The sequence below is a fragment of the Pseudophryne corroboree genome, chromosome 8 (genome assembly GCF_028390025.1).
Source record: "Pseudophryne corroboree isolate aPseCor3 chromosome 8, aPseCor3.hap2, whole genome shotgun sequence".
NCBI classification, from domain to species: Eukaryota; Metazoa; Chordata; class Amphibia; order Anura; family Myobatrachidae; genus Pseudophryne; species Pseudophryne corroboree.
In genome coordinates, this window is record NC_086451.1 from 162,338,190 (window position 1) to 162,399,137 (window position 60,948).

The following is a 60,948-nucleotide window of genomic DNA, read 5'->3' on the forward strand; positions in this document are numbered from 1 at the left end:
GTACTGTGTCTGCAGTTATTAAATGGCCTTTAACTCCAGAACATTTATGTGGAGACAACTTTCCTGACTTGACCATCTTCCTTGGACGTTTTCCCCCTGTGTGACTGCTCCCCAGCCTCGGAGGGTTGCATCTGTGGTCCCTAGGATCCAGTGCTGGATCCCGAACCATCGCCCCTCTAGGAGGTGAGAACTGTGCAGCCACCAATGGAGTGAGATTCTGGTCTTGGAAGACAGGATTATCCTCCGGTGCATGTGTAGGTGGGATCCGGACCACTTGTCCAACAGGTCCCACTGGAACACTCTGGCATGGAACCTGCCAAACTGAATGGCCTCGTAGGCCACAACCATCTTCCCCAGCAACCGAATGCATTGATGGATTAACACTCTTGCTGGTTTCAGAATTTGTTTGACCAGACTCTGGATCTCCATAGCCTTTCCCCTGGAAGAAAACCTCTTCTGTGTCCAGCATGACTCCCAAAAACAACTACCGCGTCATTGGGACCAACTGCGATTTTGGCAAGTGTAGGAGCCAACCATGTTGTTGAAGAACTGTCAGGGAGAGTGCAATGTTTTGCACCAACTGGTCCCTGGATCTCGCCTTTATCAGGAGATCATCCAAGTACGGGATAATTGTGACTCCTTGCTTGCGAAGGAGAACCATCATTTCCGCCATCACCCTGGTAAAAATCCTCGGAGCCGTGGACAGACCAAACGGCAATGTCTGAAATTGGTAATGACAATCCTGAATTGCAAACCTTAGGTAGCTTGATGCAGTGGCTAAATGGGAACATGTAAGTAGGCATCCTTTATGTCTACCAAAACCATGAAATCTCTTTCCTCCGGACTGGAGATCACTACCCTGAGAGATTCCATCTTGAAATTGAATTTCTTTAGGAAGAAATTGAGGGATTTCAGATTTTAGATTGGTCTGACTGAGCCGTCCGGCTTCGGGACCACGAAGAGGCTTGAATAAAAACCTTCTCCCTGCTGACTAAGGCCAATTTGAACAATCGGTGAGGGGGAACGTCTTGAAACCCCAGTTTGTACCCTTGGGACACTATTTGTAAAACCCACGAGTCCAGGTCCGAATTAATCCAGAACTGACTGAAGAGTTTTAGACGTGCCCCCACTGGTGTGGGCTCCTGCAAGAAAGCCCCAGCGTCATGCAGTGGATTTGCCAGAAGCAGAGGACAATCTCTGCTCCTGCGATCTTGAAGAGGCTACAGACCTCTTCCTTCTCCTTCCTCTACCTGCAAAGAAAGGGGAATCTTAACTTCTTGCATATCTATTGGGCCAAAATGACTGCGGTAGATAATGATGCATCTTCATCCGTTGAGAGGGAACATAGGGCAAGAAGGTTGACTTACCTGCGGGAGCTGCCGAGATCAAATTAACTAGGCCGTCGCCAAACAAGGCTTCACCTTCATAGGGAAGAGACTCCCTTTCTTCTTGGAGTCAGCATCAGCATTCCCTTGGTGAATCCACAATGCCCTCCTATCCGAGACTGCCATGAAATTGGCCCGTGAACTCAAGAGTCCTATATCCCTTGCAGTCGTAAGTATGCTGCAGTGTCAACAGGCCAACTAAACCCTCCCCCCTCCTTTTACCCCATCACTTTGTCCAGTCCCTGTGGTCCATACTGTATTGCCATTATTATGCATGTTGCTGTGCTGGCCCTTTTCTGAATGTCCCTGCCACCGCCACCGAAGAGCTGGATAGCCCAGTATGAAAACCACCTGCCGGCCTCACTGACGGTCCGAGTCAAAGGCTCCATTTTTTTTTTAAAGATCCCTCTGCCAAGTTAAGGGGGGCTTAAGGGGGCCCCAGAGATATCAGTGTACTGGGGCCCAAGATTTCTGTTGCTGGCCCTGACCCTCAGGGGCGTATCTACCCCTTGGCCAGGATGTCACTTGCCAGGAGCACCATCCAGGTTTCAGTTGGGGGATTAGAGTTCATACAGTAATTAAATGTTTTCATATTGAGAACTACATCTCCCAGCATATACAGTGTGCTGGGGATGCTAACAAGCTTTATTTAAAAGTTTAAAAAACATTGCTTTTATAATTGCAATGGTTAAAAAGGGAGAGCTATAAATCAATTTATCAGTGAATGATCGCAGTTTGAGCCGTTACATTTTACTGAACCACCTATCCCTCCACACTCACTACCTGTCCTCGGGATACATTTACCATCCTGGCAGACGGTATACCGGCGGTCATTTGACCGATGTTGGAATCCTGACACCACTTGGGAGACTGGTGCCGGCACACAGACAGCCAACATCCCGAAGGTGAGTATTGGAGGGAGGGTTAGGAGTCGGACCAGGGGAGGTGGTGTAAGGGAAGGCACTAGGAGGGGGGGGGGGGGGGTAGCCCTAGCTGCCACCCCCTGAGGGTTAGCCCTATCCGCCACCCCCCCAGAGGGTTAGTATTAGGATTGGGGATCATGTGACCTCTGGAATCCCGAGCGCCGGATGCCATACCCAACCCCCTTTACTTTTTCAGGCATTTCTATCTCTCCTCTCTCTATGGTGTTCCAATTGCCCACTTTCCCTTGTGCTTTACTCTCTCTCTCTCTCTCCTTTGTTTAGAGCATCAGTTTCTGTAGTCCACTTATACCCTTATTTTTTCCAGTGTTTCACTAACTCTCTGATGTAATGAGGATGTATGGTCTAGAGGGATCAGTAATGCATTGTACTGTATAGAGGCGTCAGGGATGTGGCGTAGGGAATAGAGGCGTCAGGGATGTGGCGTAGGGAATAGAGGCGTCAGGGATGTGGCGTAGGGAATAGAGGCGTCAGGGATGTGGCGTAGGGAATAGAGGCGTCAGGGATGTGGCGTAGGGAATAGAGGCGTCAGGGATGTGGCGTAGGGAATAGAGGCGTCAGGGATGTGGCGTAGGGAATAGAGGCGTCAGGGATGTGGCGTAGGGAATAGAGGCGTCAGGGATGTGGCGTAGGGAATAGAGGCGTCAGGGATGTGGCGTAGGGAATAGAGGCGTCAGGGATGTGGCGTAGGGAATAGAGGCGTCAGGGATGTGGCGTAGGGAATAGAGGCGTCAGGGATGTGGCGTAGGGAATAGAGGCGTCAGGGATGTGGCGTAGGGAATAGAGGCGTCAGGGATGTGGCGTAGGGAATAGAGGCGTCAGGGATGTGGCGTAGGGAATAGAGGCGTCAGGGATGTGGCGTAGGGAATAGAGGCGTCAGGGATGTGGCGTAGGGAATAGAGGCGTCAGGGATGTGGCGTAGGGAATAGAGGCGTCAGGGATGTGGCGTAGGGAATAGAGGCGTCAGGGATGTGGCGTAGGGAATAGAGGCGTCAGGGATGTGGCGTAGGGAATAGAGGCGTCAGGGATGTGGCGTAGGGAATAGAGGCGTCAGGGATGTGGCGTAGGGAATAGAGGCGTCAGGGATGTGGCGTAGGGAATAGAGGCGTCAGGGATGTGGCGTAGGGAATAGAGGCGTCAGGGATGTGGCGTAGGGAATAGAGGCGTCAGGGATGTGGCGTAGGGAATAGAGGCGTCAGGGATGTGGCGTAGGGAATAGAGGCGTCAGGGATGTGGCGTAGGGAATAGAGGCGTCAGGGATGTGGCGTAGGGAATAGAGGCGTCAGGGATGTGGCGTAGGGAATAGAGGCGTCAGGGATGTGGCGTAGGGAATAGAGGCGTCAGGGATGTGGCGTAGGGAATAGAGGCGTCAGGGATGTGGCGTAGGGAATAGAGGCGTCAGGGATGTGGCGTAGGGAATAGAGGCGTCAGGGATGTGGCGTAGGGAATAGAGGCGTCAGGGATGTGGCGTAGGGAATAGAGGCGTCAGGGATGTGGCGTAGGGAATAGAGGCGTCAGGGATGTGGCGTAGGGAATAGAGGCGTCAGGGATGTGGCGTAGGGAATAGAGGCGTCAGGGATGTGGCGTAGGGAATAGAGGCGTCAGGGATGTGGCGTAGGGAATAGAGGCGTCAGGGATGTGGCGTAGGGAATAGAGGCGTCAGGGATGTGGCGTAGGGAATAGAGGCGTCAGGGATGTGGCGTAGGGAATAGAGGCGTCAGGGATGTGGCGTAGGGAATAGAGGCGTCAGGGATGTGGCGTAGGGAATAGAGGCGTCAGGGATGTGGCGTAGGGAATAGAGGCGTCAGGGATGTGGCGTAGGGAATAGAGGCGTCAGGGATGTGGCGTAGGGAATAGAGGCGTCAGGGATGTGGCGTAGGGAATAGAGGCGTCAGGGATGTGGCGTAGGGAATAGAGGCGTCAGGGATGTGGCGTAGGGAATAGAGGCGTCAGGGATGTGGCGTAGGGAATAGAGGCGTCAGGGATGTGGCGTAGGGAATAGAGGCGTCAGGGATGTGGCGTAGGGAATAGAGGCGTCAGGGATGTGGCGTAGGGAATAGAGGCGTCAGGGATGTGGCGTAGGGAATAGAGGCGTCAGGGATGTGGCGTAGGGAATAGAGGCGTCAGGGATGTGGCGTAGGGAATAGAGGCGTCAGGGATGTGGCGTAGGGAATAGAGGCGTCAGGGATGTGGCGTAGGGAATAGAGGCGTCAGGGATGTGGCGTAGGGAATAGAGGCGTCAGGGATGTGGCGTAGGGAATAGAGGCGTCAGGGATGTGGCGTAGGGAATAGAGGCGTCAGGGATGTGGCGTAGGGAATAGAGGCGTCAGGGATGTGGCGTAGGGAATAGAGGCGTCAGGGATGTGGCGTAGGGAATAGAGGCGTCAGGGATGTGGCGTAGGGAATAGAGGCGTCAGGGATGTGGCGTAGGGAATAGAGGCGTCAGGGATGTGGCGTAGGGAATAGAGGCGTCAGGGATGTGGCGTAGGGAATAGAGGCGTCAGGGATGTGGCGTAGGGAATAGAGGCGTCAGGGATGTGGCGTAGGGAATAGAGGCGTCAGGGATGTGGCGTAGGGAATAGAGGCGTCAGGGATGTGGCGTAGGGAATAGAGGCGTCAGGGATGTGGCGTAGGGAATAGAGGCGTCAGGGATGTGGCGTAGGGAATAGAGGCGTCAGGGATGTGGCGTAGGGAATAGAGGCGTCAGGGATGTGGCGTAGGGAATAGAGGCGTCAGGGATGTGGCGTAGGGAATAGAGGCGTCAGGGATGTGGCGTAGGGAATAGAGGCGTCAGGGATGTGGCGTAGGGAATAGAGGCGTCAGGGATGTGGCGTAGGGAATAGAGGCGTCAGGGATGTGGCGTAGGGAATAGAGGCGTCAGGGATGTGGCGTAGGGAATAGAGGCGTCAGGGATGTGGCGTAGGGAATAGAGGCGTCAGGGATGTGGCGTAGGGAATAGAGGCGTCAGGGATGTGGCGTAGGGAATAGAGGCGTCAGGGATGTGGCGTAGGGAATAGAGGCGTCAGGGATGTGGCGTAGGGAATAGAGGCGTCAGGGATGTGGCGTAGGGAATAGAGGCGTCAGGGATGTGGCGTAGGGAATAGAGGCGTCAGGGATGTGGCGTAGGGAATAGAGGCGTCAGGGATGTGGCGTAGGGAATAGAGGCGTCAGGGATGTGGCGTAGGGAATAGAGGCGTCAGGGATGTGGCGTAGGGAATAGAGGCGTCAGGGATGTGGCGTAGGGAATAGAGGCGTCAGGGATGTGGCGTAGGGAATAGAGGCGTCAGGGATGTGGCGTAGGGAATAGAGGCGTCAGGGATGTGGCGTAGGGAATAGAGGCGTCAGGGATGTGGCGTAGGGAATAGAGGCGTCAGGGATGTGGCGTAGGGAATAGAGGCGTCAGGGATGTGGCGTAGGGAATAGAGGCGTCAGGGATGTGGCGTAGGGAATAGAGGCGTCAGGGATGTGGCGTAGGGAATAGAGGCGTCAGGGATGTGGCGTAGGGAATAGAGGCGTCAGGGATGTGGCGTAGGGAATAGAGGCGTCAGGGATGTGGCGTAGGGAATAGAGGCGTCAGGGATGTGGCGTAGGGAATAGAGGCGTCAGGGATGTGGCGTAGGGAATAGAGGCGTCAGGGATGTGGCGTAGGGAATAGAGGCGTCAGGGATGTGGCGTAGGGAATAGAGGCGTCAGGGATGTGGCGTAGGGAATAGAGGCGTCAGGGATGTGGCGTAGGGAATAGAGGCGTCAGGGATGTGGCGTAGGGAATAGAGGCGTCAGGGATGTGGCGTAGGGAATAGAGGCGTCAGGGATGTGGCGTAGGGAATAGAGGCGTCAGGGATGTGGCGTAGGGAATAGAGGCGTCAGGGATGTGGCGTAGGGAATAGAGGCGTCAGGGATGTGGCGTAGGGAATAGAGGCGTCAGGGATGTGGCGTAGGGAATAGAGGCGTCAGGGATGTGGCGTAGGGAATAGAGGCGTCAGGGATGTGGCGTAGGGAATAGAGGCGTCAGGGATGTGGCGTAGGGAATAGAGGCGTCAGGGATGTGGCGTAGGGAATAGAGGCGTCAGGGATGTGGCGTAGGGAATAGAGGCGTCAGGGATGTGGCGTAGGGAATAGAGGCGTCAGGGATGTGGCGTAGGGAATAGAGGCGTCAGGGATGTGGCGTAGGGAATAGAGGCGTCAGGGATGTGGCGTAGGGAATAGAGGCGTCAGGGATGTGGCGTAGGGAATAGAGGCGTCAGGGATGTGGCGTAGGGAATAGAGGCGTCAGGGATGTGGCGTAGGGAATAGAGGCGTCAGGGATGTGGCGTAGGGAATAGAGGCGTCAGGGATGTGGCGTAGGGAATAGAGGCGTCAGGGATGTGGCGTAGGGAATAGAGGCATCAGGGATGTGGCGTAGGGAATAGAGGTGTCAGGGATGTAGCGTAGGGAATATAGGCATCAGGGATGTACTAGCAGGTATATAGAGGTCAGTGTACTGTAAAGAGGGGTCAGTAATGCAGTGATGGTTATAGAAAGGTCAGTGATGTAGTGTAGGGTATAGAGGGGTCAGTTATGTAGTGTGGGGTAAAGAGGGGTCAGTAAAGATACTAAGCTGAAGTACTTAGAACACTTCTTGAATTAAGACACAACCTGCAAGAAAAAGTATGCAATATGGGTGAAAAGGCAAATGTCAGAGGTCTGATACAAGTGACCAGCTCCATACCTTGCACCACATAGCGTTATGTTAAACTGGGATATGTTCTTTTTTAGTGTGTGTGTGTGTGTGTGTGTGGGTGGGTGTGGGTGGGTGTGGGTGGGTGTGGGTGGGTGTGGGTGGGTGTGGGTGGGTGTGGGTGCCAAAGGCTGCCTGCCATATTGCTCCTCCCCCATCCGGCTCCCAAGCACCTCTGCTGCCCAGTGATCCAGGAGCCTGCTGCTAGGAAGAAGTGGCCGAGCTTCAGCAAGCGAGTCTGGAAACTGGCGGAGGAAGTCATGATAACCAGATAATGGGGAGTGGAGAGCCAGTTCCAAGGTAATACTTTATACAGCTGGTTGAGATCCTGGTCGGTGGATATGGATTCCAAGAAAACCCTGGAGGTGCTTCCTTTCAAGGGAGACACTCTCTTTGGAGAAGACCTCAATAAGATTGTAGCTGATCTGGCTACTGCTAAAACAACTTGCCTACCTAGTATGACTCCTACCACGCAGAAGGCTAAAAGTACTTTTCCTTGGCCCTTTCATCCTCCAGGTAAAGCGTACCCATGGTCAGGCATACCCAAAGCAAGCTCATGCTTCCAGACCTGCCAAGCCCAGACTGAAGCAAGCCTGGGCTGCCCGTCAGCCTGCTTCCAAAACGGACAAGCCTGCCGCATGACGGGGCGGGCCTCCCTCTGGGGGATCCCAGGGTGGGGGGCCCGACTTCTAGGTTTGGCATAGAAAGGTATAATTCTAAGATAGAGAATTCTATTTGGAGCTCACCTTGTACTTTGTGAAGAAATAATCAGCATTGTGGCTGAGCAGATACATGTAGTGTGTGGCTGCAAACTGCATGGATCTGCTGCGTTGCAATGCTGATACTTTTTTTTTTCAAAGTACCAATAGCTTCATATAATGTTCACAATTTTTATGCAGGATCAAATAGCTCAATGGGTAGGGTGTTTGATTAGAATTCAACAGGTTATAGGTTTGAATCCTGGGTATTGTAGTTTGAGATGTGTTATTTAATAAAGCATGTTATTCTGACTGCCGGCATCCTATCACCTGGGATATCATACTAAATAAATGGAGTTGATCAATTTTTTTTTTTTTTTTTATTAAACTAGGGACAATTTCCAGATACTATTATTTATAACTGAGATTGCCCCCTGGAACTTCACATCAGTTGACAACTATGCATGAGTGGGCAGTGCTTGCCCTGGATCTGCCCACCCATTTGTGTGCCATCATAAAAGAAAGCATAACTGACAGTTATCCTGGGCGTACACTACACAATTATCTGTCAGGCTATCTATCCAGTCTGGATGGATGGAATAAAAATCTGGTAATGTATAGGAGCAAATGTCGATTAACCATTTGCTCCCAAACACTAGAAAAGTGGTCAAAAATGGTCATTACACAAATTGGTTAAACCCAAAATTTAACCAATTTGTTTAGGGGACCATTTTTGTCCATTTTCTAGTGTTTGAGAGTAAATCGTTGATGGTCATTTGCTCACATAGATAACCGGATTTCTATTCCAATCAGCCAGTGTTGGAGAGATGGTCTGCCAGATTACATAATGCATACCAGAGCCATAACTAGACTTTTCAGTGCCCTGTGACAGAGAATTATATGCCCCCCCCCACTATTTTTGCAATATGGACAAAAGGCGCATGCCTCGTGGGGAAGGGGCATAACAAGATTGGTCTCAGAGAAAGCACATGAGATATGAAGATATATCTAGTATACTTGACACTCAATGGTTTGTGGTATTGCCGGGGGGCCCTCCTTAAATGCATATACAGTCACACATGGCTTGCTTGTGCAAATGGCATATCAGCAGTCAGCACTAACTGGTGACATGCCATTTGTACAAGTAAGCCATGTGTGACTAATATATAAACACACTTTATTAAATAACACCTCAAACTACCATACCCAGGATTCAAACCTATAACCTGTTGAATTCTAATCAAACACCCTACCCATTGAGCTACTTGATCCTGCATAAAAATTGTGAACATTATATGAAGCTATTGGTACTTTGCAAAAAAATATTATTAGCATTGCAACTCAGCAGATCAATGCAGTGTGCAGCCACACACTCCATATATCTGCTCAGCCACAATGCTGATTATTTCTTCACAAAGTACAAGGTGAGCTCCAAATAGAATTCTCTAGCTTAGATTATACCTTTCTATGCAAGGGTAAATAGCTCAATTGTTTGACTGCAATGCCACAGGAAATGGTTTGGATCCAAGACAGTGTGACTGAATAATAAAGAAACCTTAAGATGAGTTCATGAATGTTGTAAAAGTATTAGTGAGAGAAGGGGTCAGGAGCATGCTAGGCTGCAAAAAATAAGGTAGGCTGCAAGTGAAAGTAATGATCTCCTATATATTTTCCCAGATCTGTCACTCTGTGTGGCTAACTCTGGGGGAAGTCACATCAATGGGCGGAGACGGCATCTGCAGGACGATACACCAGTGCCAGCAGCAGACCGTAACAAAGTGACAGATTAGGGAGAATATATAGGAGGTAGGGAGGTGGCCATGGTACATGGCTGACCAAGGGACACTAGCTCATGTACCCCTTTACCACTGAGGCTAGCCACCAAGGATGGACCTGTCACCAGTGCACATGCAATAACCTCTTCTGCTGCCCTCTTTGCAACTCAGATTGCCCAGTGCTCCCCTTCGCTAACAGTCCACAAAGTTTCCCCATCTCACGATCTGCCTCCTCACCGCCACTTTCATCTCTACAGCACACGCGCATATCATACAAGATCCCATCATGCATACGTAGGTCTGAAATGCCAGAGGGAGGTTGGGGGGAGATTGGCATGCGCCAGCAACACCACACAGCTCACTGTGACCACAGTGGAGAGGCGCTGCAACAGGACAATACACCAACCTCGGAGCAAGGAACTGCGTCGGTCAGGAGGAGAACTATTTCAATAGCATAAAAAGGTTAGTGCGTCCCACCCTATGGACACCAGACTCATCAAGTCACTGTTGCCAGAGTCTCATACAATGACTCTGAACCTCTAAGCACACTATTTGACTGTCCACACCCTGCTGTGCCTATTACCCATCTCCTCCACCACCCTCAACACTGACCCACACATCATTCACCCACAAAGATACAATAAAGGTAGTTTGGATAAATTAGCTAAATGAAATGGATTTAACCAATTTATCTAAAATGACCATTTTTGGATGTTTTCCAGTGTTTGTGAGCAAATGGTCAATTGTCATTTGCTGCCACATATTAGCATCATTTTGTTTCAACTAGAAAAAAAAAAAATTGGACAGATAATCTAAGTATGGATCCAGTTTAAAGGTCCGTATTCACGGCCCGATTTTGGGGAGATGTGTGCTGAGCGAACTGCTCAGCACACATCTCTCCCCCCGCTCAGCACAGCGTGATGTGTGCTGAGCGTACGGGGGGTGGGGGGGCGCTCATTTCACCCCCTGTGTAGGGCATTCTGTGTGTATCCAGCTTAACAGGTGTGAGCATCATACAACTACTGACTTGCGAGTAACTATACAGCAGCTCCATACCTTGTGACTTGAAGAAACACCAGTTAACCCCGGGAATGCTGCAGTCAAAGCAACAATTCCTCTTCTTACATTCCGCTGCACTTATTGTGGGGTAGCCGCAATCCCTTCTGCTGTACGGTTCCACATTACATTGTTTCTTGTCACTTCCTGTTGATGCAGTAAGGAAACATCCAGGAATTACAGCAGCTTAGTTTTTTTTTTTTTTTTAACTGGTGCAATTTAGCTAAAACAGCTAACAGGAAATTTCCACTTAAATGGTATTTTCTAATCTTATCTGACCATGACTAAGAATAAAGGATACACAAGATAAACTCTTATAGCTATGGACCTTATCCATGTTTAAGCTCCATCAAATCTGTAATCAATAGCACTACATGCTCCCACTCTACCACTGTACTGTATACTCTACCTGTGTTTTTAAGGTAAAAACACCATTTAACCCCAGTGACACTTGAATTAAAGCAGCAGCCTCTATAATAGCATTCTTTAGCATTAATCCCAGGAAATCTGCAATCTTCACGCTCTTTGATAGCCACGCTACATTGCTGTTTACTTGGATGGAGCAGAGAGCACAACATCAGGACATAAGAAATATTACAATGCATGATAAGAAAGGTGTGAGCTCTACAGCAAGGCCTCTAACCCTTTGCCAGTGCCAAATACATAGGGCTTAACTCAGATCTGATCACAGCAGCAAATTTATTAGCTAAAACCATGTACACTGCAGGGGGGGGGGTGTATAATATGTCCAGAGAGAGTTAGATTTTGGTGCGGTGTGTTCAAACTGAAATCTAAATTGCAGTGTAAAAACAAAACAGCCAGTATTTACCCTGCACACAAACAATATAACCCACCTAAATCTCTCTGCAAATGTTATATCTGCCCCCCCCCCCCATCCCTGCAGTGCACATGGTTTTGCCCACTAGCTAACAAATTTGCTGCATCTGGGAATTACAGCATCTTAATATTTCTTTTTACAGAAGGTTCAGCAAATTAAATTATTTAGTGAAATACTGTAATCATAACAGTTACAGGGATATTGTAGGTAGATTTATTGTCAGTGGATAAATGTAAAAATTAAACCCTTAGGCATAGTTCCCAAATGCTGTCATTGCAATCCAGATTTTAAGGATATCATGCTTGAGCACAGGTGACTTAATTAGAACTTCGGTCAATGTGAATTAACCATTGGACTCAACCATGGTTATCCTTAAAACCCAGGGGTCTATTTAAGATCGATCTTAATTGATGTTGGGCTTCCAGGTTGGAAAAAAAACACACATTTACTAACATTTTAAAATTTATATAAAAAATCATCTGTTCGTAAATGCAGTGCACATGGTTTTGCCCAACTGCTAACAAAAATCCTGCTGCGATCAACTCAGAATTACCCCCCATGGCCCTCATTCCGAGTTGTTCGCTCGCAAGCTGCTTTTAGCAGCATTGCACACGCTAAGCCGCCGCCTACTGGGAGTGAATCTTAGCATCTTAAAATTGCGAACGAAAGATTTGCAATATTGCGATAAGACATCTCTGTGCAGTTTCTGAGTAGCTCGAGACTTACTCTGCCAGTGCGATCAGTTCAGTGCTTGTCGTTCCTGGTTTGACGTCACAAACACACCCAGCGTTCGCCCAGACACTCCTCCGTTTCTCCAGCCATTACCGCGTTTTTCCCAGAAACGGTAGCATTTTTTCCCACACGCCCCTAAAACGGTCTGTTTCCGCCCAGAAACACCCACTTCCTGTCAATCACATTACGTTTACCAGAACGATGAAAAAACCGTGAGTAATATTCCTAACTGCATAGCAAATTTACTTGGCGCAGTCGCAGTGCGAACATTGCACATGCGCATTAAGCGGAAAATCGCTGCGATGCGAAGAAAATTACCGAGCGAACAACTCGGAATGACCACCTATGTGCACTGCAGGGAAGGCAGATTTAACATGTGCAGAGAGAGTTAGATTTGGGTGTGGTGTGTTCAATCTGCAATCTAATTTGCAGTGTAAAAATAAAGCAGTCAGTATTTACCCTGCACAGAAACAAAATAACTCACCCAAATCTAACTCTTTCTGCACATGTTATATCTGCCTCCCCTGCAGTACACATGGTTTTGCCCAACTGCAAACAAAATTCCTGCTGTGATCAACTTGGAATTACCCCCATCGAATTACCCCCATTTTCATACTGCTCGTGTATATAAGACATAGTTTGGATCGTAATACGCGTTACAACCGCAAAAACTATGAAGAGGATGGGGGCATATACGCAGGGTCCATCCTGTGCGTGTGCCTACATTTTCTCCGGGTGCCCCGGAGAAAATGCGAATGCCTCTGCCTCTCAATCAGTAGAGGGCGTACCTTCGCAGGTATATCGCGATCATGAGCCATGTCTCCCATTTTTGTCATTATAGGTGCTCTGTGAGCTGCTGGCCATGCCCCAGCCCCTCTGTCTCCCGTGAATAGACATTGAGGCTTATTCAGACCAGATCACTTCAATTTATTTTCACCCAGCGGGCAATCAGGTCTGCACTGCACATGCGTATGCGCCACAATGCGTAAGTGCGACGGTCCGGAGATCACAAGAAGATTGACAAGAAGAGGGTGTTTGTGTGGGTGGCAACTGAATGTTTCTAGGGAGTGTCCGGAAAAACACTGGAGGGACCCGGCGTTTTGTGGGAGGATTTGTGACGTCACCTCAATGGCTGAGTAAGTGCTGAGCTGTGCAGCTCTTGTGCACATGTGATCACACACCTGCACAGCAAATTTTCCCTTCCGCTGTAGGCGGCAACTACCTGATTACAGGGATGCAAAAAACACACCCTAGCGATCAGGTCTGAATTACCCACAATGTGCATATTTGCAGAGCAACAAGCTACAGGGAGCCTTCCACCCCCCCCCCTTCCCCATGACTATGGGACACTGCGGCCCCCACAGGGGGGGGGGGGGGGTGTTTGGGTTAGCTGGACATTCCCAAAAAAAGTGACTGTCCTGCAAAAATTGGTATAGTTGGGAGGTATGTTCAAATACATTTATTGTTTTGCATGCAGGGTAAATACTGGCTTCTTTGACATTTAGCCACAAATGCTGCACAGCTGAATTACAGTATTACACTGCAATTAACAGTTATGCTAGGACATTCCCCCTCCCAAATCTACCTCTCTCTGCATGTTACATCTGTCCCACAGTGGCGTGCGGTGAGGTCAGTGGCTAGTGAGGCACTACAGCCATAATTTCCGCCGAATCCTGCCGATGACCCTTAGCCAATGCCCGCTACTGCCTCTGAGCCGATACCCGCTGCCACCACCAATGGCTTACAAACTCTCCCACAATCAACTGACCCAGCCCTCCACCACTAATTTCTATCTCAGTCCGATGCCGCCAATGCCCGCTGCCTGCCTGCTCATTGTTCTTGTTATATATTATACATTTTTAAAGAAAAAAAAATGAGTGTTTGGGACTGGGAAGGGTGAGGGAGGAGGACATGAATGCAATTTTGTTGTCCAGGGCTTCCATTAACTTAAAGGAGAAGGGTCTGAATGGGTTACAAAAAAATGTGTGAGGTCCCCCCTCCTTAGTATAACCAGCCTCGGGCTCTTTGAGCCGGTCCTGGTTATTTAAATACTGGGGGAAAAATTGGACAGGGGTTCCCCGTATTTAGACAACCAACACCGGGCTCTTAGAACGGTCCAGGTTCCAAAAATACGTGGGACAAAAGATGTAGGGGTCCCCCATATTTTTAAAACCAGCACCGGGCTCCACTAGCCAGAGAGATAATGCCACAGCCGGGGGACACTTTTATGTAGGTCCCTGCGGCCCTGGCATTACCCCTCCAACTAGTCACCCCTGGCCGGGGTTCCCTGGAGGAGTGGGGACCCCTTAAATCAAGAGGTTCCTCCCCTCGAGGCACCCAAGGGCCAGAGGTGAAGCCCGAGGCTGTCCCCAGCACCCCTGGGTGGTGGGTGCCGGGCTGATAGCCATGTGTGTAAAAAAAGAATATTTTTGTTGTTGTTGTGGAACTACAAGGCCCAGCAAGCCTCCCCCGCTTGCTGATACTTGGAGAACCTCAAGTACCAGCAGGCGGGGAAATAACGGGCTTGCTGGTACCTGTAGTTCTACAACAACAAAAAATACCCAAATAAAAACACAAACACACACAGCGTGACAGTAAAATTATTGAGACAGGCTGTAGCATGTGGGTGCATGTAACCCTATAAAAGTGATGGATTGGGTGACTATTACAATACCCACTGTTGCTGTCTGAAAAATTATGGATTTATAGATTGCTCTGCCGAGACATGTTTTTTTCTAAAATGCACCACAGGTATGGATGGATAGTATACTTGACGACACAGAGGTAGGTAGAGCAGTGGCCTACTGTACCGTACTGCTATATATTATATTATTTATTATTATTATTATCCTTTATTTATATGGCGCCACAAGGGTTCCGCAGTGCCCAATTACAGAGTACATAAACAAATAATCAAACAGGAAAACAGCAACTTACAGTTGACGACAATATAGGACAAGTACAGGGTAAATAAACATAGCTACATCAGCAGATGACACTGGAATAAGTATCAGGTGGCAGAAGACTGCTGGATTTGGTGCAGCTGAAGATTATTAAAGTAAGAAAAGAGTAAGCACATGAGGGAAGAGGGCCCTGCTCGTGAGAGCTTACATTCTAAAAGGGAGGGGTAGACAGACAGGGGTGAGACAGATGGGGTACATAGAGAGCGTGGAACAGAGGTTTAGGATGAGATTTGGCTGGGTTTGGTGAAGAAGTGGGTCTTGAGAGCCCGTTTGAAGTTTTGTAGAGAGGTGAAGAGTCTGAGGGGGAGAGGTAGGGAATTCCAGAGAAGTGGTGCAGCACGTGAAAAATCTTGGAGGTAGGAGTGGGAGGAAGTAATCCGTAGGCAGGAGTCGGTGTGCATTAGCAGAGCGAAGAGGACGGGTGGGAGTGTAAAGCGAGATAAGATCAGAGATGTAGATGGGAGAGGAGTGGGTGAGGGCTTTGTAAGCAAGTGTGAGAAGCTTGAAATGGATTCTGAAAGGGAAGGGGAGCCAGTGAAGGACTAGTAAGAGAGGAGAGGTGGACGTAGTGCGTTTGGTGAGGAAAATGAGTCGGGAAGCAGCATTGAGGATAGATTGGAGTGGAGAGAGGTATTTGTCAGGAATGCCAGTCAGGAAGAGATTACAGCAGTCCAGTCTGGAGATGACCAGTGAGTGGATAAGAGTCTTAGTAGCATCCTGGGTCAGAAAGGGTCTGATCCTGGAAATATTTTTTAGATGAAAACGGCAGGTTTGTGAGAGGTGCTGAATGTGTGGTTTGAAGGAGAGGGAGGAGTCAAGGATTACTCCAAGACAGCGCACTTGGGGGGTAGAGGAGATAGTAGTGCCATCAATAGATAATGAGATTGTAGGAGGTGAGGTTATGCGGGAGGGAGGGAAGATGATCAGCTCGGTCTTAGACATGTTAAGTTTAAGAAAGAGCTGGGACATCCAGGAAGAGATAGCAGAGAGACAGTTGGAGATACGAGTGAGGAGAGTAGGGGAGAGGTCTGGAGAGGAAAGATAGATTTGAGTGTCATCAGCATAGAGATGATATTGGAAACCAAAAGAACTAATGAGCTTACTTAGTGAGGACGTATAGAGAGAGAAGAGAAGAGGACCAAGGACAGAACCTTGGGGTACCCCTACAGTTAGTGGAAGTGAGGGGGAGGTGGAGTCATGAGAGGAGACAGAGAATGAACGGTCAGAAAGGTAGGACGACAACCAAGAGAGGGTTGTGTTACGCAGACCAATGGAGTGAAGGATTTGCAGTAGGAGAGGATGGTCCACAGTGTCAAAAGCAGCAGAGAGATCAAGTAGAATAAGTAGAGAGTAGTGTCCCTTAGATTTAGCAGCATGGAGGTCATTGCATACTTTTGTAAGGGCAGTTTCAGTGGAGTGGAGAGGACGGAAGCCAGACTGGAATGGGTCAAGCAGTGAGTGTGAGGAAAGAAAGGAAGTAAGGCGGTTGTAGACAATACGCTCAAGGAGTTTGGAGGCAAAAGGGAGGAGAGAGATGGGTCGGTAGTTGGAGAGAGTGTTTGGATCAAGGGTAGGTTTTTTAAGAATAGGAGAGATGAGAGCGTGCTTGAAGGCAGAGGGGACAGTGCCTGATGAGAGGGAGAGATTGAGAAGGTGGGAAAGATGGGAAAAAGCAGAAGAAGAGAGGTGGCAAAGGAGGCGGGAGGGGATTGGGTCAAGTGGGGAGGTGGTGAGGGGACAGGAACGAATGAGGGCCATGACTTCCTCTCCAGATGCATGAGAGAAAGATGACAGAGTTGGTGCGAGGGATGGGGAGGGTTGGTAAGGGTTGGGAGAAGGCTGGTTACTGATAGTCTGGTGTGATGTGATGTCCTGACGTATGGAGTCAATTTTGGATGTGAAGTAAGTGGCAAAGTCAAGAGCAGAGAGTGAGGAAGTGAGACGAGGTGGAGGTGGGCAGAGGAGTGAGTTGAGAGTGGCAAAGAGGCGCCGGGGGTTGGAAGACTGGGAGGAGATGAGGTTCTTGAAGTATGACTGTTTAGCAAGAGAAAGGGCAGCACTGAAGGATGAGAGCATAAGTTTGAAATGGAGGAAGTCTGCCTTAGAGCGTGATTTCCTCCAGTGTCGCTCAGCCGTACGTGAGCATTTTTGCAGATATCTGGTGCATTTGGTGTGCCAGGGTTGAGGTGTTAATTTGTGAGGGTGAATAGTGGTTGGTGGAGCAACAGAGTCAAGAGCAGAAGTAAGGGAAGCATTGTATGTGGAAGTGGCTTGTTCAGGGCATGAGAGAGAGAGAATAGGAGAGAGAAGTGAGTCAAACAGGGAGGAAAGGAATGTGGTGTCAATAGCTTCAATGTTACGCTTAGTGATGGTAGCCTTAGGAGGTAGAGATGGGGAAGTCGAGAGAGATAGGTTGAAGGAGAGCAGGTGGTGGTCAGAGAGGGGAAATGGGGAGTTGGAAAAATCAGAAATATCACAGCGGTGAGTGAAGACCAGATCCAGTGAGCTCCCATTCACATGGGAGGGTGAGGAGGTCCACTGGGAGAGACCAAGTGAAGAGGTGAGGTTAAGGAGTTTAGAGGCAGGGGATTGTGTGGGGATGTCAATAGGGATGTTGAAATCGCCTAGGATAATGGTGGGAATGTCAAAAGAGAGGAAGTGAGGAAGCCAGGAAGCAAAGTTGTCGATTAATTTGGAAGCAGTGCCAGGGGGGCGGTAAATGACAGCTACTCTAAGATGGACTGGTTGGAAGAGGCATATGGCGTGGACCTCAAATATAGAGAATATAAGGGATGGTTCTGGTGGTATGAGTTGGTAGGAGTAACTAGAAGGTAAAAGGACCCCAACACCACCCCCATGGCGACCAACAGGTCGGGGTGTGTGTGTGAATGTAAGGCCCCCAGCAGAGAGAGCAGCAGCAGAAGTAGTGTCAGAGGGCGTAATCCAAGTTTCAGTAATGGCTAGTAGGTGTAGGGAGTTGGAAATGAAAAGGTCATGAGTGGGGACCAGTTTGTTATAAACAGATCTGGCATTCCAGAGAGCACAGGATAGGGGGTATGAGTTTGTGGGAGAGATGTGAATTAGATTTTCAGGGTTGCTGTAGCGATGAGGTGGGATTAAGTTTGAGGGCAGGGATGATGAGAGAGTAGTGATGGTACGGGTGCCTGAGCTAGGAGGGGAAACTGCAGGAGGTGGGCAGGGAGGGAGGTCAGTGTGATGTGGATGGGGGTGTGGGGAGGTGACAGGGAAGGGAGAGAGGGAGCAGGGCTGAGTTGTGGGGTAGCAGGACCATGGGGCAGAGGTGAATGAAAGTGGGGTAACAGGAAAGGTGGGGGAAGGAAACAGAGGGATGGAGGGGAGACAGAGGAGGGGAGAGAGGAGGAGGTGGAGGAGACTAGGGGGGAAGGCTAAAGATACATTATTAGGTAGACACTGAGTGATGTGGGGAGTATAAGAAAACATTGACATAGTGTTAAGTAGGTAAATAGGTTGAGGGAAAGTGGAAGTAGGAGAGGAGACTGTAAGGCAATCCGAGCAGAAGAATTGCAGAAATGCAGGTGAGAAAAGCAGTGTAGGCTCAAGGGGTGTAGATTTAGTATGAAATGAGTCAAAAGCGTAGATAAAGTGGGTGCAGAAAAGTATTTGGAGTGTAAGAAATGAAAGGATTGTGAGAGGTTTAAGAAGCAATGGTAATTATGTTAGATGTTTTAAGTGTTTGCAGGTAAAATTGCATTGGTGCAGCTGTGCTTAAAAAACAAAATTACAATAATACAGATACAGGCATTTGTAGGTGAAATGGATGGTTTATGAAATGTCCAAGTAAGGTAGTTCTGTGCTATGTAATCAGATGCAACAATCAGGAGGTGAGTGATCTGAGGAGTAAGTGACTCACATTTGTTATTAGTTCTTCAGTTTTCTTTGTTTTGTTAGATTGGTGTGCTTCTGTTTTCCTTCTTTTTCACTTCGATTGAACGCTGATTGAACACTGCTGTTATGTGTCAATTTTATCACGCTTTGATAAAAATGCACGCTTAGATCAATAAATGCACAGCCAAATGGCTTTGCACAGCCTACACCATTGGACTTAAGTAGAAGACTATTACAAGTGAAACCAATAATTGAAATCTGTAACCACACCCCACCCCCTCAAATGCCAGGCAATAAATTACCTTAAAAACAACAACCAGGCATTCCACAAAGATTAAACTGGGTCTATATCATTCAAAACTTTAAAAAAGTACTTCAAAATCACATACTATGCAATAATGTTTCAATTTGCATTACCCAGCAGAATTAGCTTTGCATATATAGATATAGTGCAGCAGAATATATTGGTGGTTGTAGTCAATTGTAATTACCTGTAGGTGACAAGAAGAGAAGAAACGTCAATTCACAATCGATATCAGCTGAAGATAAATTAATGCTGATTGAACACTGCTGTTATGTGTCAATTTTATCACGCTTTGATAAAAATGCACGCTTAGATCAATAAATGCACAGCCAAACGGCTTTGCACAGCCTACACCATTGGACTTAAGTAGAAGACTATTACAAGTGAAACCAATAATTGAAATCTGTAACCCCACCCCCTCAAATGCCAGGCAATAAATTACCGTAAAAACAACAACCAGGCATTCCACAAAGATTAAACTGGGTCTATATCATTCAAAACTTTAAAAAAGTACTTCAAAATCACATACTATGCAATAATGTTTCAATTTGCATAACCCAGCAGAATTAGCTTTGCATATATAGATATAGTGCAGCATAATATATTGGTGGTTGTAGTCAATTGTAATTACCTGTAGGTGACAAGAAGAGAAGAAACGTCAATTCACAATCAATATCAGCTGAAGATAAATTAACGCTGATTGAACGCTGCTGTTATGTGTCAATTTTATCACGCTTTGATAAAAATGCACGCTTAGATCAATAAATGCACAGCCAAACGGCTTTGCACAGCCTACACCATTGGACTTAAGTAGAAGACTATTACAAGTGAAACCAATAATTGAAATCTGTAACCACACCCCACCCCCTCAAATGCCAGGCAATAAATTACCTTAAAAACAACAACCAGGCTTTCCACAAAGATTAAACTGGGTCTATATCATTCAAAACTTTAAAAAAGTACTTCAAAATCACATACTATGCAATAATGTTTCAATTTGCATTACCCAGCAGAATTAGCTTTGCATATATAGATATAGTGCAGCAGAATATATTGGTGGTTGTAGTCCATTGTAATTACCTGTAGGTGACAAGAAGAGAAGAAACGTCAATTCACAATCGATATCAGCTGAAGATAAATTAATGCTGATTGAACACTGCTGTTATGTGTCAATTTTATCACGCTTTGATAAAAATGCACGCTTAGATCAATAAATGCACAGCCAAACGGCTTTGCACAGCCTACACCATTGGACTTAAGTAGAAGACTATTACAAGTGAAACCAATAATTGAAATCTGTAACCACACCCCACCCCCTCAAATGCCAGGCAATAAATTACCGTAAAAACAACAACCAGGCATTCCACAAAGATTAAACTGGGTCTATATCATTCAAAACTTTAAAAAAGTACTTCAAAATCACATACTATGCAATAATGTTTAAATTTGCATAACCCAGCAGAATTAGCTTTGCATATATAGATATAGTGCAGCAGAATATATTGGTGGTTGTAGTCAATTGTAATTACCTGTAGGTGACAAGAAGAGAAGAAACGTCAATTCACAATCAATATCAGCTGAAGATAAATTAACGCTGATTGAACGCTGCTGTTATGTGTCAATTTTATCACGCTTTGATAAAAATGCACGCTTAGATCAATAAATGCACAGCCAAACGGCTTTGCACAGCCTACACCATTGGACTTAAGTAGAAGACTATTACAAGTGAAACCAATAATTGAAATCTGTAACCACACCCCACCCCCTCAAATGCCAGGCAATAAATTACCTTAAAAACAACAACCAGGCATTCCACAAAGATTAAACTGGGTCTATATCATTCAAAACTTTAAAAAAGTACTTCAAAATCACATACTATGCAATAATGTTTCAATTTGCATTACCCAGCAGAATTAGCTTTGCATATATAGATATAGTGCAGCAGAATATATTGGTGGTTGTAGTCAATTGTAATTACTCAGCAGAATTAGCTTTGCATATATAGATATAGTGCAGCAGAATATATTGGTGGTTGTAGTCAATTGTAATTACCCAGCAGAATTAGCTTTGCAAATATAGATATAGTGCAGCAGAATATATTGGTGGTTGTAGTCAGTTGTAATTACCCAGCAGAATTAGCTTTGCATATATATAGTGCAGCAGAATATATTGGTGGTTGTAGTCAATTGTAATTACCCAGCAGCAGCTCTACTGCACTCAACATCACCAGTGCTCACAATATATATAATGCTATATACTATGCCATAGTGGTGCTTACTATATAACACCTCCTACTGCGTTCCCCCTGGCAATGAGCATGACACCCAGAGAGTGAAACCCCTGGCAATGAGCATGACACCCAGCACGTGAAACTCTTGGCATTGAGCAGTTTTTGTAAAAGTAATTAGAAGCTTTACTGTAGGGCATAGTGTATCACAGATATTGTGGTGAGTGACATAATATGTTCCAAAGGGCATTAATGTGTGGGGCTTAACATGGTGGAAATTACTGTACTTTTTTCCCTGTGGTGGCCGAGGTCTGTTGGTGCAGGGTCAAGAACTGGGGTGTAAGGTAGTCTTTGCCTGCAAGGCTACGCCCATTTTATGGAGACCATACCCATTTTTGCGAGGTCACGCCCCCCCATCCCGTCCGGAGCGCTCACGCAAATATAGTTTTTTTTATATATATATATATATGGGGGAGGGGCACAATTTTTAATGCCAATGGTGGCGGGGGGCACGCATTTGAAGCCAAATTGTTTAGAAACACCCCTGCAAGAAAATATCTGCAAATCCAATGTTACCATAAGTGTGGCATATACCTGCGCTTGCTCGCGGGGTGAGAACATCTCCCTAATTGAATTCAGCGATATGAATAGAGGTTGTGCAGCAGCCACAGAAAGGGTTAATCTCTGCAACTTGTCACTAAATTACATTGTTGCAATTTTAGCTGGGAGCTGCAATAATTACTCTAATATATAACACAGCCAACACTTCTATATTCACACAATATACTGCATGGTGAATATAGAAGTGGTGCTTACTAAACAGCACCTCCTACTGCATTCCACATCACCGCTGGTCACACTCATATCAGGCCCATAATGCTGTATCCTCTCTTCTGACATTCCCACCATTATCCTAGGCGATTTCAACATCCCTATTGACATCCCCACACAATCCCCTGCCTCTAAACTCCTTAACCTCACCTCTTCACTTGGTCTCTCCCAGTGGACCTCCTCACCCTCCCATGTGAATGGGAGCTCACTGGATCTGGTCTTCACTCACCGCTGTGATATTTCTGATTTTTCCAACTCCCCATTTCCCCTCTCTGATCACCACCTGCTCTCCTTCAACCTATCTCTCTCGACTTCCCCATCTCTACCTCCTAAGGCTACCATCACTAAGCGTAACATTGAAGCTATTGACACCACATTCCTTTCCTCCCTGTTTGACTCACTTCTCTCTCCTATTCTCTCTCTCTCATGCCCTGAACAAGCCACTTCCACATACAATGCTTCCCTTACTTCTGCTCTTGACTCTGTTGCTCCACCAACTACTATTCACCCTCACAAATTAACACCTCAACCCTGGCACACCAAATGCACCAGATATCTGCAAAAATGCTCACGTACGGCTGAGCGACACTGGAGGAAATCACGCTCTAAGGCAGACTTCCTCCATTTCAAACTTATGCTCTCATCCTTCAGTGCTGCCCTTTCTCTTGCTAAACAGTCATACTTCAAGAACCTCATCTCCTCCCAGTCTTCCAACCCCCGGCGCCTCTTTGCCACTCTCAACTCACTCCTCTGCCCACCTCCACCTCGTCTCCCTTCCTCACTCTCTGCTCTTGACTTTGCCACTTACTTCACATCCAAAATTGACTCCATACGTCAGGACATCACATCACACCAGACTATCAGTAACCAGCCTTCTCCCAACCCTTACGAACCCTCCCCATCCCTCGCACCAACTCTGTCATCTTTCTCCCATGCATCTGGAGAGGAAGTCATGGCCCTCATTCGTTCCTGTCCCCTCACCACCTCCCCACTTGACCCAATCCCCTCCCGCCTCCTTTGCCACCTCTCTTCTTCTGCTTTTTCCCATCTTTCCCACCTTCTCAATCTCTCCCTCTCATCAGGCACTGTCCCCTCTGCCTTCAAGCACGCTCTCATCTCTCCTATTCTTAAAAAACCTACCCTTGATCCAAACACTCTCTCCAACTACCGACCCATCTCTCTCCTCCCTTTTGCCTCCAAACTCCTTGAGCGTATTGTCTACAACCGCCTTACTTCCTTTCTTTCCTCACACTCACTGCTTGACCCATTCCAGTCTGGCTTCCGTCCTCTCCACTCCACTGAAACTGCCCTTACAAAAGTATGCAATGACCTCCATGCTGCTAAATCTAAGGGACACTACTCTCTACTTATTCTACTTGATCTCTCTGCTGCTTTTGACACTGTGGACCATCCTCTCCTACTGCAAATCCTTCACTCCATTGGTCTGCGTAACACAGCCCTCTCTTGGTTGTCGTCCTACCTTTCTGACCGTTCATTCTCTGTCTCCTCTCATGACTCCACCTCCCCCTCACTTCCACTAACTGTAGGGGTACCCCAAGGTTCTGTCCTTGGTCCTCTTCTCTTCTCTCTCTATACGTCCTCACTAAGTAAGCTCATTAGTTCTTTTGGTTTCCAATATCATCTCTATGCTGATGACACTCAAATCTATCTTTCCTCTCCAGACCTCTCCCCTACTCTCCTCACTCGTATCTCCAACTGTCTCTCTGCTATCTCTTCCTGGATGTCCCAGCTCTTTCTTAAACTTAACATGTCTAAGACCGAGCTGATCATCTTCCCTCCCTCCCGCATAACCTCACCTCTTACAATCTCATTATCTATTGATGGCACTACTATCTCCTCTACCCCCCAAGTGCGCTGTCTTGGAGTAATCCTTGACTCCTCCCTCTCCTTCAAACCACACATTCAGCACCTCTCACAAACCTGCCGTTTTCATCTAAAAAATATTTCCAGGATCAGACCCTTTCTGACCCAGGATGCTACTAAGACTCTTATCCACTCACTGGTCATCTCCAGACTGGACTGCTGTAATCTCTTCCTGACTGGCATTCCTGACAAATACCTCTCTCCACTCCAATCTATCTTCAATGCTGCTTCCCGGCTCATTTTCCTCACCAAACGCACTACGTCCACCTCTCCTCTCTTACTAGTCCTTCACTGGCTCCCCTTCCCTTTCAGAATCCATTTCAAGCTTCTCACACTTGCTTACAAAGCCCTCACCCACTCCTCTCCCATCTACATCTCTGATCTTATCTCGCTTTACACTCCCACCCGTCCTCTTCGCTCTGCTAATGCACACCGACTCCTGCCTACGGATTACTTCCTCCCACTCCTACCTCCAAGATTTTCCACGTGCTGCACCACTTCTCTGGAATTCCCTACCTCTCCCCCGCAGACTCTCCACCTCTCTACAAAACTTCAAACGGGCTCTCAAGACCCAATTCTTCACCAAACCCAGCCAAATCTCATCCTAAACCTCTGTTCCACGCTCTCTATGTACCCCATCTGTCTCACCCCTGTCTGTCTACCCCTCCCTTTTAGAATGTAAGCTCTCACGAGCAGGGCCCTCTTCCCTCATGTGCTTACTCTTTTCTTACTTTAATAATCTTCAGCTGCACCAAATCCAGCAGTCTTCTGCCACCTTATACTTATTCCAGTGTCATCTGCTGATGTAGCTATGTTTATTTACCCTGTACTTGTCCTATATTGTCGTCAACTGTAAGTTGCTGTTTTCCTGTTTGATTATTTGTTTATGTACTCTGTAATTGGGCACTGCGGAACCCTTGTGGCGCCATATAAATAAAGGATAATAATAATAATAAATAATATAATATATAGCAGTACGGTACAGTAGGCCACTGCTCTACCTACCTCTGTGTCGTCAAGTATACTATCCATCCATACCTGTGGTGCATTTTAGAAAAAAACATGTCTCGGCAGAGCAATCTATAAATCCATAATTTTTCAGACAGCAACAGTGGGTATTGTAATAGTCACCCAATCCATCACTTTTATAGGGTTACATGCACCCACATGCTACAGCCTGTCTCAATAATTTTACTGTCACGCTGTGTGTGTTTGTGTTTTTATTTGGATTAAAAGACTGCTTTTTCAATCCAATATCTGAAAACAATCAATGTTTATCTTTGATGGCAATAGAAGTGGTATGATATTTGCTGCTTTTGAAAGGCAATATCTGATATGTCCCCTATCTGGGAACCATATATTAAATGGCTTTTCAGAAAAGGAAGATGGTAGAAGAGCTTTCAGTACTTGTTGGACCGATGCACATTTCCTATTCTAGCCTCCAAAAACAGATTCAGTTGCATTTTCCAGTGTGTTTTAAATGCGCCTTTGCAAATGTCTTACATCGACAAACTTATTTAGTACTTTTTTGCAAATAGGGTTACATTGTTGCAACATTGTGTTCCCTAATTGCTTGATTTTTTAAATGCAACAATTGATAAAGACACCTGATAACTGCTCTGTGGAGTCTTATTTTGCGTCTACTTCTTATCTACATTTAATTCCCTACCTCTAATCAAGGCATTTTTAAATGCTGGGGGCTGCCAGGACGTGAGGCCTACCTAGACTTTAGATCTGAATTTGAATGTACTTGTGAACTAACTTAATTTCCTACTTCTAAATTCATTCCTAAATTCACTACTTACATGAATCCTGTAGTTGGGCATTTTGGGACTTCGATTGTGGGCATTGTTTTGTGTCCAGACCAGCAGCAGGTGGTGTGCATTTGCTGGAAAGGCATCGAAGACCTCCGATATGCTGCATCTCCTGATGTGTGTCTACCTCAAGTGTCTGTCAGCAAATGCCTGCTAGACACCCCATTCCAAGCTGATTGTGACATCACGGTACATGCATCATAGAACAGGCATGCTAGAACATGGGTCTTCAACCTGCGACCCTCCAGCTGCTGTGGAACTACACATCCCAGCATGCCCTGCCTCAGTTTTAGCATACCTTAATAGCAAAACTGTGGCAGGGCATGCTGGGATGTGTAGTTTCACAGCAGCTGGAGGGCCACAGGATGAAGACCCATGTGCTAGAGCCAAGCCGCAGGTACATTGAATGCTAGCAAGCTGAATGTTTAAATCCTTTTTGTTCCGCAGCATTCCAATGCGGAAGATTCCATGGAACCAGAGATCCTTCCATTGAGAAGGACATGCTGCCTGGATGACTACACTGTGCAAATTAAATCACGGAGCCAGTTGGTTTGTGGGTGGCTCTGGTGACTGGGTGGTTGGGTGGGTGGTGTGTCGGAGGTGGAGCACATGCAAATGATTGTGTATCATCCAGCTAGTGAGAGAGAAAACTCATGCAGGAGTGTGCCTGCCTGTCAGTGGGTTATGCACCTTGCCAGACGTCAAATCTACATAGAGCAGCTGGAGGGGACAAGAGCAGGTTTGCAAAATATAGATAGAAGAGCATATATGCTGGCACATTCTCCATGATTGTGTCAGCTTATGTTTTGGTGCACTGCACTTTCCTCCAATAAGTTTTAGCCATTTTTTTTAAGCTCAAGTGTAGTTGCTTCTCGGCCTTTTGGCTGTGATCTTGTATCGTGGTTGAAGGGTCTGCTGGAGGGAGGGATTGTTTTCTTCATTGGCGAAAGACCAAAGATATTCCAGGATGGAAGGCTTGGGAACACTATCCGTTTTTCAGTTGTGGAAGAGCACAGAGGTCGGATTGGACTACATTCTATAGTAAAGGATACCTTTCTATTTATTGCCCCTCCCCTTATATGTGTCTGTGTTAAAATAAAGCTTCGGTCTTGTGATTCCCTCACCCTCTTACACTCCACACACATAGCCTTATTAACTGTTGTATTATTGTATAGTTTAAATGTATAGTGCAGTTCATGATTTATAGTGTAGGCTGGCCTGTGCTGTAGTTCTTGAACTGTACTATACCGACAGCATTTGTATTGTGTTTTGGCTGTGCTGCAACACAGTACTTATGTGTGTAATGTTTATGTATGTTTTTTTGCTTCTTTATGTCAATAAAGACTGCTTTTTCAATCCAATATCTGAAAACAATCAATGTTTATCTTTGATGGCAATAGAAGTGGTATGATATTTGCTGCTTTTGAAAGGCAATATCTGATATGTCCCCTATCTGGGAACCATATATTAAATGGCTTTTCAGAAAAGGATGATGGTAGAAGAGCTTTCAGTACTTGTTGGACCGATGCACATTTCCTATTCTAGCCTCCAAAAACAGATTCAGTTGCATTTTCCAGTGTGTTTTAAATGCGCCTTTGCAAATGTCTTACATCGACAAACTTATTTAGTACTATTTTGCAAATAGGGTTACATTGTTGCAACATTGTGTTCCCTAATTGCTTGATTTTTTAAATGCAACAATTGATAAAGACACCTGATAACTGCTCTGTGGAGTCTTATTTTGCGTCTACTTCTTATCTACATTTAATTCCCTACCTCTAATCAAGGCATTTTTAAATGCTGGGGGCTGCCAGGACGTGAGGCCTACCTAGACTTTAGATCTGAATTTGAATGTACTTGTGAACTAACTTAATTTCCTACTTCTAAATTCATTCCTAAATTCACTACTTACATGAATCCTGTAGTTGGGCATTTTGGGACTTCGATTGTGGGCATTGTTTTGTGTCCAGACCAGCAGCAGGTGGTGTGCATTTGCTGGAAAGGCATCGAAGACCTCCGATATGCTGCATCTCCTGATGTGTGTCTACCTCAAGTGGCTGTCAGCAAATGCCTGCTAGATACCCCATTCCAAGCTGATTGTGACATCACGGAACATGCATCATAGAACAGGCATGCTAGAACATGGGTCTTCAACCTGCGACCCTCCAGCTGCTGTGGAACTACACATCCCAGCATGCCCTGCCTCAGTTTTAGCATACCTTAATAGCAAAACTGTAGCAGGGCATGCTGGGATGTGTAGTTTCACAGCAGCTGGAGGGCCACAGGATGAAGACCCATGTGCTAGAGCCAAGCCGCAGGTACATTGAATGCTAGCAAGATGAATGTTTAAATCCTTTTTGTTCCGCAGCATTCCAATGCGGAAGATTCCATGGAACCAGAGATTATTCCATTGAGAAGGACATGCTGCCTGGATGACTGCACTGTGCAAATTAAGTCACGGAGACAGTTGGCTTGTGGGTGGCTCTGGTGACTGGGTGGTTGGGTGGGCGGTGTGTCGGAGGTGGAGCACATGCAAATGAATGTGTATCATCCAGCTAGTGAGAGGGAAAACTCATGCAGGAGTGTGCCTGCTTGTCAGTGGGTTATGCACCTTGCCAGACGTCAAATCTACATGGAGCAGCTGGAGGGGACAAGAGCAGGTTTGCAAAATATAGATAGAAGAGCATATATGCTGGCGCATTCTCCATGATTGTGTCAGCTTATGTTTTGGTGCACTGCACTTTCCTCCACTAAGTTTTAGCTATTTTGGTTAAACGCAAGTGTAGTTGCTTCTCGCCCTTTTGGCTGTGATCTTGTATCGTGGTTGAAGAGTCTGCTGGAGGGATTGTTTTCTTCATTGGCGAGAGACTGAAGATATTCCAGGATGGAAGGCTTGGAAACACTATCCGTTTTTAAGTTGTGGAAGAGTTGAAAGACCGGATTGAATTACATTCTATAGTAAAGGATATCTTTGTATTTATTAATCCTCCCTTTATATGTGTCTGTCTTTCAATAAAGCTTCGGGCTTGTGATTCCCTCACCCTCTTACACTCCACACCCATAGCCTTATTAACTGTTGTATTATTGTATTGTTTAAATGTATAGTGCAGTTCATGATTTATAGTGTAGGCTGGCCTGTGCTGTAGTTCTTGAACTGTACTATACCGACAGCATTTGTATTGTGTTTTATCTGTGCTGCAACACAGTACTTATGTGTGTAATGTTTATGTATGTTTTTTTGCTTCTTTATGTCAATAAAGACTGCTTTTTCAATCCAATATCTGAAAACAATCAATGTTTATCTTTGATGGCAATAGAAGTGGTATGATATTTGCTGCTTTTGAAAGGCAATATCTGATATGTCCCCTATCTGGAAACCATATATTAAATGGCTTTTCAGAAAAGGGAGATGGTAGAAGAGCTTTCAGTACTTGTAGGACCGATGCACATTTCCTATTCTAGCCTCCAAAAACAGATTCAGTTGCATTTTCCAGCGTGTTTTGGATGCGCCTTTGCAAATGTCTAACATCGACAAACTTATTTAGTACTATTTTGCAAATAGGGTTACATTGTTGCAACATTGTGTTCCCTAATTGCTTGATTTTTTAAATGCAACAATTGATAAAGACACCTGATAACTGCTCTGTGGAGTCTTATTTTGTGTCTACTTTTTATCTACATTTAATTCTCTACTTCTAATCAAGGCATTTTTAAGTGCTGGGGGCTGCCAGGACGTGAGGCCTACCTAGACTTTAGATCTGAATTTGAATGTACTTGTGAACTAACTTAATTTCCTACTTCTAAATTCATTCCTAAATTCACTACTTACATGAATCCTGTAGTTGGGCATTTTGGGACTTCAATTGTGGGCATTGTTTTGTGTCCAGACCAGCAGCAGGTGGTGTGCATTTGCTGGAAAGGCATCGAAGACCTCCGATATGCTGCATCTCCCTCAAGTGGCTGTCGGCAAATGCCTGCTAGACACCCCATTTCAAGCTGATTGTGACATCACGGTACATGCATCATAGAACAGGCATGCTAGAACATGGGTCTTCAACCTGCGACCCTCCAGCTGCTGTGGAACTACACATCCCAGCATGCCCTGCCTCAGTTTTAACATACCTTAATAGCAAAACTGTGGCAGGGCATGCTGGGATGTGTAGTTTCACAGCAGCTGGAGGGCCACAGGATGAAGACACATGTGCTAAAGCCAAGCCGCAGGTACATTGAATGCTAGCAAGCTGAATATTTAAATCCTTTTTATTCCGCAGCATTCCAATGTGGAAGATTCCATGGAACCAGAGATCCTTCCATTGAGAAGGACATGCTGCCTGGATGACTACACTGTGCAAATTAAATCACGGAGCCAGTTGGCTTGTGGGTGGCTCTGGTCACTGGGTGGTTGGGTGGGTGGTGTGTCGGAGGTGGAGCACATGCAAATGATTGTGTATCATCCAGCTAGTGAGAGAGAAAACTCATGCAGGAGTGTGCCTGCTTGTCAGTGGGTTATGCACCTTTCCAGACGTCAAATCTACATGGAGCAGCTGGAGAGGACAAGAGCAGGTTTGCAAAATATAGACAGAAGAGCTCTCCAGCCTAGTTTGCTGTCTGTTTCCACTTCTCTTTTCTTGAGCCGCTCCCTTCTATGCCCTAGCGCACTATCCTGACTTCTCCCATCTGCTTACTTTGTGCCTTCCAACGCACAATGCGAACTACAGGTAGTGCTGCAGGGCCCACACCCTTTTACTTGCCATACAGAGCAGCTCTGGAGCTGTTACAGTGCCCAGCTTCTGCAAGAAATCAGCTTGAATGCTTCAGGGGCTGGGGCATAGCCAACATGAGCCCCACACCGAAGGAGGGTGGAGGTGTTTAATGCGAACTAGGGGTCATCCAAGCACCGCAAAAGGCCGCCATGCCCTGCACGCCCCTTTTCTCTTTTCATATGCAGACGAGGGTTGAAGCCAACTTTGACCCACTGCTTGGATGACATCACCATATGCAAATCCATCTGCTGCAGGCCTTCCCCCAGGAATGCTTGCACTAGTTGTTGCATTTGGTTTGTTGTTTGGGGGTGCTTCAGTATTAGGCAGCCTTCTGCCCTCCCATGTTCATCTGAAAATATGTGTTCTCCCTGCAGTTGTTGTCCCCAGATGAGAGTTCCCTTGTGCTGCCTCAGTTGAATCTTCTTTACTTGACAGAGATGTGCCTGAGCAGCGGCCCTCCCCAGCCCTATCCTAAATCATACTTATTTTGCATAGGAGATACCATGGTCATGAAGATTGTTCTCCCAGGGTGAGGTTCATTCATTGCATTCTGGGTATGCTGACCCCTGTGATTTCCCCAAATGTGGGAAACTTGACTGCATTATTTGTGGTAGTGGGGGACTGTGTCTGTGCTTTCCTCTGGTCAGCTCTGGTAAAAGTCAGATTTCTTTGTCTCAGATCTTCCTCTAGCCTTGTTCTTCTTTCGAGAGTTCCCTTGTGCTGACTCAGTTGGATCTCCTTCACTTGACAGAGAAGTGCCCGAGCAGCGACCCTACCCAGCTCTAGCCCAACTCCTACTTACCTGCCAGGTGAGATACTATGATCATGAAGGTGCTTCTCCCAGGGCAAGGCTCACCCATTGCACTCTGGGTGTGCTGCTCTTGCGATTTCCCCAAATGTGGGAAACTTGACTGCATAATTTGTGTTTCCCCTGGTCGGCTCTCGTATAATTCAGATCTCTTTGTCTCAGGTCTCTCTCCAGCCTAGTTTGCTGTCTGTTTCCACTTCTCTTTTCTTGAGCCGCTCCCTTCTATGCCCTTGCGCACTATTATGACCTCTCCTGTCTGCTTACTTTGTGCCTTCCAACGTCAATGCAAACTACAGGTAGTGCTGCAGGGCCCACACCCTTTTACATGCTTTACAGAGCAGCTCTGGAGCTGTTACAGTGCCCAGCTGCTGCAAGAAATCAGCTTGAATGCTTCAGGGGCTGGGGCATAGCCAACATGAGCCCCATACCGAAGGAGGGTGGAGGTGTTTAATGTGAATTAGTGGTCATCCAAGCGCCGCAAAAGGCCGCCATGCCCTGCACATCCCTTTTTTCTTTTCATATGCAGACGAGGGTTGAAGCCAACTTTGACCCACTGCTTGGATGACATCACCATATGCAAATCCATCTGCTGCAGGCCTTCCCCCAGGAATGCTTGCACTAGTTGTTGCATTTGGTTTGTTGTTTGGGGGTGCTTCAGTATTAGGCAGCCTTCTGCCCTCCCATGTTCATCTGAAAATATGTGTTCTCCCTGCAGTTGTTGTCCCCAGATGAGAGTTCCCTTGTGCTGCCTCAGTTGAATCTTCTTTACTTGACAGAGATGTGCCTGAGCAGCGGCCCTCCCCAGCCCTATCCTAAATCATACTTATTTTGCATAGGAGATACCATGGTCATGAAGATTGTTCTCCCAGGGTGAGGTTCATTCATTGCATTCTGGGTATGCTGACCCCTGTGATTTCCCCAAATGTGGGAAACTTGACTGCATTATTTGTGGTAGTGGGGGACTGTGTCTGTGCTTTCCTCTGGTCAGCTCTGGTAAAAGTCAGATTTCTTTGTCTCAGATCTTCCTCTAGCCTTGTTCTTCTTTCGAGAGTTCCCTTGTGCTGACTCAGTTGGATCTCCTTCACTTGACAGAGAAGTGCCCGAGCAGCGACCCTACCCAGCTCTAGCCCAACTCCTACTTACCTGCCAGGTGAGATACTATGATCATGAAGGTGCTTCTCCCAGGGCAAGGCTCACCCATTGCACTCTGGGTGTGCTGCTCTTGCGATTTCCCCAAATGTGGGAAACTTGACTGCATAATTTGTGTTTCCCCTGGTCGGCTCTCGTATAATTCAGATCTCTTTGTCTCAGGTCTCTCTCCAGCCTAGTTTGCTGTCTGTTTCCACTTCTCTTTTCTTGAGCCGCTCCCTTCTATGCCCTTGCGCACTATTATGACCTCTCCTGTCTGCTTACTTTGTGCCTTCCAACGTCAATGCAAACTACAGGTAGTGCTGCAGGGCCCACACCCTTTTACATGCTTTACAGAGCAGCTCTGGAGCTGTTACAGTGCCCAGCTGCTGCAAGAAATCAGCTTGAATGCTTCAGGGGCTGGGGCATAGCCAACATGAGCCCCACACCGAAGGAGGGTGGAGGTGTTTAATGTGAATTAGGGGTCATCCAAGCGCCGCAAAAGGCCGCCATGCCCTGCACATCCCTTTTTTCTTTTCATATGCAGACGAGGGTTGAAGCCAACTTTGACCCACTGCTTGGATGACATCACCATATGCAAATCCATCTGCTGCAGGCCTTCCCCCAGGAATGCTTGCACTAGTTGTTGCATTTGGTTTGTTGTTTGGGGGTGCTTCAGTATTAGGCAGCCTTCTGCCCTCCCATGTTCATCTGAAAATATGTGTTCTCCCTGCAGTTGTTGTCCCCAGATGAGAGTTCCCTTGTGCTGCCTCAGTTGAATCTCCTTTACTTGACAGAGATGTGCCTGAGCAGCGGCCCTCCCCAGCCCTATCCCAAATCATACTTATTTTGCATAGGAGATATCATGGTAATGAAGACTGTTATCCCAGGGTGAGGTTCATTCATTGCATTCTGGGTATGCTGACCCCTGTGATTTCCCCAAATGTGGGAAACTCGACTTCATTATTTGTGGTAGTGGGGGACTGTGTTTGTGCTTTCCTCTGGTCAGCTCTGGTAAAAGTCAGATTTATTTGTCTCAGATCTTCCTCTAGCCTTGTTCTTCTTTCGAGAGTTCCCTTGTGCTGACTCAGTTGGATCTCCTTCACTTGACAGAGAAGTGCCCGAGCAGCGACCCTACCCAGCTCTAGCCCAACTCCTACTTACCTGCCAGGTGAGATACTATGATCATGAAGGTGCTTCTCCCAGGGCAAGGCTCACCCATTGCACTCTGGGTGTGCTGCTCTTGCGATTTCCCCAAATGTGGGAAACTTGACTGCATAGTTTGTGTTTCCCCTGGTCGGCTCTCGTATAATTCAGATCTCTTTGTCTCAGGTCTCTCTCCAGCCTAGTTTGCTGTCTGTTTCCACTTCTCTTTTCTTGAGCCGCTCCCTTCTATGCCCTTGCGCACTATTATGACCTCTCCTGTCTGCTTACTTTGTGCCTTCCAACCTCAATGCAAACTACAGGTAGTGCTGCAGGGCCCACACCCTTTTACATGCTTTACAGAGCAGCTCTGGAGCTGTTACAGTGCCCAGCTGCTGCAAGAAATCAGCTTGAATGCTTCAGGGGCTGGGGCATAGCCAACATGAGCCCCACACCGAAGGAGGGTGGAGGTGTTTAATGTGAATTAGGGGTCATCCAAGCGCCGCAAAAGGCCGCCATGCCCTGCACATCCCTTTTTTCTTTTCATATGCAGACGAGGGTTGAAGCCAACTTTGACCCACTGCTTGGATGACATCACCATATGCAAATCCATCTGCTGCAGGCCTTCCCCCAGGAATGCTTGCACTAGTTGTTGCATTTGGTTTGTTGTTTGGGGGTGCTTCAGTATTAGGCAGCCTTCTGCCCTCCCATGTTCATCTGAAAATATGTGTTCTCCCTGCAGTTGTTGTCCCCAGATGAGAGTTCCCTTGTGCTGCCTCAGTTGAATCTCCTTTACTTGACAGAGATGTGCCTGAGCAGCGGCCCTCCCCAGCTCTATCCCAAATCATACTTATTTTGCATAGGAGATACCATGGTCATGAAGATTGTTCTCCCAGGTTGAGGTTCATTCATTGCATTCTGGGTATGCTGACCCCTGTGATTTCCCCAAATGTGGGAAACTTGGCTGCATTATTTGTGGTAGTGGGGGACTGTGTTTGTGCTTTCCTCTGGTCAGCTCTGGTAAAAGTCAGATTTCTTTGTCTCAGATCTTCCTCTAGCCTTGTTCTTCTTTCGAGAGTTCCCTTGTGCTGCCTCAGTTGGATCTCCTTCACTTGACAGGGGGGTGCCCGAGCTGCGACCCTCCCCAGCTCTAGCCCAACTCCTACTTACCTGCCAGGTGAGATACTATGATCATGTAGGTGCTTCTCCCAGGGCAAGGCTCACCCATTGCACTCTGGGTGTGCTGCCCCTGTGATTTCCCCAAATGTGGGAAACTTGACTGCATAATTTGTGTTTCCCCTGGATGGCTCTCGTATAATTTAGATCTCTTTGTCTCAGGTCTCTCTCCAGCCTAGTTTGCTGTCTGTTTCCACTTCTCTTTTCTTGAGCCGCTCCCTTCTATGCCCTTGCGCACTATTCTGACCTCTCCTGTCTGCTTACTTTGTGCCTTCCAACGCACAATGCAAACTACAGGTAGTGCTGCAGGGCCCACACCCTTTTACATGCTTTACAGAGCAGCTCTGGAGCTGTTACAGTGCCCAGCTGCTGCAAGAAATCAGCTTGAATGCTTCAGGGGCTGGGGCATAGCCAACATGAGCCCCACACCGAAGGAGGGTGGAGATGTTTAATGCGAATTAGGGGTCATCCAAGCGCCGCAAAAGGCCGCCATTCCCTGCACATCCCTTTTTTCTTTTCATATGCAGACGAGGGTTGAAGCCAACTTTGACCCACTGCTTGGATGACATCACCATATGCAAATCCATCTGCTGCAGGCCTTCCCCAGGAATGCTTGCACTAGTTGTTGCATTTGGTTTGTTGTTTGGGGGTGCTTCAGTATTAGGCAGCCTTCTGCCCTCCCATGTTCATCTGAAAATATGTGTTCTCCCTGCAGTTGTTGTCCCAAGATGAGAGTTCCCTTGTGCTGCCTCAGTTGAATCGCCTTTACTTGACAGAGATGTGCCTGAGCAGCGGCCCTCCCCAGCCCTATCCCAAATCATACTTATTTTGCATAGGAGATACCATGGTCATGAAGATTGTTCTCCCAGGGTGAGGTTCATTCATTGCATTCTGGGTATGCTGACCCCTGTGATTTCCCCAAATGTTGGAAACTCGACTGCATTATTTGTGGTAGTGGGGGACTGTGTTTGTGCTTTCCTCTGGTCAGCTCTGGTAAAAGTCAGATTTCTTTGTCTCAGATCTTCCTCTAGCCTTGTTCTTCTTTCGAGAGTTCCCTTGTGCTGCCTCAGTTGGATCTCCTTCACTTGACAGGGGGGTGCCCGAGCAGCGACCCTCCCCAGCTCTAGCCCAACTCCTACTTACCTGCCAGGTGAGATACTATGATCATGTAGGTGCTTCTCCCAGGGCAAGGCTCACCTATCGCACTCTGGGTGTGCTGCCCCTGTGATTTCCCCAAATGTGGGAAACTTGACTGCATAATTTGTGTTTCCCCTGGTCGGCTCTCGTATAATTCAGATGTCTTTGTCTCAGGTCTCTCTCCAGCCTAGTTTGCTGTCTGTTTCCACTTTTCTTTTCTTGAGCCGCTCCCTTCTATGCCCTTGCGCACTATCCTGACTTCTCCCGTCTGCTTACTTTGTGCCTTCCAACGCTAGAGATGAGCGCCGGAAATTTTTCGGGTTTTGTGTTTTGGGTTCGGTTCCGCGGCCGTGTTTTGGGTTCGACCGCGTTTTGGCAAAACCTCACCGAATTTTTTTTGTCGGATTCGGGTGTGTTTTGGATTCGGGTGTTTTTTTCAAAAAACCCTAAAAAACAGCTTAAATCATAGAATTTGGGGGTCATTTTGATCCCAAAGTATTATTAACCTCAAAAACCATAATTTACACTCATTTTCAGTCTATTCTGAATACCTCACACCTCACAATATTATTTTTAGTCCTAAAATTTGCACCGAGGTCGCTGTGTGAGTAAGATAAGCGACCCTAGTGGCCGACACAAACACCGGGCCCATCTAGGAGTGGCACTGCAGTGTCACGCAGGATGTCCCTTCCAAAAAACCCTCCCCAAACAGCACATGACGCAAAGAAAAAAAGAGGCGCAATGAGGTAGCTGACTGTGTGAGTAAGATAAGCGACCCTAGTGGCCGACACAAACACCGGGCCCATCTAGGAGTGGCACTGCAGTGTCACGCAGGATGGCCCTTCCAAAAAACCCTCCCCAAACAGCACATGACGCAAAGAAAAAAAGAGGCGCAATGAGGTAGCTGACTGTGTGAGTAAGATAAGCGACCCTAGTGGCCGACACAAACACCGGGCCCATCTAGGAGTGGCACTGCAGTGTCACGCAGGATGGCCCTTCCAAAAAACCCTCCCCAAACAGCACATGACGCAAAGAAAAAAAGAGGTGCAATGAGGTAGCTGACTGTGTGAGTAAGATAAGCGACCCTAGTGGCCGACACAAACACCGGGCCCATCTAGGAGTGGCACTGCAGTGTCACGCAGGATGGCCCTTCCAAAAAACCCTCCCCAAACAGCACATGACGCAAAGAAAAATAAAAGAAAAAAGAGGTGCAAGATTGAATTGTCCTTGGGCCCTCCCACCCACCCTTATGTTGTATAAACAGGACATGCACACTTTAACCAACCCATCATTTCAGTGACAGGGTCTGCCACACGACTGTGACTGATATGACGGGTTGGTTTGGACCCCCCCCAAAAAAGAAGCAATTAATCTCTCCTTGCACAAACTGGCTCTACAGAGGCAAGATGTCCACCTCATCATCATCCTCCGATATATCACCGTGTACATCCCCCTCCTCACAGATTATCAATTCGTCCCCACTGGAATCCACTATCTCAGCTCCCTGTGTACTTTGTGGAGGCAATTGCTGCTGGTCAATGTCTCCACGGAGGAATTGATTATAATTCATTTTAATGAACATCATCTTCTCCACATTTTCTGGATGTAACCTCGTACGCCGATTGCTGACAAGGTGAGCGGCGGCACTAAACACTCTTTCGGAGTACACACTTGTGGGAGGGCAACTTAGGTAGAATAAAGCCAGTTTGTGCAAGGGCCTCCAAATTGCCTCTTTTTCCTGCCAGTATAAGTACGGACTGTGTGACGTGCCTACTTGGATGCGGTCACTCATATAATCCTCCACCATTCTTTCAATGTTGAGAGAATCATATGCAGTGACAGTAGACGACATGTCCGTAATCGTTGTCAGGTCCTTCAGTCCGGACCAGATGTCAGCATCAGCAGTCGCTCCAGACTGCCCTGCATCACCGCCAGCGGGTGGGCTCGGAATTCTGAGCCTTTTCCTCGCACCCCCAGTTGCGGGAGAATGTGAAGGAGGAGATGTTGACAGGTCGCGTTCCGCTTGACTTGACAATTTTCTCACCAGCAGGTCTTTCAACCCCAGCAGACTTGTGTCTGCCGGAAAGAGAGATCCAAGGTAGGCTTTAAATCTAGGATCGAGCACGGTGGCCAAAATATAGTGCTCTGATTTCAACAGATTGACCACCCGTGAATCCTTGTTAAGCGAATTAAGGGCTCCATCCACAAGTCCCACATGCCTAGCGGAATCGCTCCGTGTTAGCTCCTCCTTCAATGTCTCCAGATTCTTCTGCAAAAGCCTGATGAGGGGAATGACCTGACTCAGGCTGGGAGTGTCTGAACTGACTTCACGTGTGGCAAGTTCAAAGGGCATCAGAACCTTGCACAACGTTGAAATCATTCTCCACTGCGCTTGAGACAGGTGCATTCCACCTCCTATATCGTGCTCAATTGTATAGGCTTGAATGGCCTTTTGCTGCTCCTCCAACCTCTGAAGCATATAGAGGGTTGAATTCCACCTCGTTACCACTTCTTGCTTCAGATGATGGCAGGGCAGGTTCAGTAGTTTTTGGTGGTGCTCCAGTCTTCTGTACATGGTGCCTGTACGCCGAAAGTGTCCCGCAATTCTTCTGGCCACCGACAGCATCTCTTGCACGCCCCTGTCGTTTTTTAAAAAATTCTGCACCACCAAATTCAAGGTATGTGCAAAACATGGGACGTGCTGGAATTTGCCCATATTTAATGCACACACAATATTGCTGGCGTTGTCCGATGCCACAAATCCACAGGAGAGTCCAATTGGGGTAAGCCATTCCGCGATGATCTTCCTCAGTTGCCGTAAGAGGTTTTCAGCTGTGTGCGTATTCTGGAAAGCGGTGATACAAAGCGTAGCCTGCCTAGGAAAGAGTTGGCGTTTGCGAGATGCTGCTACTGGTGCCGCCGCTGCTGTTCTTGCGGCGGGAGTCCATACATCTACCCAGTGGGCTGTCACAGTCATATAGTCCTGACCCTGCCCTGCTCCACTTGTCCACATGTCCGTGGTTAAGTGGACATTGGGTACAACTGCATTTTTTAGGACACTGGTGAGTCTTTTTCTGACGTCCGTGTACATTCTCGGTATCGCCTGCCTAGAGAAGTGGAACCTAGATGGTATTTGGTAACGGGGGCACACTGCCTCAATAAATTGTCTAGTTCCCTGTGAACTAACGGCGGATACCGGACGCACGTCTAACACCAACATAGTTGTCAAGGCCTCAGTTATCCGCTTTGCAGCAGGATGACTGCTGTGATATTTCATCTTCCTCGCAAAGGACTGTTGAACAGTCAATTGCTTACTGGAAGTAGTACAAGTGGGCTTACGACTTCCCCTCTGGGATGACCATCGACTCCCAGCAGCAACAACAGCAGCGTTAGATGCAAGGATGCATCGGAGGAATCCCAGGCAGGAGAGGACTCGTCAGAATTGCCAGTGACATGGCCTGCAGGACTATTGGCATTCCTGGGGAAGGAGGAAATTGACACTGAGGGAGTTGGTGGGGTGGTTTGCGTGAGCTTGGTTACAAGAGGAAGGGATTTACTGGTCAGTGGACTGCTTCCGCTGTCGCCCCAAAGTTTTTGAACTTGTCACTGACTTATTATGAATGCGCTGCAGGTGACGTATAAGGGAGGATGTTCCGAGGTGGTTAACGTCCTTACCCCTACTTATTACAGCTTGACAAAGGCAACACACGGCTTGACACCTGTTGTCCGCATTTCTGTTGAAATACTTCCACACCGAAGAGCTGATTTTTTTGGTATTTTCACCAGGCATGTCAGTGGCCATATTCCTCCCACGGACAACAGGTGTCTCCCCTGGTGCCTGACTTAAACAAACCACCTCACCATCAGAATCCTCCTGGTCAATTTCCTCCCCAGCGCCAGCAACACCCATATCCTCCTCATCCTGGTGTACTTCAACACTGACATCTTCAATCTGACTATCAGGAACTGGACTGCGGGTGCTCCTTCCAGCACTTGCAGGGGGCGTGCAAATGGTGGAAGGCGCATGCTCTTCACGTCCAGTGTTGGGAAGGTCAGGCATCGCAACCGACACAATTGGACTCTCCTTGTGGATTTGGGATTTCGAAGAACGCACAGTTCTTTGCGGTGCTTTTGCCAGCTTGAGTCTTTTCAGTTTTCTAGCGAGAGGCTGAGTGCTTCCATCCTCATGTGAAGCTGAACCACTAGCCATGAACATAGGCCAGGGCCTCAGCCGTTCCTTGCCACTCCGTGTGGTAAATGGCATATTGGCAAGTTTACGCTTCTCCTCCGACAATTTTATTTTAGGTTTTGGAGTCCTTTTTTTACTGATATTTGGTGTTTTGGATTTGACATGCTCTGTACTATGACATTGGGCATCGGCCTTGGCAGATGACGTTGCTGGCATTTCATCGTCTCGGCCATGACTAGTGGCAGCAGCTTCAGCACGAGGTGGAAGTGGATCTTGATCTTTCCCTAATTTTGGAACCTCAACATTTTTGTTCTCCATATTTTAATAGGCACAACTAAAAGGCACCTCAGGTAAACAATGGAGATGGATGGATACTAGTATACAATTATGGATGGACTGCCGAGTGCCGACACAGAGGTAGCTACAGCCGTGGACTACCGTACTGTGTCTGCTGCTAATATAGACTGGTTGATAATGAGATGTAGTATGTATAAAGAAGAAAGAAAAAAAAAACCACGGGTAGGTGGTATACAATTATGGACGGACTGCCGAGTGCCGACACAGAGGTAGCTACAGCCATGGACTACCGTACTGTACTGTGTCTGCTGCTAATATAGACTGGATGATAATGAGATGTAGTATGTATAAAGAAGAAAGAAAAAAAAACCACGGGTAGGTGGTATACAATTATGGACGGACTGCCGAGTGCCGACACAGAGGTAGCTACAGCCGTGGACTACCGTACTGTACTGTATCTGCTGCTAATATAGACTGGATGATAATGAGATGTAGTATGTATAAAGAAGAAAGAAAAAAAAAACCACGGGTAGGTGGTATACAATTATGGACGGACTGCCGAGTGCCGACACAGAGGTAGCTACAGCCGTGGACTACCGTACTGTACTGTGTCTGCTGCTAATATAGACTGGATGATAATGAGATGTAGTATGTATAAAGAAGAAAGAAAAAAAAACCACGGGTAGGTGGTATACAATTATGGACGGACTGCCGAGTGCCGACACAGAGGTAGCTACAGCCGAGGACTACTGTACTGTACTGTGTCTGCTGCTAATATAGACTGGATGATAATGAGATGTAGTATGTATAAAGAAGAAAGAAAAAAAAACCACGGGTAGGTGGTATACAATTATGGATGGACTGCCGAGTGCCGACACAGAGGTAGCTACAGCCGTGGACTACCGTACTGTGTCTGCTGCTAATATAGACTGGTTGATAATGAGATGTAGTATGTATAAAGAAGAAAGAAAAAAAAAACCACGGGTAGGTGGTATACAATTATGGACGGACTGCCGAGTGCCGACACAGAGGTAGCTACAGCCGTGGACTACCGTACTGTACTGTGTCTGCTGCTAATATAGACTGGATGATAATGAGATGTAGTATGTATAAAGAAGAAAGAAAAAAAAACCACGGGTAGGTGGTATACAATTATGGATGGACTGCCGAGTGCCGACACAGAGGTAGCTACAGCCGTGGAATACCGTACTGTGTCTGCTGCTAATATAGACTGGTTGATAATGAGATGTAGTATGTATAAAGAAGAAAGAAAAAAAAAACCACGGGTAGGTGGTATACAATTATGGACGGACTGCCGAGTGCCGACACAGAGGTAGCTACAGCCGTGGACTACCGTACTGTACTGTGTCTGCTGCTAATATAGACTGGATGATAATGAGATGTAGTATGTATAAAGAAGAAAGAAAAAAAAAACCACGGGTAGGTGGTATACAATTATGGATGGACTGCCGAGTGTCGACACAGAGGTAGCTACAGCCGTGAACTACCGTACTGTGTCTGCTGCGACTGGATGATAAATAATGATATAAAAAATATATATATATCACTACTGCAGCCGGACAGGTATATATTATATAATGACGGACCTGCTGGACACTGTCTGTCAGCAGAATGAGTTTTTTATTTTATAGAATAAAAAAACACCACACAAGTCACACGACGTGTGTTTAACTTTTACAGGCAGACATTCACAATACAATATAGTATACTATATACTGGTGGTCAGGTCACTGGTCAGTCACACTGGCAGTGGCACTCCTGCAGAAAAAAAGTGTGCACTGTTTAATTTTAATATGTACTCCTGGCTCCTGCTATAACCTAACTGCTCCCCAGTCTCCCCCACAATTAAGCTGTGTGAGCACAGTCAGATATTATACATAGATGATGCAGCAGCACACTGGGCTGAGCACAGATATGGTATGTGACTGAGTCACTGTGTATCGTTTTTTCAGGCAGAGAACGGATTATATTAAATAATATAAAACTGCACTGGTGGTCACTGGTCAGTCACTAGTATAACTAACTAATACTATCAGCAAAATTCTGCACTCTCTGTCTGAGTACTCCTCCTAAGCTCCAGTAAATGAAGTGTCACTGTCTCACTCTGTCACTAGTATAACTAACTAATACTATCAGCAAAATTCTGCACTCTCTGTCTGAGTACTCCTCCTAAGCTCCAGTAAATGAAGTGTCACTGTCTCACTCTCACTCTCCTATCTATTTCTTCTCTAAACGGAGAGGACGCCAGCCACGTCCTCTCACTATCAATCTCAATGCACGTGTAAAATGGCGGCGACGCGCGGCTCCTTATATAGAATCCGAGTCTCGCGATAGAATCCGAGCCTCGCGAGAATCCGACAGCGTCATGATGACGTTCGGGCGCGCTCGGGTTAACCGAGCAAGGCGGGAAGATCCGAGTCGCTCGGATCCGTGTAAAAAAAGCTGAAGTTAGGGCGGGTTCGGATTCCGAGGAACCGAACCCGCTCATCTCTATCCAACGCACAATGCGAACTACAGGTAGTGCTGCAGGGCCCACACCCTTTTACTTGCCTTACAGAGCAGCTCTGAAGCTGTTACAGTGCCCAGCTGCTGCAAGAAATCAGCTTGAATGCTTCAGGGGCTGGGGCATAGCCAACATGAGCCCCACACCGAAGGAGGGTGGAGGTGTTTAATGCGAACTAGGGGTCATCAAAGCGCCGCAAAAGGCCGCCATGCCCTGCACGCCCCTCTTCTCTATTCATATGCAGATGAGTGTTGAAGCCAACTTTGACCCACTGCTTGGATGACATCACCATATGCAAATCCATCTGCTGCAGGCCTTCCCCCAGGAATGCTTGCACTAGTTGTTGCATTTGGTTTGTTGTTTGGGGGTGCTTCAGTATTAGGCAGCCTTCTGCCCTCCCATGTTCATCTGAAAATATGTGTTCTCCCTGCAGTTGTTGTCCCCAGATGAGAGTTCCCTTGTGCTGCCTCAGTTGAATCTCCTTTACTTGACAGAGATGTGCCTGAGCAGCGGCCCTCCCCAGCTCTATCCCAAATCATACTTATTTTGCATAGGAGATACCATGGTCATGAAGATTGTTTTCCCAGGGTGAGGTTCATTCATTGCATTCTGGGTATGCTGACCCCTGTGATTTCCCCAAATGTGGGAAACTGGACTGCATTATTTGTGGTAGTGAGAGACTGTGTTTGTGCTTTCCTCTGGTCAGCTCTGGTAAAAGTCAGATTTCTTTGTCTCAGATCTTCCTCTAGCCTTGTTCTTCTTTCGAGAGTTCCCTTGTGCTGCCTCAGTTGGATCTCCTTCACTTAACAGGGGGGTGCCCGAGCAGCGACCCTCCCCAGCTCCTACTTACCTGCCAGGTGAGATACTATGATCATGAAGGTGCTTCTCCCAGGGCAAGGCTCACCCATTGCACTCTGGGTGTGCTACTCCTGCGGTTTCCCCAAATGTTGGACACTTGACTGCATAATTTGTGTTTCACCTGGTCGGCTCTCGTATAATTCAGATCTCTTTGTCTCAGGTCTCTCTCCAGCCTAATTTGCAGTCTGTTTCCACTTCTCTTTTCTTGAGTTGCTCCCTTCTATGCCCTTGCGCACTATCCTGACTTCTCCCGTCTGCTTACTTTGTGCCTTCCAACGCACAATGCAAACTACAGGTAGTGCTGCAGGGCCCACACCCTTTTACTTGCCTTACAGAGCAGCTCTGGAGCTGTTACAGTGCCCAGCTGCTGCAAGAAATCAGCTTGAATGCTTCAGGGGCTGGGGCATAGCCATCATGAGCCCCACACCGAAGGAGGGTGGAGGTGTTTAATGCGAACTAGGGGTCATCCAAGCACCGCAAAAGGCCGCCATGCCCTGCATGCCAATTTTATCTTTTCATATGCAGACGAGGGTTGAAGCCAACTTTGACCCACTGCTTGGATGACATCACCATATGCAAATCCATCTGCTGCAGGCCTTCCCCCAGGAATGCTTGCACTAGTTGTTGCATTTGGTTTGTTGTTTGGGGGTGCTTCAGTATTAGGCAGCCTTCTGCCCTCCCATGTTCATCTGAAAATATGTGTACCTCCTGCAGTTGTTGTCCCCAGATGAGAGTTCCCTTGTGCTGCCTCAGTTGAATCTCCTTTACTTGACAGAGATGTGCCTGAGCAGCGGCCCTCTCCAGCCCTATCCCAAATCATACTTATTTTGCATAGGAGATACCATGGTCATGAAGATTGTTCTCCCAGGGTGAGGTTCATTCATTGCATTCTGGGTATGCTGACCCCTGTTATTTCCCCAAATGTGGTAAACTTGACAGCATTATTTGTGGTAGTGGGGGACTGTGTTTGTGCTTTCCTCTGGTCAGCTCTGGTAAAAGTCAGATTTCTTTGTCTCAGATCTTCCTCTAGCCTTGTTCTTCTTTCGAGAGTTCCCTTGTGCTGCCTCAGTTGGATCTCCTTCACTTGACAGGGGGGTGCCCGAGCAGCGACCCTCCCCAGCTCTAGCCCAACTCCTACTTACCTGCCATTTGAGATACTATGATCATGAAGGTGCTTCTCCCAGGGCAAGGCTCACCAATTGCACTCTGGGTGTGCTGCTCCTGCGATATCCCCAAATGTGGGAAACTTGACTGCATAATTTGTGTTTCCCCTGGTCGGCTCTCGTATAATTCAGATCTCTTTGTCTCATGTCTCTCTCCAGCCTAGTTTGCTGTCTGTTTACACTTCTCTTTTCTTGAGCCACTACCTTCTATGCCCTTGCGCACTATCTTGACTTCTCCCGTCTGCTTACTTTGTGCCTTCCAACGCACAATGCGAACTACAGGTAGTGCTGCAGGGCCCACACCCTTTTAGTTGCCTTACAGAGCAGCTCTGGAGCTATTACAGTGCCCAGCTGCTGCAAGTAATCAGCTTGAATGCTTCAGGGGTTGGGGCATAGCCAACATGAGCCCCACACCGAAGTAGGGTGGAGGTGTTTAATGCGAACTAGGGGTCATCCAAGCGCCGCAAAAGGCCGCCATGCCCTGCACGCCCCTTTTCTCTCTTCATATGCAGACGAGGGTTGAAGCCAACTTTGACCCACTGCTTGGATGACATCACCATATGCAAATCCATCTGCTGCAGGCCTTCCCCCAGGAATGCTTGTACTAGTTGTTGCATTTGGTTTGTTGTTTGGGGGTGCTTCAGTATTAGGCAGCCTTCTGCCCTCCCATGTTCATCTGAAAATATGTGTTCTCCCTGCAGTTGTTGTCCCCAGATGAGAGTTCCCTTGTGCTGCCTCAGTTGAATCTCCTTTACTTGACAAGGGAGGCATTTTGGATTTTTTCTTTGGGTACCCTTACACCTGATGGTCTGAATGAGAGCATCGAACTGAACAACATTGGCAGTCTCTGAAGATTTTATCTATTGATTTACCTAATATATTATTTATTGAATATCCATTTATTGTATGTTTAATAAATAAACAAAATTATTAGAAGTAGCTATTTTGGAAACAGCTTTCCTCTTAGGATGAAACTGTATAATCCTGTTGTGTGTGTTCCTTTAAAGTTCTTTAGTAAAATCCACTAGTAATGATGAACATCAGATTTCTTCCTCCATCCTCTTTTTACACTTTCTCTTGGTTCTATATATATATATTTTTTTTCTATTTTTTTTCCCTCCTTCTCCCAAAAGGCCCCCCTCCCCCCCCCCCCTCCCTGTTTTAAATTTTAAATTCTTTAAATATTTAAATCTTCGAATCCTTAAATTGTCTGTTTAATATTTATTTTTTCTTCATTTCTTTTTGTTGTTTAAACAGCAATGTAATTATTCCAGGGGTTAAAATAATGAAATATAGAAATAATATTAACAAAAATTAAAGGTAAAAATGAATTGATAGAATGATCCCATTAAAAGTAAATAAATAATATGGATGTTAAGCTGAGCGGGTTGGATTCGAACATGGGACTAGCTGCATAGAGTGCATTTGATGTTTCCCCTGCGCCATAAGAACTGCTTTAGTAGTGGCATGGATTTATGTTACCCTAAAAGGTTTTATATAAGTAAATGGGGATCCTTAGTGCTGAGTCTCTGAATTATGTATATGTGATTATAGATATGAGGTATTGATTGAAAGATTATAGGTTAATCTGTATATAGATTATATATTTTCTGTTATTTTTTAAACCACCTTGTTGCTTATTTTATTATTATTTTTAATCACCATGTTGCTTATTTTTATATTATGAAATGCCTTTATATGTGCAATTGCAATTAGAAAGTTGTTCCATATGTGGGTCATTACATGTATGCATCCAATTAGTACATGTATGTATCCAATCAACTAATTAGTAATGCTATTGGTCCGGTGTATTTTAAAAAGAGCCTGCTAGGCTGCTGATGTATCCTCTGACGAAACCGCTCTTGGATAACAGCGGAGAAAGTGATTACCGGACACTCTGATTGCTGAGATATAAGCCCGTTCATGAACGAGCTACATCACGGCGGACGTCTGATGTAAAGACAGCGGTGAAGGGGAAAAAGCAATTTGAGACCGAGCAAAAGGAGGTCTCTACCCCACGGCAGGGAGAAATATCCCGACCGCGAGTGCCAATAAGATCCAGCCACGGTTAACGGGGGTCGTAGCATACCGCTGTGTTTCACCAACCATCACAGCGCTCTCCCCCTGTTTTCTTTCATTACTCACGTGAGTTACATATGAACTTTAACTGCAGTAAATAAGAGGCGTTGGTTACAACTGTTGCTGTTCATCCACAAGAAGGAATTTAATGTATCAATTACAATTGGAAAGTAACGATTAAATTACAACAGCTGTATCCAGGAGGATTTTTTGGACACTTTAATAAACATTCCGTTGTCATCAAGGGCAATATGAAATAGATCCTGATTACATTTAGATATGGATAGTGGTGCCTATATATGTTGACTCCATTGTATTTTATTGAATGTGGGTTTCTTCTGTCTATATATATATTTTTTTTAAAAAGAGCTTGTATATTTTATTTTTTGCGCTCCCTTGATAACAAGTGTGATTATCTTTAAAATTTGGTTTATTATTGGTAGAACAGTACTACCTATGGGAGCAGCATTTTATAATATATGGTGAAAATTAATAGATGTATAAAGTAGAGATGAGCGGGTTCGGTTTCTCTGAATCCGAACCCGCCAGAACTTCATGTTTTTTTTCACGGGTCCGAGCGACTCGGATCTTCCCGCCTTGCTCGGTTAACCCGAGCGCGCCCGAACGTCATCATGACGCTGTCGGATTCTCGCGAGGCTCGGATTCTATCGCGAGACTCGGATTCTATATAAGGAGCCGCGCGTCGCCGCCATTTTCACACGTGCATTGAGATTGATAGGGAGAGGACGTGGCTGGCGTCCTCTCCGTTTAGAATTAGAATAGATTAGAGAGACACTTGATTTACTAATTTTGGGGAGCATTAGGAGTACTCAGTAGTGTACAGTGCAGAGTTTTGCTGATAGTGACCAGTGACCACCACTTTTATTTATAATCCGTTCTCTGCCTGAAAAAAGCGATACACAGCACACAGTGACTCAGTCACATACCATATCTGTGTGCACTGCTCAGGCTCAGGCCAGTGTGCTGCATCATCTATTATCTATATATAATATTATATATATCTGTCTGACTGCTCAGCTCACACAGCTTATAATTGTGGGGGAGACTGGGGAGCACTACTGCAGTGCCAGTTATAGGTTATAGCAGGAGCCAGGAGTACATAATATAATCCGTTCTCTGCCTGAAAAAAGCGATACACAGCACACAGTGACTCAGTCACATACCATATCTGTGTGCACTGCTCAGGCTCAGGCCAGTGTGCTGCATCATCTATTATCTATATATAATATTATATATATCTGTCTGACTGCTCAGCTCACACAGCTTATAATTGTGGGGGAGACTGGGGAGCACTACTGCAGTGCCAGTTATAGGTTATAGCAGGAGCCAGGAGTACATAATATATTATATAGTGAGTGACCACCAGACACACAGTGCAGTTTATTTAATATATCCGTTCTCTGCCTGAAAAAAGCGATACACACAGTAACTCAGTCAGTCACATACCATATCTGTGTGCACTGCTCAGGCTCAGGCCAGTGTGCTGCATCATCCATATATATTATATATCTGTCTGACTGCTCAGCTCACACAGCTTATAATTGTGGGGGAGACTGGGGAGCACTACTGCAGTGCCAGTTATAGGTTATAGCAGGAGCCAGGAGTACATAATATTATATTAAAATTAAACAGTGCACACTTTTGCTGCAGGAGTGCCACTGCCAGTGTGACTAGTGACCAGTGACCTGACCACCAGTATATAATATTAGTAGTATACTATCTCTTTATCAACCAGTCTATATTAGCAGCAGACACAGTACAGTGCGGTAATTCACGGCTGTGGCTACCTCTGTGTCGGCACTCGGCAGCCCGTCCATAATTGTATATACCACCTAACCGTGGTTTTTTTTTCTTTCTTTATACATACATACTAGTTACGAGTATACTATCTCTTTATCAACCAGTCTATATATTAGCAGCAGACACAGTACAGTGCGGTAGTTCACGGCTGTGGCTACCTCTGTGTCGGCACTCGGCAGCCCGTCCATAATTGTATATACCACCTAACCGTGGTTTTTTTTTCTTTCTTTATACATACATACTAGTTACGAGTATACTATCTCTTTATCAACCAGTCTATATATTAGCAGCAGACACAGTACAGTGCGGTAGTTCACGGCTGTGGCTACCTCTGTGTCGGCACTCGGCAGCCCGTCCATAATTGTATATACCACCTAACCGTGGTTTTTTTTTCTTTCTTTATACATACATACTAGTTACGAGTATACTATCTCTTTATCAACCAGTCTATATTAGCAGCAGACACAGTACAGTGCGGTAGTTCACGGCTGTGGCTACCTCTGTGTCGGCACTCGGCAGCCCGTCCATAATTGTATACTAGTATCCAATCCATCCATCTCCATTGTTTACCTGAGGTGCCTTTTAGTTGTGCCTATTAAAATATGGAGAACAAAAATGTTGAGGTTCCAAAATTAGGGAAAGATCAAGATCCACTTCCACCTCGTGCTGAAGCTGCTGCCACTAGTCATGGCCGAGACGATGAAATGCCAGCAACGTCGTCTGCCAAGGCCGATGCCCAATGGCATAGTACAGAGCATGTCAAAACCAAAACACCAAATATCAGTAAAAAAAGGACTCCAAAACCTAAAATAAAATTGTCGGAGGAGAAGCGTAAACTTGCCAATATGCCATTTACCACACGGAGTGGCAAGGAACGGCTGAGGCCCTGGCCTATGTTCATGGCTAGTGGTTCAGCTTCACATGAGGATGGAAGCACTCAGCCTCTCGCTAGAAAACTGAAAAGACTCAAGCTGGCAAAAGGCAAAGCACCGCAAAGAACTGTGCGTTCTTTGAAATCCCAAATCCACAAGGAGAGTCCAATTGTGTCGGTTGCGATGCCTGACCTTCCCAACACTGGACGTGAAGAGCATGCGCCTTCCACCATTTGCACGCCCCCTGCAAGTGCTGGAAGGAGCACCCGCAGTCCAGTTCCTGATAGTCAGATTGAAGATGTCAGTGTTGAAGTACACCAGGATGAGGAGGATATGGGTGTTGCTGGCGCTGGGGAGGAAATTGACCAGGAGGATTCTGATGGTGAGGTGGTTTGTTTAAGTCAGGCACCCGGGGAGACACCTGTTGTCCGTGGGAGGAATATGGCCGTTGACATGCCAGGTGAAAATACCAAAAAAATCAGCTCTTCGGTGTGGAGGTATTTCACCAGAAATGCGGACAACAGGTGTCAAGCCGTGTGTTCCCTTTGTCAAGCTGTAATAAGTAGGGGTAAGGACGTTAACCACCTCGGAACATCCTCCCTTATACGTCACCTGCAGCGCATTCATAATAAGTCAGTGACAAGTTCAAAAACTTTGGGTGACAGCGGAAGCAGTCCACTGACCAGTAAATCCCTTCCTCTTGTAACCAAGCTCACGCAAACCACCCCACCAACTCCCTCAGTGTCAATTTCCTCCTTCCCCAGGAATGCCAATAGTCCTGCAGGCCATGTCACTGGCAATTCTGACGAGTCCTCTCCTGCCTGGGATTCCTCCGATGCATCCTTGCGTGTAACGCCTACTGCTGCTGGCGCTGCTGTTGTTGCCGCTGGGAGTCGATGGTCATCCCAGAGGGGAAGTCGTAAGCCCACTTGTACTACTTCCAGTAAGCAATTGACTGTTCAACAGTCCTTTGCGAGGAAGATGAAATATCACAGCAGTCATCCTACTGCAAAGCGGATAACTGAGGCCTTGGCATCCTGGGTGGTGAGAAACGTGGTTCCGGTATCCATCATTACTGCAGAGCCAACTAGAGACTTGTTGGAGGTACTGTGTCCCCGGTACCAAATACCATCTAGGTTCCATTTCTCTAGGCAGGCGATACCGAAAATGTACACAGACCTCAGAAAAAGAGTCACCAGTGTCCTAAAAAATGCAGCTGTACCCAATGTCCACTTAACCACGGACATGTGGACAAGTGGAGCAGGGCAGGGTCAGGACTATATGACTGTGACAGCCCACTGGGTAGATGTATGGACTCCCGCCGCAAGAACAGCAGCGGCGGCACCAGTAGCAGCATCTCGCAAACGCCAACTCTTTCCTAGGCAGGCTACGCTTTGTATCACCGCTTTCCAGAATACGCACACAGCTGAAAACCTCTTACGGCAACTGAGGAAGATCATCGCGGAATGGCTTACCCCAATTGGACTCTCCTGTGGATTTGTGGCATCGGACAACGCCAGCAATATTGTGTGTGCATTAAATCTGGGCCAATTCCAGCACGTCCCATGTTTTGCACATACCTTGAATTTGGTGGTGCAGAATTTTTTAAAAAACGACAGGGGCGTGCAAGAGATGCTGTCGGTGGCCAGAAGAATTGCGGGACACTTTCGGCGTACAGGCACCACGTACAGAAAACTGGAGCACCACCAAAAACTACTGAACCTGCCCTGCCATCATCTGAAGCAAGAAGTGGTAACGAGGTGGTATTCAACCCTCTATATGCTTCAGAGGTTGGAGGAGCAGCAAAAGGCCATTCAAGCCTATACAATTGAGCACGATATAGTAGGTGGAATGCACCTGTCTCAAGTGCAGTGGAGAATGATTTCAACGTTGTGCAAGGTTCTGATGCCCTTTGAACTTGCCACACGTGAAGTCAGTTCAGACACTGCCAGCCTGAGTCAGGTCATTCCCCTCATCAGGCTTTTGCAGAAGAAGCTGGAAGCATTGAAGAAGGAGCTAAAAGGGAGCGATTCCGCTAGGCATGTGGGACTTGTGGATGCAGCCCTTAATTCGCTTAACAAGGATTCACGGGTGGTCAATCTGTTGAAATCAGAGCACTACATTTTGGCCACCGTGCTCGATCCTAGATTTAAAGCCTACCTTGGATCTCTCTTTCCGGCAGACACAGGTCTGCTGGGGTTGAAAGACCTGCTGGTGACAAAATTGTCAAGTCAAGCGGAACGCGACCTGTCAACATCTCCTCCTTCACATTCTCCCGCAACTGGGGGTGCGAGGAAAAGGCTCAGAATTCCGAGCCCACCCGCTGGCGGTGATGCAGGGCAGTCTGGAGCGACTGCTGATGCTGACATCTGGTCCGGACTGAAGGACCTGACAACGATTACGGACATGTCGTCTACTGTCACTGCATATGATTCTCTCAACATTGATAGAATGGTGGAGGATTATATGAGTGACCGCATCCAAGTAGGCACGTCACACAGTCCGTACTTATACTGGCAGGAAAAAGAGGCAATTTGGAGGCCCTTGCACAAACTGGCTTTATTCTACCTAAGTTGCCCTCCCACAAGTGTGTACTCCGAAAGAGTGTTTAGTGCCGCCGCTCACCTTGTCAGCAATCGGCGTACGAGGTTACATCCAGAAAATGTGGAGAAGATGATGTTCATTAAAATGAATTATAATCAATTCCTCCGCGGAGACATTGACCAGCAGCAATTGCCTCCACAAAGTACACAGGGAGCTGAGATGGTGGATTCCAGTGGGGACGAATTGATAATCTGTGAGGAGGGGGATGTACACGGTGATATATCGGAGGGTGAAGATGAGGTGGACATCTTGCCTCTGTAGAGCCAGTTTGTGCAAGGAGAGATTAATTGCTTCTTTTTTGGGGGGGGTCCAAACCAACCCGTCATATCAGTCACAGTCGTGTGGCAGACCCTGTCACTGAAATGATGGGTTGGTTAAAGTGTGTCCTGTTTTGTTTATACAACATAAGGGTGGGTGGGAGGGCCCAAGGACAATTCCATCTTGCACCTCTTTTTTCTTTTCTTTTTCTTTGCATCATGTGCTGATTGGGGAGGGTTTTTTGGAAGGGACATCCTGCGTGACACTGCAGTGCCACTCCTAGATGGGCCCGGTGTTTGTGTCGGCCACTAGGGTCGCTAATCTTACTCACACAGTCAGCTACCTCATTGCGCCTCTTTTTTTCTTTGCGTCATGTGCTGTTTGGGGAGGGTTTTTTGGAAGGGACATCCTGCGTGACACTGCAGTGCCACTCCTAGATGGGCCCGGTGTTTGTGTCGGCCACTAGGGTTGCTAATCTTACTCACACAGTCAGCTACCTCATTGCGCCTCTTTTTTTCTTTGCGTCATGTGCTGTTTGGGGAGGGTTTTTTGGAAGGGACATCCTGCGTGACACTGCAGTGCCACTCCTAGATGGGCCCGGTGTTTGTGTCGGCCACTAGGGTCGCTAATCTTACTCACACAGCTACCTCATTGCGCCTCTTTTTTTCTTTGCGTCATGTGCTGTTTGGGGAGGGTTTTTTGGAAGGGACATCCTGCGTGACACTGCAGTGCCACTCCTAGATGGGCCCGGTGTTTGTGTCGGCCACTAGGGTCGCTAATCTTACTCACACAGTCAGCTACCTCATTGCGCCTCTTTTTTTCTTTGCGTCATGTGCTGTTTGGGGAGGGTTTTTTGGAAGGGACATCCTGCGTGACACTGCAGTGCCACTCCTAGATGGGCCCGGTGTTTGTGTCGGCCACTAGGGTCGCTAATCTTACTCACACAGTCAGCTACCTCATTGCGCCTCTTTTTTTCTTTGCGTCATGTGCTGTTTGGGGAGGGTTTTTTGGAAGGGACATCCTGCGTGACACTGCAGTGCCACTCCTAGATGGGCCCGGTGTTTGTGTCGGCCACTAGGGTCGCTAATCTTACTCACACAGCTACCTCATTGCGCCTCTTTTTTTCTTTGCGTCATGTGCTGTTTGGGGAGGGTTTTTTGGAAGGGCCATCCTGCGTGACACTGCAGTGCCACTCCTAGATGGGCCCGGTGTTTGTGTCGGCCACTAGGGTCGCTAATCTTACTCACACAGCTACCTCATTGCGCCTCTTTTTTTCTTTGCGTCATGTGCTGTTTGGGGAGGGTTTTTTGGAAGGGACATCCTGCGTGACACTGCAGTGCCACTCCTAGATGGGCCCGGTGTTTGTGTCGGCCACTAGGGTCGCTTATCTTACTCACACAGCGACCTCGGTGCAAATTTTAGGACTAAAAATAATATTGTGAGGTGTGAGGTATTCAGAATAGACTGAAAATGAGTGTAAATTATGGTTTTTGAGGTTAATAATACTTTGGGATCAAAATGACCCCCAAATTCTATGATTTAAGCTGTTTTTTAGTGTTTTTGGAAAAAAACACCCGAATCCAAAACACACCCGAATCCGACAAAAAAAATTCGGTGAGGTTTTGCCAAAACGCGTTCGAACCCAAAACACGGCCGCGGAACCGAACCCAAAACCAAAACACAAAACCCGAAAAATTTCAGGCGCTCATCTCTAGTATAAAGATTAAATAAGCAACAAATTGGTGAAATAGATACGTTTTGATAGGAGCGCTGGGTTCTATATATATATATTGACATTTGGTTATATATATGTATAGACTTTATAAATTCTTGACAGAGATGTGCCTGAGCAGCGGCCCTCCCCAGCCCTATCCCAAATCATACTTATTTTGCATAGGAGATACCATGGTCATGAAGATTGTTCTCCCAGGGTGAGGTTCATTCATTGCATTCTGGGTATGCTGACCCCTGTGATTTCCCCAAATGTGGGAAACTCGACTGCATTATTTGTGGTAGTGGGGGACTGTGTTTGTGCTTTCCTCTGGTCAGCTCTGGTAAAAGTCAGATTTATTTGTCTCAGATCTTCCTCTAGCCTTGTTCTTCTTTCGAGAGTTTCCATGTGCTGCCTCAGTTGGATCTCCTTCACTTGACAGGGGGGTGCCCGAGCAGCGACCCTCCCCAGCTCTAGCCCAACTCCTACTTACCTGCCAGGTGAGATACTATGATCATGAAGGTGCTTCTCCCAGGGCAAGGCTCACCCATTGCACTCTGGGTGTGCTGCTCCTGCGGTTTCCCCAAATGTTGGACACTTGACTGCATAATTTGTGTTTCCCCTGGTCGGCTCTCGTATAATTCAGATCTCTTTGTCTCAGGTCTCTCTCCAGCCTAGTTTGCTGTCTGTTTCCACTTCTCTTTTCTTGAGTTGCTCCCTTCTATGCCCTTGCGCACTATCCTGACTTCTCCCGTCTGCTTACTTTGTGCCTTCCAACGCACAATGCAAACTACAGGTAGTGCTGCAGGGCCCACACCCTTTTACTTGCCTTACAGAGCAGCTCTGGAGCTGTTACAGTGCCCAGCTGCTGCAAGAAATCAGCTTGAATGCTTCAGGGGCTGGGGCATAGCCCCACACCGAAGGAGGGTGGAGGTGTTTAATGCGAACTAGGGGTCATCCAAGCGCCGCAAAAGGCCGCCATGCCCTGCACGCCCCTTTTCTCTTTTCATATGCAGACGAGGGTTGAAGCCAACTTTGACCCACTGCTTGGATGACATCACCATATGCAAATCCATCTGCTGCAGGCCTTCCCCCAGGAATGCTTGCACTAGTTGTTGCATTTGGTTTGTTGTTTGGGGGTGCTTCAGTATTAGGCAGCCTTCTGCCCTCCCATGTTCATCTGAAAATATGTGTTCTCCCTGCAGTTGTTGTCCCCAGATGAGAGTTCCCTTGTGCTGCCTCAGTTGAATCTCCTTTACTTGACAGAGATGTGCCTGAGCAGCGGCCCTCCCCAGCTCTATCCCAAGTCATACTTATTTTGCATAGGAGATACCATGCATCTATACATACATGCGCTAACACCTGGGCATACACTGATGTACCCACACCTAATATCCATACATACACGCCCTGACACCTGGACATACACCAACATTCCCACACCTGCATCTATACATACACATGCTGACACCTGGACATACACCAACATACAAGCACCTGCATCTATATATACACGCGCTGACAAATGGACATACACCGACGTACCCACACTTGCATCTATACATACATGCACTGACATCTGGACATACAAGCACCTGCATCTATATATACACGCGCTGACACCTGAACCTACACTGACGTTCCCACACCTGCATCTATACATACACATTCTGACACCTGGACATACACAGACGTACCCACACCTGCATCTATACATACACGCGTTGACACCTGGACGTACACTGACGTACACACACCTACATCTATATATGCATGGATGCAAATGTGGGTACGTCTGTATACGTCCAGTTGTTAGCATGTGTATGTATAGATGTTAGGTGTGGGTACATCAGTGTATGTCCAGGTGTCAGCACATGTATGTATAGATTCACATGTGGGTACGTTGGTGTACGTTTAGGGGTCAGCGTGTTTATGTATAGATGTTGGTGTGTGTATGTCAGTGTACGTACAGATATAGGTGTGTGTATGTATGTATGTATGTATGTATGTATATGTATAGAGGAAGGTGTGATACATACATATAACACATACATGATAGATACATACATATATCACACACACGATAGATAGATAGATAGATAGATAGAACACATACATACAAGATAGATACATACATACATACATGATAGATACATATATACACACACATACGATAGATAGATAGATAGATAGATAGATAGATAGATAGATAGATAGATAGATACATATATATATATATATCACAAACATATATGATTCATACATATATCACACACACATACATGATACATACATGAGAAAGACCTGGGAAGGTGATGAGGCCCGGGCCCCCTGCTGATGTTGCGTTGAGGAAGGCAGTGTTCCAGGGCGGATGCCAGTCGGGGAGAGCGCCGCGCAGCCCGGGAAAAATACTGCTGAGGAGCTACATCTGGAAGAGCCCCAGGGAGGGAGAGTGTCACATGCCCCATCCTGCGCGGCACACTCTGCAGGCCTGCACATGGGAAGGGAGGTCTCTGGCCACACATACTCACCCTGCTGCTGAAGCCCCGCTGCTGTCCCCATCAGCGCTCTCCAGCGGGGAGCGGGGCCAGGATGAACCTCAACCTGTGAGAACTATCTTCATGATCAAGAGATCTCATATGCAAGATAAGTATGTGTTGGGAAAGGGCTGGGGAGGGCGGCTGCTCGGGCACACCCTCGTCAAGTTAAGGAGATTTAACTGAGGAAGCACAAGGGAACTCTCGTCTGGGGACAACAACTGCAGGGAGACCACATCTTTTCAGATGAACATGGGAGGGCGGAAGGCTGCCTAATACTGAAGCACCCTCAGACATTAAACCATATGCAACAACTATTGCAAGCATTCCTGGGGGAAGGTCTGCAGCAGACGGATTTGCATTCGGTGATGTCATCCAAGCAGTGGGCCAAAGTTGGCTGGAACCCTCATCTGTATATGAAAAGAGAAAAGGGGCATGCGGGGCATGGCGGTCTTTTGCGGCGCTTGGATAACCCCAAGTTTGCATTAAACACCCCCACCCTCCTTCGGTGTGGGGCTCATGTTGGCCATGCCCAAGCCCCTGAAGCATTCAAGCTGATTTCTTGCAGCAGCTGGGCACTGTAACAGCTTCAGAGCTGCTCTACAAGACAAGTAAAAGGGTGTGGGCCCTGCAGCACCACCGGTAGTTTGCATACACACATATATAGGACAGCATCTCTTATATGCCCCAGGGTCAATAAAATAGTATCCTTGTCTAGGCTATCCATCCCCTCAGATAAGGCATTTGTCCATGCCGCTACAGCACTACACACCCAGGTCGACGCAATTGCCGGTCTGAGTAAGGTACCTGAATGTGTATAAATGGACTTCAGGGTAATCTCCTGTTTGCAGTCAGCACACTCTTTGAGGGTAGCCGTATCCTGGGACGGGAGGGCTACCTTCTTGGATAAGCGTGTTAATGCTTTGTCCACCCTAGGGGAGGATTCCCATCGTAACCTATCCGTTGATGGGAAAGGATACGCCATAAGAATCCTTTTGGAAATCTGCAGTCTTTTATCTGGAGATTTCCAAGCTTTTTCACATAACTCGTTCAGCTCGTGTGAGGGGGGAAAGGTTACCTCAGGCTTCTTTCCCTTGTACATATGTACCCTCTTGTCAGCGACAGGGGGTTACTCTGTGATGTGCAAAACATTTTTTATTGCCATAATCATAAATCGAATGGATTTTGCCAATTTTGGCTGTAACTTTGCATCATCGTAATCGACACTGGAGTCAGAATCCGTGTCGGTATCTGTGTCAACAAACTGGGATAGTGGGCGCTTATGAGACTCTGACAGTCCCTGCAACATAGGATCAGGCATGGGTTGAGACCCTGACTGTCCCAAAGCTTCTGCCTTGTCTAATCTTTTGTGCAATGAGTTTACACTAGCATTTAAAACATTCCACATATCCATCCAATCAGCTGTCGGCGGAGACACCATATTCATTTGCTCCCGCTCCTCTCTAATATAGCCTTCTTCCTCAGACATGTCGACACACGTGTACCGACACACCACACACACAGGGAATGCTTTTTCTGAAGACAGTTTCCCCACAAGGCCCTTTGGAGAGACAGAGAGGGAGTATGCCAGCACACACCCCAGCGCTATATAACCCAGGAATAAAACAGTAACTTAATGTTTGCCCAGTAGTGCTGCTGTATGTAATTTGCGAATTATGTGCCCCCCCCCCCTCTTTTCAACCCTCTTGTCTAACGTGGTATAAGCAGGGTAGAGTCCGGGGAGCTTCCTCTCAGCGGTGCTGTGGAGAAAAAATGGCGCTGGTGAGTGCTGAGGGAGAAGCCCCGCCCCCTCGGAGGCGGGCTTCTGTCCCGCTTAAACTGTAAAATTGGTGGGGGCTCATACATATATACAGTGCCCAGCTGTATATATGTTATATTTTTGCGAAAGAGGTTTATATTGCTGCCCAGGGCGCCCCCCCTGCGCCCTGCACCCTTACAGTGACCGGAGTATGTGAGGTGTATGGGAGCAAAGGCACACAGCTGCAGTGCTGTGCGTTACCTCAGTGAAGATCATGAAGTCTTCTGCCGCCTCTGAAGTCTTCTTTTCTTCTCATACTCACCCGGCTTCTATCTTCCGGCTCTGCGAGGGGGACGGAGGCGCGGCTCTGGGACGGACGGCGAGGGTGAGATCCTGCGTACCAATCCCTCTGGAGCTAATGGTGTCCAGTAGCCTAAGAAGCAGGACCTTGCAACTCAGAGAGTAGGGCTGCTTCTCTCCCCTCAGTCCCTCGATGAGGGAGTCTGTTGCCAGCAGTGCTCCCTGAAAATTAAAAACCTAACAAAATACTTTCTGTCAGAAAGCTCAGGAGAGCTCCTGAAAAGCACCCAGTCTCCACTGGGCACAGTATCAAACTGAGGTCTGGAGGAGGGGCATAGAGGGAGGAGCCAGTGCACACCCAGAACTAAAGTCTTTCTTAAAGTGCCCATGTCTACTGTGGAGCCAGTCTATCCCCATGGTCCTTACGGAGTCCCCAGCATCCTCTAGGACTTTAGAGAAAATATGATTTTAATACCTACTGGTAAATCCTTTTCTCTTAGTCCGTAGAGGATGCTGGGCACCCGTCCCAGTGCGTACTGTGTCTGCAGTTATTAAATGGCCCTTAACTCCAGAACATTTATGTGGAGACAACTTTCCTGACTTGACCATCTTCCTTGGATGTTTTCCCCCTGTGTGACTGCTCCCCAGCCTCGGAGGGTTGCATCCGTGGTCCCTAGGATCCCGTCCTGGATCCCAAACCATCGCCCCTCTAGGTGGTGAGAACTGTGCAGCCACCAATGGAGTGAGATTCTGGTCTTGGAAGACAGGATTATCCTCCGGTGCATGTGTAGGTGGGATCCGGACCACTTGTCCAACAGGTCCCACTGGAACACTCTGGCATGGAGCCTGCCAAACTGAATGGCCTCGTAGGCCGCAACCATCTTCCCCAGCAACCGAATGCATTGATGGATTAACACTCTTGCTGGTTTCAGAATTTGTTTGACCAGACTCTGGATCTCCAGAGCCATTCCACTAGAAGAAAACCTCTTCTGTGTCCAGTATCACTCCCAAAAACAACAACCGCGTCATTAGGACCAACTGCGATTTTGGCAAGTTTAGGAGCCAACCATGTTGTTAAAGAACTGTCAGGGAGAGTAGATGTTTTGCACCAACTGGTACCTGGATCTCGCCTTTATCAGGAGATCATCCAAGTACGGGATAATTGTGACTCCTTGCTTGCGAAGGAGAACCATCATTTCCGCCATCACCCTGGTGAAAATCCTCGGAGCCGTGGACAGACCAAACGGCAACGTCTGAAATTGGTAATGACAATCCTGAATTGCAAACCTCAGGTAGCTTGATGCAGTGGCTAAATGGGAACATGTAAGTAGGCATCCTTTATGTCTACCAAAACCAGGAAATCTCCTTTATCCCCCGGACTGCAGATCACTACCCTGAGAGATTCCATCTTGAAATTGAATTTCTTTAGGTAGAAATTAAGGGATTTCAGATTTAAGATTGGTCTGACTGAGCCGTCCGGCTTCGGGACCACTAAGAGGCTTGAATAAAAACCTTCTCCCTGCTGACTAAGGCTGATTTGAACAATCAGTGAGGGGGAACTTCTTGAAACCCCAGTTTGTACCCTTGGGACACTATTTGTAAAACCCACGAGTCCAGGTCCGAATGAATCCAGAACTGACTGAAGAGTTTTAGACGTGCCCCCCAGTGGCGGAACTAGCGAGCAGTGGGCCCATGTGCGACAAAATGGCTTGGGCCCCCCCCCATCCCTTCCCATCCAAGTCCACCCCCTCACCCCTGGAGAGGATCTGGTGAGGGGGGTCTGCTCAGG

General features: G+C 47.1%; 16 non-coding genes across 16 annotated transcripts; all 16 read left to right on the plus strand.

Moving 5' to 3' along the window:
- Positions 1 to 31,273: 31,273 nt before the first annotated feature.
- On the plus strand, positions 31,274 to 31,437 carry LOC134950875 (U1 spliceosomal RNA). Its single transcript, XR_010183717.1, has one exon. It is a non-coding gene; the product is annotated as a U1 spliceosomal RNA (small nuclear RNA).
- A 152-nt stretch (positions 31,438 to 31,589) lies between these two features.
- Positions 31,590 to 31,752, plus strand: LOC134952266 (U1 spliceosomal RNA). The gene has a single exon (XR_010184828.1). It is a non-coding gene; the product is annotated as a U1 spliceosomal RNA (small nuclear RNA).
- Positions 31,753 to 32,422: 670 nt separating this feature from the next.
- LOC134950876 (U1 spliceosomal RNA) lies at positions 32,423 to 32,586 on the plus strand. Its single transcript, XR_010183718.1, has one exon. It is a non-coding gene; the product is annotated as a U1 spliceosomal RNA (small nuclear RNA).
- A 152-nt stretch (positions 32,587 to 32,738) lies between these two features.
- Positions 32,739 to 32,901, plus strand: LOC134952267 (U1 spliceosomal RNA). The gene has a single exon (XR_010184829.1). It is a non-coding gene; the product is annotated as a U1 spliceosomal RNA (small nuclear RNA).
- Positions 32,902 to 33,571: 670 nt separating this feature from the next.
- LOC134951858 (U1 spliceosomal RNA) lies at positions 33,572 to 33,735 on the plus strand. The gene has a single exon (XR_010184519.1). It is a non-coding gene; the product is annotated as a U1 spliceosomal RNA (small nuclear RNA).
- A 152-nt stretch (positions 33,736 to 33,887) lies between these two features.
- On the plus strand, positions 33,888 to 34,050 carry LOC134952623 (U1 spliceosomal RNA). Its single transcript, XR_010185108.1, has one exon. It is a non-coding gene; the product is annotated as a U1 spliceosomal RNA (small nuclear RNA).
- Positions 34,051 to 34,720: 670 nt separating this feature from the next.
- LOC134951422 (U1 spliceosomal RNA) lies at positions 34,721 to 34,884 on the plus strand. The gene has a single exon (XR_010184166.1). It is a non-coding gene; the product is annotated as a U1 spliceosomal RNA (small nuclear RNA).
- A 152-nt stretch (positions 34,885 to 35,036) lies between these two features.
- On the plus strand, positions 35,037 to 35,199 carry LOC134952675 (U1 spliceosomal RNA). Its single transcript, XR_010185148.1, has one exon. It is a non-coding gene; the product is annotated as a U1 spliceosomal RNA (small nuclear RNA).
- Positions 35,200 to 35,869: 670 nt separating this feature from the next.
- Positions 35,870 to 36,033, plus strand: LOC134950790 (U1 spliceosomal RNA). The gene has a single exon (XR_010183647.1). It is a non-coding gene; the product is annotated as a U1 spliceosomal RNA (small nuclear RNA).
- A 152-nt stretch (positions 36,034 to 36,185) lies between these two features.
- On the plus strand, positions 36,186 to 36,348 carry LOC134953180 (U1 spliceosomal RNA). The gene has a single exon (XR_010185463.1). It is a non-coding gene; the product is annotated as a U1 spliceosomal RNA (small nuclear RNA).
- Positions 36,349 to 43,734: 7,386 nt separating this feature from the next.
- On the plus strand, positions 43,735 to 43,898 carry LOC134951783 (U1 spliceosomal RNA). The gene has a single exon (XR_010184459.1). It is a non-coding gene; the product is annotated as a U1 spliceosomal RNA (small nuclear RNA).
- A 141-nt stretch (positions 43,899 to 44,039) lies between these two features.
- Positions 44,040 to 44,202, plus strand: LOC134953000 (U1 spliceosomal RNA). The gene has a single exon (XR_010185351.1). It is a non-coding gene; the product is annotated as a U1 spliceosomal RNA (small nuclear RNA).
- A 671-nt stretch (positions 44,203 to 44,873) lies between these two features.
- On the plus strand, positions 44,874 to 45,037 carry LOC134951227 (U1 spliceosomal RNA). The gene has a single exon (XR_010184006.1). It is a non-coding gene; the product is annotated as a U1 spliceosomal RNA (small nuclear RNA).
- A 152-nt stretch (positions 45,038 to 45,189) lies between these two features.
- Positions 45,190 to 45,352, plus strand: LOC134953549 (U1 spliceosomal RNA). Its single transcript, XR_010185629.1, has one exon. It is a non-coding gene; the product is annotated as a U1 spliceosomal RNA (small nuclear RNA).
- Positions 45,353 to 54,732: 9,380 nt separating this feature from the next.
- Positions 54,733 to 54,896, plus strand: LOC134950317 (U1 spliceosomal RNA). Its single transcript, XR_010183256.1, has one exon. It is a non-coding gene; the product is annotated as a U1 spliceosomal RNA (small nuclear RNA).
- A 152-nt stretch (positions 54,897 to 55,048) lies between these two features.
- LOC134952867 (U1 spliceosomal RNA) lies at positions 55,049 to 55,211 on the plus strand. The gene has a single exon (XR_010185251.1). It is a non-coding gene; the product is annotated as a U1 spliceosomal RNA (small nuclear RNA).
- The last annotated feature ends 5,737 nt before the right edge of the window (positions 55,212 to 60,948 follow it).